This window comes from Theropithecus gelada, chromosome 1 (genome assembly GCF_003255815.1).
Source record: "Theropithecus gelada isolate Dixy chromosome 1, Tgel_1.0, whole genome shotgun sequence".
In the NCBI taxonomy this organism is placed as follows: Eukaryota; Metazoa; Chordata; class Mammalia; order Primates; family Cercopithecidae; genus Theropithecus; species Theropithecus gelada.
The window spans coordinates 185847363-185918311 of NC_037668.1; the positions used below are offsets into that span (position 1 = coordinate 185847363).

At 50.0% G+C, this 70949-nt stretch overlaps 1 protein-coding gene across 2 annotated transcripts; it reads right to left on the reverse strand.

Moving 5' to 3' along the window:
• Positions 1-8807: 8807 nt before the first annotated feature.
• On the reverse strand, positions 8808-55443 carry QSOX1 (quiescin sulfhydryl oxidase 1). 2 transcript variants are annotated; one of them, XM_025363084.1, is made up of 13 exons: positions 55083-55443; positions 43409-43509; positions 33658-33703; positions 32991-33093; positions 30215-30305; positions 26791-26936; positions 25056-25190; positions 22890-23019; positions 19409-19531; positions 18518-18665; positions 14726-14905; positions 12514-12851; positions 8808-11780 (listed from the first exon to the last, which is right to left on the reverse strand). In XM_025363084.1, exons 1-13 carry the CDS (start codon positions 55345-55347, stop codon positions 11772-11774), a joined length of 1815 nt encoding a protein of 604 aa, XP_025218869.1. In that variant the 5' UTR covers positions 55348-55443; the 3' UTR covers positions 8808-11771. The 2 variants fall into 2 exon arrangements, with proteins under 2 accessions (XP_025218869.1, XP_025218860.1); XM_025363075.1 differs by having other exon boundaries at positions 8808-12851.
• Between the last annotated feature and the right edge of the window lie 15506 nt (positions 55444-70949).

Here is a 70949-nt window from a genome sequence, read left to right on the forward strand (position 1 = left end):
TCCCAAGGTGGCACGGGTCATCAGCCACAGGGCCGTGGTTTGTAGTGGAAGAGAAAGGAGAAGAGTGTGTGAGGCCCAGCCGGTGGAAGGCATGGTGCTACACTAAGCGGTTTGGCCTTTACCCCATAGGCGAAAGGGAGATTCTAAAAGATTGTGAGCAGGGGCCAGATGACAGGAAAGAGGAGATTTAGTGGGGCTCTCCAGGCAGTGGAGCAGAGGCAAGACAGGGTAGATTCCAGGAGGCAGGGTGGAGAGTCAGCAAAAAGAAGAAGAGAGGCAGGAGAGACCTCAGAGCAAACGAAACCCATCAGGAAGATGGGAAGAGGCGCTTGCTAGTCCTGGGGAGAGGAAAGGAAACTGAAGGGGGCCAAGAGAGGAAACAGGCTTTAAGAGGAAGACAAGGAGCTTGAGTTTAGACACCTGGAGAGTTGAGGCGCCAGAGACGTCCCATGAAAACTAGCAAGTGGCAGCCTAAGAGAGAAATGGAGTTCAGAAGTGAGACCAGGAGGAGCTGGAGATTGGAGAGCCAGACAGCGCCACTCTACACTCTGCCTATACGGTACTGCAAGGTACAGGGTCTGCGAGGTACAGGATTAAGTGAAAAAGACCAGGTGCTGAGTGGGGTTGGTAGTGTGAGTTTTTCCTTGTATTTGCATAGAACAGGCCTGTAAGAACACCAGAAAACTTTCAGGGAGGGGAGCTAAGTGGCTGGGAGGCAGACAGGGCAGAGACACTCTGTGCCCTTTTGAATATTTTGAATACCTAAACATGCATTACCTATTCAAAACAATTAATGAAATTAAATTGTTTTCAAAAACAAAGGATGAGAAAGGACTTTAGGATGCATAAAGGACTTTGAAAATATAGTGGTTTTGCCTTTGAAGAGTGGTACTGAGCCTCCGGAGAAAAGCCCTCTATGGAATTCCCCAGGGGCAAGGCAGCACCCTCATTTCTGGTGCTCCTCGGCCATGATGGAGTGGTCAGGACACAGTGTCACATCTAATGCCCAGTGCCCAGCACCTCCTGCAGCCAGCTCATGCTGCTCCTAATGGTGCTGGCTACCTAGTTGTCCTTTGTTGCTTAAGTCCAGCCCAATTCCTGGCCCACTGTGACTGGTAAAGAAGGCTGATGATACTGGTGGTAAGAACAGGTATGGAACTCCTGCTATGTGCTGGACACTGTTAGCCACATCTTTAACCCTATATTATCTTTTCTCTCTCTTTCTCTCTCTCTCTCTCTCTCTCTGACAGGGTCTCTGTTTGCTCTGTTACCCAGGCTGGAGTGCAGTGGTGCAATCTCGGTTCACAGCAACCCCTGCCTCCCAGGTTCCAATGATTCTCCCATCTCAGCCTCCCAAGTAGCTGGGACTACAGGCCTGCACCATCACACCCGGCTGATTTGTGTATTTTTTTGTAGAGACAGGGTTCGTTGCCCAGACTGGTCTCAAACACTTGGGCTCAAGTGATCCGCCTGCCTCGGCCTCCCAAAGTGTTGGGATTACAGGTGTGAGCCACAGCCCGGCTACATTATCTTCTTTACAGATGAAGGAAACTCAGGTTCAGAAAAGCCAGTGCCCAAAGTTCCATGACAAGTAAGTATCAGGATTTGAACTGTAGTCTCCTTGACCCTGAAATCACTCTTTTTCCACAATGGCAGCTGCCTCCTAATAATTTGTTATTCACTCATTTAACCTTAATAATCACCTTTGATGCTCAGAGCTCCATGCATAGCACTGAAGGGGTATAAAGATGAATGATGAGTTTTGAGAGATCCACATCCTATAATGTATTTCTGTTCACTGAAGAGATATTTACTGAACCTCTATTATGTGTGAGGGCCCATGTTAAGCTCAGGGGCTGCAGTGAGAGAGAAGACTGTCCCACTGTCCTGAAGCTTAGAGGAGGTGGAGGAGACAACAGCCAGGCAGCCACGCTGCAGTGTGCTAAGCACTCCGATGAAGGCAGCCAAGGGTGCTCCTGCAGCTTGAAGAGGGGTACCTGGCTCAGGCTTGGGAGGCCCAGGGCTGCTAGAGGGAGTGATGTATCAGCTGAGTCTAAAATAGAGTCACAACTCAAATGGCTATAGGTCAGGCCCATGAGGTAAATGAATAAAGTAAAGGTCCATTCTTAGGCATAGATGTGCTCTTCCTCAATACCAAAGACATAGCAGCATGCTTCACTTCTATACAGATAATGCTCCTTTCCATTTTTTTAAAATATGGCCCATCCCAGCATGCTGGGAGGCTTAGGTGGGAGGATTGCTTGAGCCCAGGAGTTCAAGACCAGCCTGGGCAACATAGGGATACCCCCATCTCTCCAAACAATAAAAAAAAAAATTAGCCGAGTGTGGTGGCACACACCTGTGGTCCCAGCCACTCAGGAGGCTGAGGTGGGAGGAGTGCTTGAACCTGGGAGGTTGAGGCTGCCGTGAGCTGTGTTTGTATCACTGCACTTCAGCCCGGGCAACAGAGTAAGAAACTGTCTAAAAGAAACAAGCCAAAAAACAAAAAACAAAAAAACAAAAACACACACACACAAACCCATGCAGTTAGAGACACAGTGCAGGGAAATATTTCCCTCTTCCAAATCAACAGCACAAATGTGATGATAGATGGTAATCGCCCCTTGGCCTTCATATTGGGAAGCAAAAGGGAGAGATGGGGACTATGGCCCTGGGTGAGGAAGGGGGCCCGGCCGACTGTTGCCATGGGAATTGGGCCTATGTGGATATGTCTTCTGATTGGACTTGTAGATTGCTCCAGGTTCTAGTCAATATCTCTGATTATTTCCTTAAGGTAGATTTTGAACAGTGAAATAACTGAACCAAAGGGCATAAACTTTTTAAGGTTGATACATATTGTCATATTATTTTTCAGATATGCTATACAGTATAATTACATTATCACCTTTCCAGTACCAAACTGTACTGCTGCATACTATATAAAAATGCTATTGCACTACTCTTTCACTTCCTTGATTATTGTTCAACAAGTAGAATACCGTTTCATGTAAGTATTGATCTTTGTATTTCTTCTTTTGTAAGTTGACAGTTCATATTCTTGGCTCATTAAAAGTGTTTAATTATATAGTAATAAATATTTAATAAAGGTAAGAAAATACAGATAAATAAAAAGGAAAACGAACAGCCATAATCCCACCATGGGCCATTAACCACTATTAATGTTTTGGTGTCTTCATCCCAGTTTTTATCCATGCATTCAATATCCATAAATATATGTATTTTCTTTTTTAAAAAACAAGCTCGGCCAGGCACGGTGGCTCACACCTGTAATCTCAGCACTTTGGGAGGCCAAGGCGGGTGGATCATGAGATCAGGAGTTTGAGACCATCCTGGCTAACACGGTGAAACCCCATCTCTACTAAAAATACAAAAAATTAGCCAGGTGTCGTGGCGGGCGTCTATAGTCCCAGCTACTCTGGAGGCTGAGGCAGGAGAATGGCATGAACCCAGGAGGCGGAGCTTGTGGAGAGCTGAGATTGCGCCACTGCACTCCAGCCTGGGCGACAGAACGAGACTCCATCTCAAAGAAAATAAATAAATAAATAAAATAAATAAGATCGTACTATACAGAACTGTTTTTGTAACAATATTTTCCATTAACAGTGTGGTGTGAAAATAATTTCAGGTTAAAAAATATATACATTCAAATCATTTGTATTTATTTTTTATTGTTTAGAGACAGAGTCTCGCTCTGTGAAGTGGAACGATCATAGGTCATTGCAGCCTTGAGCTTCTGGACTCAAGGAGTCTCTCACCTTGGCCTCCCAAAGTGCTGAGATTATAGGCATGAGCCAACACACCCAGCCCTCAAATCATTTTTAGATGTTACATTGTATTCCATTGTAATTATGTACCAGAATTTACTCAATATCCCATTTTGGACTTTAGGTTAATCTTATTTTGATATTATAAATATTTATCATGCAGCAAATCTTAGTAAATATCCTCAATTACTTCCTTAGGATAAATTCCAGAAATAGAATTGCTGGATCAAAGGTTATATATTTTCTTAAGACTTTTTAAAAGTATATTACCTATTACATTACATTATCAATTATCTATTTCCCAAAACTTGTATCAGTTTATACTACCACTAGCAGTATATGAGAGGACTGCGGCGGGGGCAGACTGTATTTTCTTAAGATGGCTGCAACAGTATCTCCCATCTCACACAGTGTTCCAGAACTCCGTCACACCCCTGTCAAAGGTGGAGCCCAAGGCTGCTCCCCTTGAACCTGTTCAGGCTTTTCTATCTGCATCCTGGGCAAGCTGTTACATCAACCTCAACCAACAGAGAATCGCAAAAGTCATGCTAGGTGGCTTCCGAGGCTAGCACATGAAAATGCCACCCTGATGGGCCCAGCCACCATGCTGTGAGGAAGTCTGAGCAGCCCATGGAGAGGCCCATGGGGAGAGGACTGGAGGCCCCTCCCACAGCCCCAGCTGAGCTTCCGGGCAACAGCCAACACCAACTTGCCAAATGAACTGCGCACGGATACACCGCACGGAGCAGCCAGGAGCTATTTTCTGCAGAGCTCTGATCACGTTACCAATTCATGAGCAAAATGAGTGTTGTTTCAAACCATTAAGTCTGGGAGTGGCTGTCACATAGCAATAGATAACTGATACATCTCATTTCCCCTCCAGCAACACTAGGTATCATCATCATCATCATCATTTCTTTACCAATAGGTTAGCCAAAAAAATTGCATCTATCATTCAGTCTTAATAATTAGGCCCTTTATTTTCAGTAGGCATTTAGTGCTTTTACTGTTTACAGCAGAAGCTGTTAAAAACCAAAATTATAAAAAATTTAAAAATCTTAACTGGCTTTTATTTATGATTCAGTAATTGGACAGCCCTCAGAACCCAGAACAGGTTCAAAGAACTTCAGGGCTGCAATGTCCTCAGAATTTATGGACAGAAAACAGAAGTGGGATATAGAGTTTTTAACTGGATTGCCTTATCTGAATCTACTGGCCACCTACAATTGACTAAAGCTCAGCTGCTGTAACTGACACTTAGCCACTTGTTATATGACTATACTGCTAACTAATTTCATTTAGCATGAATGACTCCATATTGGTTTGGTCTATTGGCTACAGCATAGGAGCCTAGGCCAAATCAGTGGCCTCCTACAAATTTTATTTAATGGGCTTTAGTGTCCTTTAATCCTATTTATTTTCCTTCCTATTTTTTGCCTTCCAAAACAAATATTTTATTACAAACATTCAAAAACATATTTAAGTGAAAGCCAGGACTAGGGCGAGGCTACTGAGGCACTCACTGTCAGGGGCTCTGCACTTGTGGGCCCCTGAGGTCAGGTGTCTCCTTAACTTTTGCATCCTGGCACCTCACTTGCCTTGCTCTAGTCCCAGCCCTGACTTAAGTCCATCCTAGTCTTGTTTTCTAAATATAACTGCTATTCACAGTTTGGTGTGTATTCTTTTAGACTTTTTCTAGACAAACATTAGCATATATATAACAATAGTAACTTATGTTAATAGAAATATCTCCTTCTTGGACATTTTATCAGGTCAATAAATGCAGACCTAGCTCATTCTTTTTTTTTTTTTTTTTGAGATGGAGTCTCGCTCTGTCGCCCAGGCTGGAGTGCAGTGGCGCGATCTGGGCTCACTGCAAGCTCCGCCTCCCAGGTTCACGCCATTCTCCTGCCTCAGCCTCCCGAGTAGCTGGGACTACAGGTGCCTGCCACCTCGCCCGGCTAGTTTTTTGTATTTTTTTTAGTAGAGACGGGGTTTCACCATGTTAGCCAGGATGCTCTCGATCTCCTGACCTCGTGATCCGCCCGTCTCGGCCTCCCAAAGTGCTGGGATTACAGGCTTGAGCCACCGCGCCCGGCCGACCTAGAGCATTCTTAAGATGATATGTTGCAGAAGAGTCACAGGCCTTTGTCATACTTACGGCATGTATTTTCCCAGCTTTTAAATATGCAGCTTGATTTTCTTTTTCTTTTTCTTTTCTTTTTTTTTGAGATGGAGTCTCGCTCTGTCACCCAGGTTGGAGTGCAATGGCGCAATCTCAGCTCACTGCAAGCTCTGCCTCCCGGGTTCAAGTGATTCTCCTACCTCAGCCTCCTGAGTAGTTGGGATTATAGATGTGTGTCACAATGCCTGGGTAATTTTTGTATTTTTAGTAGAGATACGGTTTCACCATGTTGGCCAAGCTGGTCTCAAACTCCTGACCTCGTGATCTGCCCACCTCGGCCTCCCAAAGTGCTGGGATTACAGGCATGAGCCACCGCGCCTGGCCAGCCTTATTTCTTAAAAGTGACGTCAAGTAGATGGATTACTCACATTAGCTGCATTTTCCATTGTTTTCATGCTTTCAAAAACAGTGAAGTATTCAATTATATTTCTTTTTTTTTTTTTTTTTTTTGCATTAGTTTACTAACCTACTGAGATGTATTTTGCTTTATGGTATGAAGGTGAGATCTTACCTGAATTTTCCCCCAAATAATCACCATTCTCAACATCATTTGCTAAGCAATTCCTCCCTCCCCAGGGCAGAACTCTGTGACCACTGGAAACTGGGATGGTTAAGAACTTGATGGGGACATTGCAGAGCAGATTCAAACTAGGTAAAAATTTTAACCCCTTCCAAATATGAGCTGCTGTTCCACGGTGGGCAGAGGCTCACAGGCAGACAGAGGTGAAAGGCATCAACCCATCGCAGCAGGGGAGGGAGGAGGTTTAATAGGCAGCACCTGAAGCCCACTTTCCCACGGAAGAATGTGCAGCCCCAGGAAAAGAGCTTTTGCTCTCTCAGTATAGAGGCGACCAAGTCTTGCCAATGCAGCAGCTGGAGCTACCAGCGCTATCAGGAGGATCTCACCCTAGCCCTAGAGTCTGTAGATGTTCCTCGAGTCCTCCTCACCTACGGTCAATGCCCCCATGGGACTGCCCCTTAACTTTGTTCTCTCACATTCACAGAGGTCTCCTCCTCTGCCTTGTAACTTCCAGACTCTCTTCCACTGTGACCCAGGCCTGGCACAAACCCCCTGGGCAGCAGTGAAACCTGGAGTGACGGGGCCAGTGAGGGTGGCCAGAGAGACTCGGCTGGCAGGTATGCAGTCCAACTGACCCTCGCCGAGGCCACTGGCTCCCACGGCCATTGGTGAGTTACGGGGAATTCTTCTGCAGGGCAGAGGCCAAGGCTGTGAGTGCGGGCCTCCTGTGCAGCAAACAGTGAACTGTGTCACTGAGACCCCAGAAACCAGGGTCCCATGGCCCGGCCCCTCTCTATGGAGAAGACTGCGCTTCTGGGGCCAGGCAGAGGGGCAGAGGCCCAGGGTGGGAGAGGAAGGGATGGGAGGGCAGCTTCTTTCCCTCTTGGGTGTGAATGACCCTCGAGGGCAGCAGAGAAAGGGAAAGCAAGGGTCAGAGACAGGCCAGGTGTGACACCCAGGAGAAGCCGGGGCTCTGTCCTGCACAACAGCATGCCTGAGGAGGGACAAGGAGTCAGATATGAAGATTAAATTGCTCTTCTTGAAGTTTGGTTTAGTTCTTAAAGCTAGGGGTGGGAATCCTATCGCCCTGCCCAAGGAGCAGCCTTTCCTTTCAGAGGAGGTGGAGGGAGGGGTGAAAGGGGTGTTGAAGGGGAAGAGGAGGGATGCTGTGAAGGATACTGGGCCCACCCTGGAGCTTCCCTGGCACCTGAGGGAGAATGAGGCAGTGATGGGGCTGCAGAGGCCTTTGGGGTGCTCTGCCCAAGACTGTCAGGCTGGTGTGAGCTCGCTCGCCCCTCTCACAGCTAGCCCGGGATTCTATCAGGATATTGATCTTACAGGCTGTGGTCTCCTTTGGCCAAGAATCCTCTGTCTGGAAGGCCCTGCAGGAAGAACTTCTCCTCTCCACTCGCCATGGAGCTGGCAATACATGGATGGGAAGCCCAGGAGAGGTAGATGAACTTAGCAGGGACCCGGAAACTAGGTCTGTAGCCCCCATTTCACAGATGAGCTGAGCCAAGGTCACGCCCAACTGGTTGGCGGCAGGGCTGGGAGAATGAACCTGGTCTCCTCCCCTCCTTCAACAACCAGGCCTAAAATCAAGGACCCGAGACAGGGCACTTTGGCCTCAATGTAGGGAATGGAGCAAGAGCTCTAGAAAAGGCAGATCTTTCAGGGTGCCCCCACTCCCTGACACCAACACACAACAGTGGTTAATGCCACTGTTGGAGGGAAGAAGGGTTGGCACCCAGCACCATCACATAGTCTCGGGCAAGTCTGGAACAGGACATGAAACAGAATCCTATGTGTTAGGTGTAGAGATTGCAGCTCCAGGGTTGAGCAGGATGGGGTCTGGGGTCAAGTCCTAGATCTACTTCTCACCATTTGGGAGAATAGGGCAAATGTATTTATTTTGGTGAGAGTAAAGGGGATAGGATGTTTCTTAATCTCTTTAAGCCTCAGCTTCTTCATCTTACGTTGTTGGAGGATTACATGAGATTTAAATAAGGGCAAAGTTCAATAAATCGTAAACATCAACTCTCCAATAGCATACACATTTCAGGCATTTTAGGAGCCCCATCTCATGGGGGACATCTATACCACTGTGGCAGATAGGGGTGGGGAAGAATTTTCCACTCAACACCTCGCTCAACTCTGGACGGTGGTACCTGCCGGGGTGGCTTGGGGATTGCCACCTGGAGGCACAGCTCCAGGGACACCCTTCACAGAATATCCTGTGGGAACGGCACCCCCCCGCAAGCACAACGGGGCCCCTTGAATTTTCGAGTATTAAGACAGGAGACGACACGACAGGAGCAGTGGGCTACCATTATTAAGCACTTATTGTTTGCCCAGCGTGGTACAACAATCTGGTAGGTGGGTAGTTTATCTCCAGTGACACATGGGGACAAGGGGATAAGTTATCTTGCTCAAAGTCACATAGCTAGCGAGCGCTGGAAGCTGGATTCAACCCCAGACATCAGATTCCAGAGTCCATTCTCTTCAAGGCTGGACTTGATCCCCACCCTGACCCAGGGCCCAGATTAGAGGGCTCCCTCTGTGCCCACCTGACTTTCCTCCAGGGTCAAGACTGGCTGGGTCCCCGGAGCCCTATCCTCCACCCCCATACCCAGAGGACGGGCTGCATCAGGGGTCTTCCCGCCCCCACCCCATACCAAGGCTGCTGGAGAGGAGCCTGGCCCAAGGTGGGGCTGCCCCTCTTGGACCTCCAAGCATGCTACATGGAGCAGCCCCTCAGAGCTGCAGTCCCTCTACACCTGCCCTGTGGCCCCTCCAGCCTCGATCCCCACCCTCCCACTTCCTGGCTTCCCATCCTTCAGGTCTCGCAGAAGCCTCCCCAACACCCTCCCTGCTTGGTCTCTATTCTTCAGAGCCCTCATCATAACCTGTCCTTGCCTCTAGAATGGAAGCCTCACAGCAGCAGGGACCGCATCTCTGTTTCAGCTTGTTTCTAGCCCAGTGCAGCACTGTCAAAATCCTTAATAACATTTTTAAAAAGTTTTTATTAGAATTTCTTGAATTTTATTTTTGTTTGCTGACTTGGCAAGTGCTTTCTCCTCTGCCCGTAACCCTTGCTCCTCCTCATTTCCTTGCTAACACCTACTCATCTTTCAAAGCTCCATGCCACTGTCTCCTTGAGGAAATTGTTCCTGAGCCCCCAGCAGGTTAACACCCCAGACAGGCGAGATTCTCTGTCCTGCCCCAGACAAGGAGCCTTTGCTTTGCAGGGCTCCCCTTGGGACCCTCTCTTGCCAGGGGAGCCTCTAGAGAAGCCTTCTAGAAGGGCATTCCAGACTCAGCAGGCCCCAGCTCCCAGCCTGGCAGACTGGGTGGGGGGAGGGCCCAGCTGGCGGGCGAGGCTAGTTTGTCGATGCTGTGGAGAGCCCTGGGGAAATCAAGGTGAAAGGCAGCCGCGCTGCTGGGAGGCCCACCCGTTTATCAACCAGCGACTCTGGGGCCGGGCGAAAAGAGGCTCGGCTGCCAGAGGCAGCTGTAAGGTGGGAGGTCCACACCACTTCTTGGGCCTGGAGAATGGGCTACACACTGTGCCGCCCGGGTTGCTGCGACAGCGTTTCCAACGTAGCCCTAATTCTAGGTGACTGAGTTTGGCTTTAGAAATAGGGTCACTGGAGCCACAGGGCTTGCTGACAGAAATCCCTCGCACTTGGCATTGGGCGAGGAGCCCTTAGGGGGTGAGGGACAGGCTTATTCAGTGGCCTTGGTCCAGTGGGCACACAGGGCACTGGCCCTGGGAGCCTCTGTCTCCCTCCTGCAGGCCAGGGTTGGGTCCTGATTGTGGGTTCCCATCTGTCTCTCAGGCCCCCAGCCAGGGCCAGCCCAGGGGAGCAGGAGGTGCAGAGCACAACCAGGAGGATGGAGCCGGTGGGTGCCTGGAGCAGGGGCACAGAGAGGGAATCCACCCCAGGAGCCCAGCAAGGCACTGCAACTAACGGGGTCCAGGGAAACATGCAGGGAGACTGCCGTCCCTCCCCCTCCCCAGCTGCCCCATAGCGGGAGTGGCCTTGGCATCCCACCTGCTCCACACAGCGCCCAGGCCATCTGAGCAGAGTGAAGATGTCAAAGAGAAAACCTCAAATCGGATTGAGACTCCTGCTCCCCCTTAATGAGGTTCATTATCTGCGGCTCTGATCCTTGTAAAACCCAGCAGGCCGGATTAGGGGCAGGCTCTCTAATCCTGGCTGACTCCTCCCCACCGAGTGGCCAGCCCGGCAGCTCTGACCAACAAGCCCTTCCTTCCTGCAGGAGCTGGAAGTAGGCAGGTGCAGACAGGCTCCTCCCTCGCCAGCCCAGGGCACTGAGGCAGGAGCTCTCAGGGAGGATTGGGGCAGGGGGTGGCAAGGCTGCACATCCAGAGGCCTGTCCCCGTGCATGAGGCGGCCGTGGAGTTTGGGTGCGGACAGCTCTATGGGCAGTCTGTGGCCAGGAGCCGTGTGTGCTGAGGGACATCGAGTCTGGCTGCATTCCAGGTGGGTTGGTCTCCATGCACTCTGTCCAGACCTGGACACTAGGTCTCCAAGTAGCAAGTTAAAGAACACACCAATGCTTGCCTTAACAAAAATAATTTATTCCACACGCCTCCCAAGCAGGGGGTAGCGTGGGAATCAAGCATGTGTAAGGCACTGCCCCCTCCCTCAGACCCTTCTAACTTCTGCACGCTGGAAGGTGAAACCTGGAGAGAGAAGGCACTCCCCTCCCTAGCTTCTACCCAGCACCCTCCAAAGACGAACATTTATCTTAGAGACCAAAATAAAAAAGGACAAAAGACCAGGCTCAGAGGGGGCAGAGCTCAACGGGGAGAAGCGAAAGCCCCCATCTTCTCCTGCAGCTAAGCCAGGGCCAAGGCACTAGAGACCCACATCCTTCCCATGCCACCAACTCATCAGGTCCCGCCAAGCAAGCCACTCACCCTACAGCCCAGCAACCATGGCTTGCCTCACCTGGAAGACCAGCATGACTTCCAGAAACTTCTAAACCCCACCCTGAAGCCAAACCCCACCCAGGAGGTCTGAGGAGCTGGAGGCTGGCCAGGCATAGAGGGCTCGGGGTGGTCCTTCCTCCCAGGGTGCAAAGGCTTCTTCATTGTCCGGAAGGGAGCAGGGTGGGCGGAGCCCAGCAGCTAGTGAGGAGTTCCACTCCAGCCCACCCAGCTCAGGGCACCCTCCTCTGGCTTCACTTGCCCCAATTTAGGGCCAAGACCAAGCAGGAGAGACTGAGGCTCCAGTGAGAATGAGGCAGGACTTCAAATAAGCTGAAAAACAGGAATGTGGTGCTGAGAGGCCGGGGACTGAGCTGCCCTTCGCTCGCTGCCCAGGGCTGCCCTCCCTGTGCAGCAGGGAACCTGGACCCTGCTCCTGTCTTTTGTGTCAAAGGAGCTCTCTGTCCTAGCAGCCCCAAGAAGCTTCACTGGAGCAACTGGTTTTCCTGAATTTCCCATACTTCTAGGCCAGACAAGGAGCAAGGGGTGGGAGGGGAGGGAATGGGGTCAGGGGGCTCGAGGAGCCTAACAGATGGCAGCTCCCTCTCCCGCCTCCTCCCCAGGTGGTTCAGGCTGCAGGGTGGCCAGCATGGCCCTTCAGGGCCCTTATCTTGGCCCGGAAGTAGGTGTACATGGCCAGCAGGCCCATGAAGGACAGGGAGTAGAGCCCCACACAGAGGCTGATGTCCAGGTGGGAGAAGCCCCCTCCCAGCACCTGCAGCCACTGGCCTCGGCCCCGCCCAGTTCGGGCCTCCAGCTGGCCCTCAGGGATGTCGACCAGCTGCTTGGAGCTGCGGCCCACGCGCCTGACCTCCGAAGGGCCCCAGAGGCGGTTCTTCTCAGCCCGGGACTCGGCCAGCAATGCAGCCCCTGTGTCTCGCTTGCTCAAGTGCCACTGCCCACGCGGCTGCTCCCGCTCATTCCTCTGAAGCTCTGCCATGTGCTCAGGAGGCTCCTGGCCTGGTGCAGCTCCGAGGCCAGGGCGCAGCTTCGGGGGGCGACTTGCCTCAGGTCTCTCAGCTGGCACATCTGGGGTGGTGTTTGCGGGGGACTTCATCATCTCAGGCTTCCCAGGGTCCAGAGTTGAATTCCGGCCTTCCAGCTCCAGGGCTCCCATTGCCAGCTCTGGGGCAGCTGCCACATTCTGCGCATCCCTCCGGGCAGCTGACCCAGCTGCAGGGAAGTCCAGGATGATGTTGCTTGGGGAGAAGTGGGCCTTGAGGAAGTTAAGGGTGGCTTCCACGTTCCACACGGGCACATCCAGGCGTTCATTGTGGCAGGCAGAACAAAGTTCACGGGGCGGCCACTGCACCTTGGGGAACTGAGGGTCCTCGCTGGGGGCACCTACAGAGGGAAGCATATATAGGCTGGCGGTGACATCAGTCCCACCCAAAAGCCCAGACCACACTCCTCCACTCAGAATGCCAGCTTCCTTGTCTGCAGAAAGGGCTTGCCACTGCCCTTCCAGACGACGGGAAATGAGGAAATACAGATTACAAACACTAGCCCACAGTGGGAGCTCAACAGATGGCAGCCTGGAGGAGGCGGCGGATCCACCTAGCCCTCAGCCCCGGCCCTCCGTGGTTTTCCAGGGAAGCGTGAAGAGCGTCATCTCAGTCACTTCCCAGTGTTGGCCAGACCCACTGTCCTGCTTTGTGGACTTTACAACCAGCTTGTACCCCAGAACCAGACATGGAAAAGGGCAAGAATACTCATTTTGATCTGTTTTGCAGTCTTTGGTTGGTCGGCTTGTGTTCGTCTTTTTTTTGCCTTTTTCCTACATTTTCCAAATTACAAACTGCGCAAATAGGTTAATTTGTCAATTCAAGGGAAAATGTGTTTTAGAGCAAGAGTCAGCCGCTCATGGCAATCCTTGCCTTTACCCAGCAGCAACCCTCTGGGGTAGGGGTGGGCTCCAAGGGGTAGTTTGGGGGAGACCTGAGGGGTACTTGGAAGAGTCAGGATGCTGCTGGGGCTGCAGGCTGTTGGTACCCCAGGTGGGGCCAGCCCTCTAGGCAGCCTCTGGATGAGTCCCAGAGGGTGAGCCATGGCCACCAGCCCCTCATGCAGTGTTGCCCAGGGAATGCATCAGCCCATCCCTTCTGTAGAAGCACCTCTCCTAAAGGTTTTAATAGGGGGACAAGTTGTTGACTACAAGGAAGCAGGAGCAGCAGCAGCAAGTGGCAAGCAAGTCAGAATGGTTATTCTGGGGAGGGGCAACAAGCAGAGTGGAGGGTCCAGTCATGAGTCATAGTGATCAGGCCTTGCGGAGGGGGCTCTCAGCTTGTGCCTGGCAATTCTGAGTTTCTTCTGAAAGGACCCCACCAGAGAGAGGAGGGAACCACCCTGCTTCTGGCCCCTCAGGGAGAGGGCCCGGCTCCTGGCCCTCCAGCAGCAGCTGGGAGCCTGATGAGGTCAAGGGGCTGAAGGGTCAAACGGAGCATTTGGTGGCAGGGGTGGGGCGGGGCAGGGGGAAGGAGAAGACAGGCACGTGTCTTCCTTTCAAAGTTCGATAGGAGGCCCCAGGAGACCACGACCAAGTGCCTGCGCCTGCACCACCACCTGCTCCATTCAGCTCCTTTAACCTCGGCTCCGCCCCGGTCTCCCGCCCCTGGGAGGCTGTCACAGCCACGTGCACCACTCTCTCCCGACACACAGGCTGCCTCCTGTCCACAGATGGCTCCCTCCCCACCCAGCTCCCTGGAGTTTAATGTGTTTGCCTGTTAGAGTCATCAGACTCGTGCGCGTAAGGAAAAGGAAGCACCGTAATGAGGGAACGCAGAGGGCAAGGCTCCCTCCTGGGAGCCGGTACCTGGTATTTCCAGGAAGGACCTGGTCTCCTCCAGCCCCTTCTCTCATCAGACCCTTCCCAGGGAGAGAGAACCCGAGCTCCCTCCACCCTAGCAGTTTGAGTAAGGGGCCAACAGCCAGAAGGCAGAGCAGGGGAGGCGGGAGAGGGACCCCAGCAGGCTGGAGAGCGCCCCTAGTTCAGGGAAAGTGAGCAACGGCATGGGAAGGCCAGGGTCTTACAGTGTTAAAGCCTTGGTTTCCTCATCTCGAAAATGGGGCTGATGATACTGGCATTGGTTAACAGGGCTGGGCTGTGACTGAGGGGACAATGAGTGTCCCTTCCCCAACTTTTGGCCTAAGACTCCAAAGTATCCTCACCCTGTCGTCTCCCACAGGTGACTCCAGCCTTAGGGATGGCCCTTCCTTACCTGCAAGGCGAGCGTTGACCCTGTTGTGGCTAGACCAGAGCCAAAGGACAGCGGCGTTGGGACTCCCCACCCGGTGCATGGAGGCAGCAGCCATCTGCTCAAAGTGGCCAGCGCAGTCTCGGCAGCCGAAGAAGTAGTGCACGTAGCCTCGGATGGCTGGAAGGACCTCCTGGGCCTTGGCTACAGGGGAGAGGAGACGCCATGCACCAGCCCTTCAGGCTGCCAGTCCCACAGCCGTTGCCTCCCCAAGCCACCCTGCTGTCCCCCATCCTGCCGTGGCCACCCCTGCACAGGTGCCACACACCCCAGCCTATGCCAGCAGAGGCCCAGTGTCCCCTTGTCTACTTCTCTACCTGCCAGGGTCACTTTACAGGAGACCCCATCCCCCTTAAACTCCTAAACCTGGATCCCCTTCCCTGCCACTCACCTGGGCGCTTGTCACTCACACCCAGGATAAAGTCCACACTCTTTGGCAGGACACGTGGGCTCTTTGTGACACTGGTAGGAGAGGCCAGCAGGGGCCACAGGGCCACTGACCTAGCCCCAGGCCCCTCCTCCCCACCCACTCATGCTGCCTGTCTGACTTGCTTCCACCATGCCTCACCTCCCTCGGGCCTGGACCTGGCCTGCGCATGCCCTAATCTGTCTCCATCTCTCCTCGCTCTCCCCTTCCACTCCCCCCACCCCGCCCACCCACTGGGTCCTCTGGACTGGCATGAGCAAAGGCCTGTTAACCAGCCCCACTTTCTTGCTCTAACTGAAACCAGGCTCCCCGCTGAAGACACCACTCCTACTCAAACACGCCCCTCCTAAGTCCTTCACCCTCAGGCTCTAGGGCTGCTGGTGCCTGCCTCTAAGCTCACTCCTTCCTACTGCAAACCTCCCAGGCCTTTAGAAGCCAATCTCCTGCTTTTACCCCTTCACGCAGCAGGACACTGGCACCCTTACTCTTTTGTCACTCCTGGCAAGGTGAGACCCGCAGCAGTCCATGCCTGCCTCTCTCTCTCTCTCCTCTGCCTTCTCAGCTTGGTCTTCCGCACCCAGCACAGGTGCCCACCTCCCCACCACAAGGCCTCACTACACGGCCCTGGTGGTCTCAGCCTCTGTCTCCGCTGCTGCTCGGGCTGCCCTACTCCTCACCTCCTCCAGGATTTCACTCCCATTAATGTTTTCTTTCTTTACTGTGTCATCCATTTCTCCCCTGATAAAGGATCATTCCAACTGGGGAAAAGGATGATCATAAAGAAGTTCCCTCTAACCCAGTCACACCCCAGTTCCTGCTCACTGTCTCCAGAATTTTGCCTCCTGGTCTCTCTTTAGCCAAATCCAACCAGGCCATGACCTCCACTACGCCACTGACACAGCCCTTGCTAGAGATGTCCTCATCTTGCGCCACCTGCAGCAGCCCTGGCCCCAATGACTACACCTCTGTTTGAAACACTGGACTCTGGGCCCCCTTGAAATCACCATGGCCTCTCCCTTTCAGCCTCCTTTGCTGGCGGTTTGATGCTCGGGGCTCAGTCCTCAGCACTCTTCTCTACCTCCCTACCAGGGAGCTCATCCAGTCCCATGGCTTGAGCTCTGATGCTACTAACGACTAAAAGCTGATCTCTCTATCCCAGACCTCTCCCTGGAACTCCAGACTCAGCTGTGCACACCTCCACTGGGAGGTCCACTGACACAAAGTGGGCCATTGATTCCACCCTCCCACCCCGAGCCCCTGACTCCTCATCTGACAGGACTGTCATCCACAGGCCCCACAACCCGGGAGTCCACCTGAGTCCTGCTTCCCACATACCCTTCCTCCAATCTAGCAGTAAGTCCCTCAGCTCTGCCTTTAATATATCCCCAAATCTGACCACTTCCTCCAGGGACACACTGACAACCCCAGTCCAGGCCCCACCACCACTGCTGGGCGAGCTCCGCAGCTCCCTCCTCAGCCGCCCTGCCTCCTCCTGCCCCACAAGAGCCCATCCTCCACCTTTCTAAAGTGTCAACCGTCTGTCACTTCTGTAAGACTCTCCAGTGGCTTCTCAAAATGCCAACACCAACCTCCAAACCCTGCCCTCACCAAGGCCTCTGAGCCCTTGAGTGCTCACCTCCACCCCGGCCTCTCTCTGCAGCCTCGCCTCCCTCCCTCCGGTCACAGCAGCCTTCTTTGGTGCTGCCCACACACCAGGCTTGTCCTCTGCACCTGCTGGTCCCTGGCCTGTGCTATGGGCCCAATTATGTCCCCCCAAATTCCTATGTTGAAGCCCTAATCCCCAGCCTCTCAGAATGTGGCTGTATTTGGAGACAGGGTCTTTAAAGAGGTAAGGAAGGTAAAATGAGGTCATTTGGGTGGGTCCTAATCCAATAGGACTGGTGTCCTTGCAGGAAGAGGAATTTGGACATGGATTGGGAGAGGGATAACTGCATGGAGACACAGGGAGAAGATGACCGCCGCCCAGCCAAGGAGAGAGGCTCGAAGAAACCAGCCCCGAGACCTCCGCCTTGCACTTCAGTCTCCAGAACTGAGACAACAAACGTCTACTGTCTGAGCCCTAGCCTGACATTCGTCAGCACAGTCCAAGGACACCAATACAGCCTGGGAGGCTCTCTTCCCAGATGTCCCACACTGCCTCCTTCTCTCCACCTGGGTCCCAGCGCCGGGCCCTCCACAGGGAAGCCGTCCCCAGACCCCTTTCCAGACAGCACCCGCTCCGGCGCTGCTGTGCTTTGTCTTCCTCAGCGTTCGTCATCATGGCTGAAACCATCCCTCTGTGTCTGTCTCCTGCCACTCAGATACTGGCCCTGGGGGGACAGGGACCTGTCCCATATGCTGCTGTGTCCCTGGCTCCTGCAGTGCCACACGGCATGGTGGAGAGGCTCCATACACACTGGCTTCCCACACCACTGCCCGGCAGTTCCTCTGATTCGTGGGGCTCTGCACAGGCTGCTCCCTCTGCTGGGATGCTCCTCTCCTGGCAGAATCCCTACTCACCCATGAGGCCCATGAGGCCTGGGGCCCCTTCCCAATGGCGTCGAGCCCACCCTCTCTTCACCCTCACATCCTTCTCTCTGCCATGGCCCCAGCCCTGGTGCACTGCAGGCCTCTCTGTCCCCGAGCCTCACACTAGAGGTCCACCAAGAGCAGGCACTGTCGCCCTTTTCACCCATGTATCTATCCTCCAAGCCAAGTCACAGCCTGATTCCTGAATCAGTGTGGATGTGTGGATTGAATTGGATGCGCATCCTTTCAATCTTCAAAAGCAGGTGTGGGGCAGCGTGGCCAGAGAGCATGGTGGTGCAGTTTGTAGACAATACAAGGCAGTGGGGGAAATGTGTTTCCCCAGCTTCCCCCAGGAAATTGTTTTCCAGTGGGAAGCACAATAAAATTGCTCAAAGTGCCTGCTATGTGTCAGCTATGTAAACTGTGAAATACACGTTTCTTTCTTTGTTAAGAGAATAAAAAAACAGAATCACAAATTTTTCATGAAGACTGAAAGCAAAGCAAACTATAAGCCCGGAGAAAGCCAGGGAGAGGCCTCAGCCCCCGAGCTCCCGGGGCCGAGGACAGGACTGGGTGACTTCCCAAAGTCTGTTCCCTCCTGGGATCGGTGCTATTCTGGCCATGTGGGGCTACCTGCAGATACAGCAATCCCGCCGGAGCCCCAAGGCTGACTCTCCCCATCCTCTGGCAGTTGGGAGCCAGTGGGGAAATTCAAGAGAGATGCCCTGCTGCCTCTCCCCTTGGAGGGTCGAACAGAGCAGCGTCGGAGGCACAGTGGGGTGAACAGGCCCTGGACGTACCTGCTTCCTGTGAGTGATCTACATTTTGCCGAGCTGCCTGCACAGTCAAGAAGTGGAAGAGGACCCATAGGGAGCAGGGAAAGCCCCGGAAATGTGGCTCACTCCCCTGGCAGCCAATCCAGTTCACCTTCTTGGCGAGAACAGCACCCTAAGGGACACACAAGTGTGAGTGCACATATGGAGAATGAAAAGGATGCGAGAGGCAGAGAGAGAAGCTTCTAGGAGACAGAGCCCTAAGACAAATGAGGTCCCTCAGTCTATCACCTCGAAGGTGGCATTTCCCTTTCACCAGCTCCACCCACTGAAGCAGCAGCAGACCTAAAAAGCTGTGACCCAGATCAAGTTGCATCCCGTTCTAGCCTCAACTTCCCCAGCTGTAAAACAAGGGGGTTATTTCTGAGGTCTCTTCGAGATTTGACACCCTACAAGTCTGTAAGGATTTACACCTTTGCTGGCTGCAGTGACCCACTTTTGCAAACAGCAGCATGAGCAGGAGCCCAGAAGGTGCCCTGGAGAGGGCCAGGGAGGCCATGCTGAGCAGCACCACACGCTAAGAGGCAGCACAGGTGTCTCACCAAGTTTTCATCCCAGCCCAAACACTTACTGGCTGCATGATCCCAGACAAGTTGCTTAACCTCTTCAAAGTACTGTTTCTTCATCTGCTAAATGGGGAGAATATCTACCTTCCACTAACGTTATGAGGATTAAATGAGATGTGTGCATAGACAGCTCAATCAATAGTCATTTATTAATTATTAATGGAAGGACCCAACCAAGACCACTGACTCCCTGGTGCAAACTGGCGAAGGAGGTTGGAGATAACAGGGTTAACCCCTTGCACTCTCATAAATATGAAGGATGGAGACATCTTTATTTGCTTCCCATACTCACCTCTTTCCTGTCATCCAGGGCAGTTTTAAAGAAACTGTAGGGAATTTTATTTCTCTTCTGCCTCTTGAGCCATTCATTCACGGAGTGCAGGAAGTTCTGGACTAAGGGCCGGCCAGGGAAATACTGTGGGGAGGAACAAGCAGAAGCTGGAGAGTGAAAAGCAATTCCCCAAGTTCCCCGTCCTGCAGATGGTAGGAAGCTATGCAGAAGCAGGCTGGAGGGGCAGGGAGTGGGGGGTATTGTGGAAAGTTCCAAAACCACCAGGAAAACATTCTAACTAAGACACAAATGTGACTTCTGTACTATCTTTGCTCTGGGACACCTGGTAAGGCTAGAAGATGGGGAAGGGAAGGTGCTCACTCTAAGTGGGGTGGGGTCCTGGAAGTCTCCCTCTCTCACACTGCAGGCTCCTGTGCAGCATCCCCCAACCATGTGCCACCACTGGGAGGAAGGTGGGAGCACTTGTGCCCCTTGCCAGGGCTGCTGGGAGCCCTGGGCCACACAGTCCTGTCTTTGGGTGGTCCTCGGATACAGCTGACTTGCCAACCGACTGGCCAGCTGGGCTAGGTGGGCACGAGACCTTTCATTTGGATTCCATGGGCTGCCAGTGAGGACCAGCCAGGCCAGGGGCTCACAGCCAAGATCCAGATCTTGATGGTAACTCCTAGTGGTCTCTGAGGAGCATGAAAAGCTACTCTGACAATAAGTCAACTCAAATCTGATTAGTATCAGCACTTTAAAACCACAAGGACTCCCAGAAGGAGGATGTGTGTGTGTGTGTGCGTGTGTGTGCGTGTGTGTCTGTGTGCGCATGCACAGCACAAGGGGAGGAGGGCAGGAAAAAGAGGGGCACAGTAGCGAGCTGGTCAGATAAAACCACAAGGCTGGCTGAGGGGATGAGGACCCTGAGAAACTTGCAGCGAAGACAAACATTTGAGAGGAGAAGGGTACTGGCGATATGAATGGTAACTAAACAGGAAAACCTGCTAACAGATCCATTCCTCTGAGAAAGCCATTAAATAGTCCTATCACACGTTGGACTGGATACCTTCCCCCAGAGTGAGAAGTGGCCAGAAAAGACCATGCTTTGACACGTGCCCTCCTGGTGAGCCCACACGGGCCTCTGGGACTCACGCACAAATTTATAGCTTGAAGTCAGCACTTCTCACTGACCTTTGCCATCATCCCGACTTGGAAACTTCCCCTTCTAAGGCGACAGTGCCAGAAGGAAGGATGAATTAAGGGGCTCTGGACAACTGGGAGCACGGAAACTCTGGCGCCCACACGCCACCCAGTGGCCGCTCCCGCCAGCTGCTCACAGGAGGGAGCACGGGCTGGGACAGGCAGGGTGGAAGGGCACCGCCAGGACATGCAGAGGGCCTCCTGACTGACCGGGCACCTGCAGGGCTGGCAGCTCGCCGGGGGAGCCAACAGAGTGTGCGCTCGCATCCTTAGGCGTTCGGGCCTGCGAGCACCGGGCACTCGGTGGTAACTGGCATGGGCTGGATGCGAGTGGGTGTGGCTCCCTGCCCAGCCCCTCACCAGCTGGAGGACCCTGGCAAGGTGCTTTAGCTCTCTGGGGCTTTGTTTCACCTTCTATGAAACAGAGATCATACTAGAAGCCATGCTGTGGAGTCTGCTCTGAGAAACAGAATGAGGAGCTAATATACAAAGAGCACTGCAGGCACCGGCAGGGCTGAAGAAATGGTAGCTGCTAAGATACTACTATTCAGGAAGAAGCTACCCAAGCAAGGCAAGGACCAGAATACTCTGCAGACCCCAGGGGATGTGCGGGCAAAACCCAAACAGAGGGTCTCCAGGCCCGTGCCCCAGGTGCCTCTACTGCTACTGCTGGGCATCCCCGGCTTCCCTCTGTCCTACACCCCACTGCCAGCCCTGCCCTCTCTGAGGGCCCTAGCTCTGGCAGGGCAGGCATCTTCATCTCAAGCTCATTCCCAGCCCTTGCTGAAGGCGGAGACTCAGCAAGCACGGAGAGGGTGATGCTTAAGCCTCTACCCAGCTCAGGGACCTGTATCTCATTCTTTCCCCCCATACTGGCTGCAAACAGCCCCACTGGGGACAAAGAAAGTAGCAAGTGTGAGCACAGCTGAGAGATGCGAGCAGTACACAAGCCGATCTTCCTGGGGTGACCCCTTTGGAGGGTACTGGATAGGGTGGTGGGGTGTCTGAGGCATGCCGGGAAAGCATGCTGGGGGCTCTCCTTCATGGGTCAGGAGGAGGGACCGTACATGGGACCGTTCTGGACTTTTCCCCTCTGAGTCTCTAGGTTGACAACCCCAGGTCTCTGCACTGTGAAGACCAAACAGCTCTCAGCCTTGGAGGAAAGGTCTTTATTATGGCAATGGACTGAAGAACAAGAGCTCGTTCTGCATGGGACTTCTGTGAGGGGCAAATGACGGTCCTACCTTAGGCTGAAACGTCCCTGTCAGGCCCTCTGTGTCACCGTGCATGCATGCGACCAAGCCAGGGGGTCAGGACAAGGAGGTGGGAAGAAGGGATCAGGCTGGCAGAAAGTTCCCAAGGAGAGGCACAAATCACCCCGAGGGCAGCCCCAGCTTCCTGCAGACCCGCCCTGAGGAGGGCGGGCTCAGATCTGGGCCCCAGGGCCAAGGGAGGCTGAGCCCACGGCCAAACCCGAAGCGCCCAGAGCCACATCTGACTCAGCAGTACTGAGCAGCAGAGTCCCGGGTTTCCAGCAAGGACGCACTGGCCAGGATCTGGAACCAAAGGGAAGCGGGCAGAGAGGGAGTGGCAGCCACCTCTCACCTTCAGAGAGGGAGGAGCACAGGCTCAAGGCCTCACGAGAACACCTCCGGGCTGGCAGAATGAAGGCATGGCACTTGAGCTCCCTGGGCCTCTTAAATCGGGGTGGACAAAATAAACCGCCCACCTCACAAAGTAGTTAAGAGGATTAAATCCTAGACAAACATCAGGTCCTCAATGAATAGGAGCTACCCTTCGTGGAGTAGCCACCTTCCCAGGGAAACTATAAAGGAATAAGGAAGGCATGGCCAGGGCCAGAGATCGGGTCAGACTGGGAGGAAAGCAAGGAGTATCAGAAGAGCATCCTCTCCTTCGCTAGGGTGTCCTCGGGGTCCTGCTTTTCCACTGACCACGGCAAGGGGTGGGAACCCACACTGGGGCTCTGACTGAGGACTCAGGTAGGCAGAGCCACAGTTGCCGAATCAGCTGGAAATATCCCCAGGTGGGAAGCACGGGCCCTGTGTCCCACCCACACTGCTGCATGCGGCAGGGTTGTCCTTGGCAGTGTGCGACTGGTGTGGGGTATGGCTGAGGCTGGAGGGTAGCACCTATGGTGGACAGGGAGAGCTGTGGGTCCAGGTGTCCAGCCAGACCATGGGCTTCTGGAGGGAGGGGCTGACGGGGTACCCAGCTTACAGGAATGCACACTGACCATCTGTGGAATTGCACAGACAAGGGAGGCCATGGCCCTGCTCACCTTGGCCAGCACTGCCACAAACTTTTTCAGGGCCACCAGGCGCTGCCCTTCCAGGACCGGGAACCTGCCCACTTCTATCCGCAGGATGTAGTGCAGTGCAGATTCCAGGTCAGCCATGTAGATCTTGGAGCTGAGGACCCAGAGGGAGGTAGAGAAAGAAAGGGGTATTAAGCATGGTGCAGGGGCTGCAAGGAGCATCCAGGGCTAAAGGGAGAGAAGAGGAGGGGCCCTGCTGATGGTCACAGTCTTGTAAGTTACCACTGGTTTCTGCCAGAAATGTGCTGTGTGACCTTGGGTAAATAACCTAATTTTTCTGAGCCTCAATTCCTCATCTGTAAGATATGAACAATAACACACTGCTCACAGGTAAGTTGCTGAGAGGATCAAATACAAACACAAATGTAAACAACTCTCCGCAGCTCCTGGCAGGGAGTAGGAGTTTTCTCTCTACAAGCCCACAGCCAGCGCCCCAGCAACTCACTCATCAGCACAGCTCTGAGCCAAGCCCACTAGACACAGTCAGACCAGCAGGTTCAAACACATGACATGGTCTGGAAAAACTGGGCCCTCTCTGAAAGACCAGGGTTTAGCTGCCCACCAAGGCTGGGAAATGGGGGCTGGGGGCAGCAGGGAAAGCAGGGCCTGTGTTTCTTTCAGGGCTGATGTGCTCACAGCTGCCAGACCTCATGTCTCAGATGGGCCCATCTCAGGCCTCTCCGCAGCCCTCAGGGAAGGGACAGAGGCTCCATGCTGGCTGCTCCGCCCCAGGCCCATCATGCTGGGGTCCAGGCTCAGGGTTCGGATGGCAGGGGCCAGGAAAGTTGGCTGCCTCCTCCCCTGTCTCTTGAGACCTGGGTTCTGGCCTCAGTTTGACCATGAGCTAGTTCTGTGAGCTTGGGCAACTCAGTTGACTTTCCTGGGCCTCAGTTACCTCGCTGTAAAACACATGACTCGCTCCTGCCCCTGCTACCTCCTGAGGTTGGAAAGAGCCAATAAGGTCAACTCACGGGGTACGCACTGTGGCTGCCTATGCTCTCCCTCAGGGAAAGGTCTCCTCTGTGCTCCACTTTGGTGTCCTTGGGCCTCAGTTTACCTCTCCATTCATGTGCCCTGCCTCCAGAAGTGGCCCCATGACTGAATGAGGTAACACATGGAAGGTGCCCAGCACACAGCCTGCCACATACACCAGCCCAAGCTATTACAAGTACGTCAATGGTTTGCATAATCGTAATGATTGAATGATTACAATGATCATTCATAACGACGGAATGATCGTAATGATCACACCACCTCTCACTCTCTCCTTCTCCCTTGATCTACTAAAAGTCTCTCCATTTGGCACTTTCCACGCTTAAAGTCCCTCATGCTAAGATGCAAAGTCCTTCTTGCCATCACCTTTCCCCCACTGTCTCATGCATCCCCTTGTGAGGGGCACCGTCCTGACCAGCTCTGAGAAACCTGGCCAGATGTTTCCACCTGGTATGCAGCTGGTACCAGTGCAGGAGGTCTACAGCTCTGTCTCACTGCCCAACCACAACAGAAGAGCCAAGGAGCCTCAGAGAGAAGAGGGGCGCTCTCATGCTTACAACTGTGGACACACACAGGAGACCTGAAAAGGCAGTGAGCTCACTGACACCACAGGCATTCAAGTGAGGTTGGGTGCCTGCCTAGAAGGGATGCCGTAGGGTCTGCACAAGCAGGGACTGCATCTGCCTGTACATATCTGCATCCACAGTGCCTAGCACACAGTGAGTACTCAAAAATATTTACTGCAGAAATAACTGCTCGGATGGGAAGCTGGTCTGGAGGCCTCAGAGTGTCCTTCCATGCAGATTCCCTGTCTGTGAGTAGAGTTAAGCTGAAGGAGCATGGGCATGGAAGGTGTTCATTCCCTCGTGAAGGATGGCTGGCAGTGCCAGCCAGCATTCATCACAGTCAGCCCTAGTCCCGCAACAGACACCAGTGGGACCGCAGCTAAATGCTGCTCCCACACATCGAAGGCCCTTGAGCAGGGCCAGCCCCCAGGGTGGGGGACAGCCTGGCTCAGAATGTACACACTAAGCGTATGACAAGGAAGAAGAATGAGCAAGAGGGTGTGGGTGTGAAGGTGTGGTGGTCTGTGACAGAGGAGGGAGAAGATGTGAGGAGAACCGGGTGTGGCCTTACCGATCTGCAAATTTCCAAACAGTGGGAGCTATCTTGTTAGCAGTGGTTGGTGCAACTGTGGTCTGGGCAGCCTCCCTGGTGAGTCCAGAGAGCCTCTGCAGGTAAGCGGTATAAAAGGACCTGGACTCCATGAGCCTGTGAGGGCACAGAACCAGGGAGGAGAGGCAGTGAGTGCAGAGAACAAGATTAGAGCTAATCAAGGTCAGAAGAGGAAGCAGGGTGGCTCATCAGACAGAAGGTTTATTAAATATATGAACTAGATTCCATCTTGTCCTCCGTGAGGCCAGAAGATGGCACCCAGGCCTCATTTTAACCTTTCTAATCACTGCACCTGCTCTGGAAAGCCTCTTTGACACCAGTCTGATGTCAAACCTCACCTGGTAAGGCAATTGGGCCTGAGAATTCCCCCAGTGGCCCTCTGGCTCCAGGCAGGGCATGGAAAGGCACAGGACAGCCTGGTGCCCACGGACAGGAACGGCGGGGTGTGACTCCCTTCCCCAAGGACCCCGAGGTTCAAAATGGCAGCTGCCCTTCCATAAGCCCACCCTGTGGTACTGTGAGTGACATTACCCCCTAAGAAGTCCAGGGAGTTTGATACGCGATTTTTAAAAAAAACAGGTACCAACAATGACAAACAGCCTTCAGAATTCTCTAAATCTTTTTACAGTCCTTTTGGTTTCTTTCTTTTTTCCGACAGGGAGGAGTCCTCTAGGGCACAAGATACCTCCTGAGCACATATTCTCTCTCACCCACAGCTAGGGCCCCTGCAGAGAGAGACGCCAGGCCCAGCAGCAGCATGAGGGCCGCCCCGGGGGAGCTGGCATGGGACGCACAGCTTCCTTCCACTCCATCCTGGCCCAGGGTTTCTCAGTGAGCAGATGGCTTGGGAGGCAGCATCGTCACAAACAATTTTCCCCTCCACCAACTCTGAGAGAGGAGACAATGCCTTCTCGCCCCACCAGCACTGGCACTTTCTGGGCCCACCCGGAAAGTGAGCACCTCCCTGTCCTCGGTGGCATCGTGCCTCCTGGGCCCTCTAGCAGGTGATTTGGGCCAGGGTGAGACTGAGTGGCCATCCTGCCTGGCACCGTGTGGGTCAGCACTGAGGGCCCCGAGGAGCACCTCACCAGGCACCGCAGGCAAGCCTTGCCTCCCTGGCCCAACGCTCCTGCCTGCAGGGCCTGGCTGACATCAATCATCTGCCCAGGGAGGGCACCAAGGCACCATCTGGTGCCATTAACGGGCCATTCAGCAGTGGGAGCCTGGCAGAGGGGCTGAGGCTGGCCTGATTGTTTTCTCTCGGCATTTTGGAACTCGCTATTGTCTGGCTGCTAATGAACTTTTCTGCAATTAGAAAACCAAAGAGAGGGAGGGTCAAGCATATTTGAGTGCTTGCCGGGCCTGCAGCCTGCCAATGAGTCTGCCTGCAAACAGAAGAGGGTGGGGAAGAGGGCCAGGGCTGTGGTGGGGACATAATGGGGGTGCAGACAACACTGCGTGGGGCGAGCTGAGGCCTCTGAGGTCTCTGAGCTGCGGAGCAGGGTCAGGGTTCTAGGCCCAGGCTCCTGATGGTGGAGGCGCTGGCCCCGCAGACAGCAGACTGCAGTTTCTCCTGCAGGGGGCTCCTCAGAAAGAACATGTTAGCCACTGTGAAAGGTGGGCAGCCCCTCTGGGCAAGAAGGAAGGATGAGCACAGGGAGGGAGGAGAGGGGACACCAGGAGACAGGATACTCACACGGGGACTCGGGAGACAGAGCCGTTCCGGAACAGCAAATAGCAAGAGGGGAAGTCAGTGACACCAAACTTTCTCACCACATCGGCTTCTGTGTTCAGCACCCTGCGCACCACCACACCTTTGTGCTGGGACAGGTCCAGAGCCACCTGCAGGGACAGCAGGACATCTGGGGGCCAGGCCACTGGGTGGAGGGAGCCAGGGCTGAGTCTCAGCTCTGTGAAGGCACCCAGATGGCAGCTGTGCTCCTTCCAGACTCTAAACCCGCAAACAGTGGGCCACAGTGATGCACGGGAGACATTTGCCATCAACGGCAGCTAGCCGGCAAGTAACAAGTGCCAACCACCGCCCAGGAGGGGAGGCCTTGGAGCTGTGCACAGCACACATGCTTTAATCTCCTACCACAGTCCCAACTGGGTAGCATTTTCCTTCTAATGAAAGCAATTTGTAAAAAGCACAATAAAATGTGGTTTCATTTTAATTCTTGTTTGTTTTTTGTACTGAGCCAGCACGTTCTTGTCCTTAAGACCTTCACACCCCAAGATCTGACTGCTCTCTGATGTCCAGGATTCCCCAGGGCCTTCTCATAACATTTTTCTAAAAGGAAAATATCCCTTTAGAAATTACTAATCATTGTTTGTTTGAAATATCAATTGGTGGGGGCAAGAGCAGTCTTCCTTATGGAAGCTTGAGTCACAGATGTTTAAAGAACTGTGATTTTATTGCGTTCAAATACATATGGTAACAAATTTCATGGTTAGGATACAAACAAAATAAACCTTTGGAACTGGGTAAACTTCTAAACAGCAGGCTAACTCTGAGCCCAGTATGTGCAGCAGTCAGAGGGGCCCTTTGATCAATGTGTATAGTTATAAGATCTGAAAACGCTTCTTAACGTGGGGCTCTCTGAAGGCAACAAGAGGCCTTGTTGAGAATGACAATGTCTCCACATTAGAAATGGGAAGAGAAGTTCTGAGCATAATCAGACAGGCCATCTGCAAACGGCAGGCACGAGCTTCTATTACTGACCTCTCACGCCTCACCATGGAGCAGGTGGCGCCCACTAGCCTTTATTCTTATATTTATAACGCTTCCTATCTAGACTCCAAATTAGAAAAATATATACTTCTCAGTCATCATTATTTTTTTTAGAAAGAAATAAGAGAAAGCACTAGTTAACACGTATTGTGTAGGTATCATGTAGTATCCACACAGATCGCCTCATTTATCTTCAGAGAAACACTGAAATAGCAGCTATTCTCAGGAGACTAAGAGATGCAGCGCCGTACGCTACGATCGCCTGCATTGGAATCCTGGCGCCACTGCACCGAACCACTCCCTGACCCAATTTCCTTACTTGCAAAATAATAACAACAACAATAATAATACCACCAGCTTCGGGGGGGCTGTTCTGAGAACGGAAGGGGTTAACTTTACTAAAATGCTGTAGCAGTGACTAGCACATAGTAGGTACGTTAAGTGTTTACTTAAAAATAAAGCTCCCAGGCCGGGCTTGGTGGCTCACACCTGTAATCCCAGCACTTTGGGAGGCTGAGGCGGGCAGATCACGAGGTCAGGAGATCAAGACCATCCTCATCAACACGGTGAAACCCCATCTCTACTAAAAATACAAAAAAATTAGCCTGGCGTGCTGGTGGACGCCTGTAGTCCCAGCTACTTGGGAGGCTGAGGCAGGAGAATGGCGTGAACCCAGGAGGTAGAGCTTGCAGTGAGCCGAGATCATGCCACTGTACTCCAGCCTGGGCGACAGAGCGAGACTCCGTCTCAAAATAATAAAAATAAAGCTCTAGTTGGGCTCAGTGGCTCACATCTGTAATCCCAGCACTTAGGGAGGCCGAGGTGGGCAGATGACCTGAGGTCAGGAGTTTGAGAACCAGTCTGACCAAAATGAAACCCTGTCTCTACTGAAAATACAAAATTAGCAAAGTATGGTGGCACATGCCTATAATCCCAGTTACTTGGGAGGCTGAGGAAGGAAAAATGCTTGAACCTGGGAGGTGGAGGTTGCAGTGAGCCAAGCCAGTGCCATTGCATTCTAGCCTGGGCAACAAGAGTGAAACTTCATCTCAAAAAAATCAAAGTAAATAAATAAAGCTCCTATCTTGTAGCCGGAGAAACGGAGGCTTAGAAGTGAAACCATGCCTCCAGCTCACACAGCTTGCCTATGTCTGAACTGTGCTACAAATCCCAGCTTAGTGTGGCTCCAGAACCTGGGCCCTTAGTCACTGGTCCCACGCTGAGCACCCCTGTGTGGACATGGGGCACTTGGCTCCAACCACTGGGACCCCTGCCTGTAGGTACTCAAGGGACTGTGGTGGGAGGGGAGGGAGAAGACCTGATTCCAACCACAATGTATCACCTCTACGTAACATGTATGACCCCAGGCATGAACTGGGACCCTAGAGGGACAGGCACTCCTTCAGCCAAGCTGTCTTTCCCCTCCCCAACCCCTGTACCTCCCCTCTCAGGGCTGAGGCGCCTGGAGACAGCATCTGGCTTCCGCTCAGACTCTCAGCTGTGCTTGATGAGTTTCAGCAGCAAAATCACTCAGGCCGACAGGGCAGTTTAATTTCATGCCTACTCTCATGCCTGTCTCCCTGCACTGCCTTGGAGCATCTCCCGTGCACTGGCACATCCCACCTTTGCAGCTGGGAAAAGCTCACAAGTGGACTATGGAGAAGTCCATGAACCAATGGCAGAATGGTGAGTTCTCTGCGTTAGGCGAGGGGAATGGATCTTTATAAAGTACCTCCTATGTGTCAGCTGCAATCCAGGCCCTTTACATAAACTGCTGCATTTGACTCTCCCAACAATACTATGAAGAAACGTCATCATCCCCGCTCTCTAGACAGGGCACTGCAGCCGGAAGCGCCGGGGAGCTGGCTCACAGACACCCCACATGAGACAGAGCAGCACCTGGGTGAAGGACCCCATTTCCTCCGGTGGCGCTAGTGCATCGCTAATGCTCCCTCCCTCCCAAATATTTCACTCCAATCCCATGGGGTGGGACATTGTGGAAACAACATTGGCTTTGGAGCCAGACGGACCTGGTTCAAAGCCTTCTTCTACCAACTTACTAGCTGTGTGATCTTGGGCATTCTATTTGATCACCTTCATTAATTTTGGGGATTAGCAGCTACGTGTGTCAGCAATCTGGTCCAATGCTCAATAACAGCAGGTGTTACATTTGGTTTCCATGAAGGAGATAAGAATAAACAGAAAGGTTTTTAAATGCAAAGGTCCAGCCCCTGCACTTCCCATGGCTCCCAGCAGGGGTCAGGCCAATGCCAGGCTAAAAGACCCAGGCAGCCAACACCCTAGAATTGGCAGGAAAAGCCCTGTTCCCAAAGTGGGGCTCTCTCTCCATGGCTATCCAGGAATTGCAGGGAACTTCAGAGCAGCTCACCTCTCTACCCAGGTAGGAGCCTCCCTTTTCAAAGATCAGGGCCAGGTACTCTTCCTTGTTTCTCGCAAAGAATCCATCAATCTCCTCCAGCCTGCAAGAGACAACTCTGGCAGTCACTCTGCACAGCCAGCAGAAATAAGACAAAACCGCTGGCAACGCCTGCTGGTGATGCAGTGCTGCTGGTACGGCCATCCCACCCTCCTCCGCTTCTACACAGGGCCCTCCAAGGGAGTCAACCAAACCTTTAGTCCTAAAGGATGTTGCCCTTGTTATCTAACCCTGGCTCTTCATCTGACCTACCTTGGGTGCTTGGTTTTGTTTTTGCTTCCTGTCTCTTTTAAGAGTCAGGAGTGGGCCGGGTGCGGGGGCTCACACCTGTAATCCCAACACTTTGGGAGGCTGAGGCGGGCGGATCACCTGAGGTCTAGAGTTCGAGACCAGTCTGGCCAACATGGTGCAACCCCGTCTCTACTAACAATACAAAACTTAGCTGGGTGTGGTGGCGGGCACCTGTAATCCCAGCTACTCAGGAGGCTGAGGCAGGAGAATCACTTGAACCCTGGGGGTGGAGGTTGCAGTGAGCTGAGATTGTACCACTGCACTCCAGCCTGGGCTACAAGAGCAAAACTCCTTCTCAAAAAAAAAAAAAAAAAAGTCAGGAGTGGGTAGGAGGCCCTGTGGGGAGGGGGACTGGGAAGGGCTGCTTTGAGACCAATTGTCTCTATGTGCTGGGGCAGGCCCAGGCTGACTGGATGTGGTTTTTATTGGTCCCCTGAGAGCTGGGGGTATTAGAACCCAACAGCTGTAAGTCTAAACTGTGACAAGTCATGACCAAGTGCGAGATGTGCTCTTTTGTTCCTAAAGCAGGCATTAAAAAGGAATGAAAGAATCAGAAAGCCTTGGGTTCAGTAGACCTTAGGAGCCATCTATATATCTAACCCAATCTCCTTATTTTAAGATGAGGAAACTGAGGCCCAGTTTCCAAAACAAAACAAAACATGGCACTGATGCTGGAGCCCAGCCAGTGACAGTCCAAATGGATATGACAGACAGGTGATCACCTGAGTGCACCCCACTAGGGTGGAGGGAAGGAGGCACTGAGCCTTTAGGGTAGCATCAGGTAGCCAGCCTTTCAGACCGCTTCCCTAAGCTGGCAGAAGAGCACGACCTACATGCGGGCCAGTACCCCTTTCCCCACTCCCACCCTCAGACTTCTGAAAGGGGCAGCTCACCTTTCATCACACATCTCTGCCTCCTTCCTAAAGTTCTTTAAAAGGATAGCTTTGGGCTGGGTGCGGTGGCTCACGCCTGTAATCCTAGTACTTTGGGAGGCCGAGGTAGGAGGATTGCCTGAGCTCAGGAGTTTGAGACCACCCTGGGCAACATGGTGAAACCCTATCTCTACTAAAAATACAAAAAATTAGCCAGGCTTGGTGGCAGGCACCTGTAGTCCCAGCTACTCGGGAGGCTGAGGCAGCAGAATCGCTTGAACCCAGGAGGTGGAAGTTGCAGCGAGCTGAGATCACGCCGCTGCACTCCTGGCCTGGGCGACAGAGCGAGATTCTGTCTTCAAAAAAAAAAGGATCACTTTGAGAGACCTTGGTAGGTTTGCTTGATCTGTTGCTTTTGAGATACCCCATTGAAAATGTGCCATGAGGGATGCACATGTGTGTGGAAGGAGGGAGATGGAGACACAGTCATTGAGAAATGGAAGAAGCAAGGGCCAGGACACAGGCTGACATGGGTGTTTTCTGGAGAGACAGGGTCTGGCTGCAGAACCCCAAACCACATAAAGACTATGCTGCACCCAGGGTCCCCTGAAGGCCCTCTGGAGGATGGAAAATTGAGAAAGATGACAAAGGAGTCATTGTGAGTTGGATTCAACCCCAACTGACACTTGGAAACACAATCTCTCAGCAGGGCCATGTCTCTGAGAGCACCTGCACACAAAATTTTAAGAGAGCCTCTGCGCACCAACAGTGGCCTCGTGAGGCCTTCTTAGCACCTGGGGCCTCCACTGTGTTCAAGACTGGGCATGGATTTGTTCCTTCTTGGCAAGAGTCCTCTGAGGTGCGCATTATCCTATCTTGAGTTCTGATCCAGAAGTGGGGGGCCTAGTGTTTTTAATCTAGCTGCCTCCTTCTTTGGGAGAGTATGGGCAAGACCCCATGCACCTTACTGTCTTCATTTTCCTGGAAAAGAGGCAAGCTGGGAAGTTTGCCTGGTCGACAGATACAGAGCACCAGCCACTGCACCCCACGCTCTGCCGTACAGAGCCAGGGGCCACCCCCATGCTCCAGGCATAACCACCTTCTCTCCACCTCCCCTCCATTTCCCTCAAAATATCTGATCTCCTTTTTCCTCCTCATGCCATTCTGACTCTCAGTGGCCTTTCCGGGGATAGAGCATGTGAAAATCTGCTGCGTCCGCCAAACATTTTGAGGGCAGGCAGGAGGCAAGAAACAGCAGCAGGTACAACCTGGAGAAACCCCACCCATCTTTTCCTTCCCACCTGTGGGATGGATCCTTGCACCCATCAGTCAGCCCCAGGAAAACAGGGCTCTTCAGTAGGACCTGCGCGATAGGAAGCCCACCACCAGCCATCAGCTGCCACTTGGTTCTGGAGTAGCTCCAGCAGACTGGGGTGTGAGCCCCACAGGCAAAGGCAGCAAAGAGAATAAACTGGGGTCCCCACCCTGCTATTCCCATCACTCTCTCACTCCTAGGCCTGGGATCCTGGCCCACTATGCACTAAACCTGCCCCAGCCCAAAGTACTTGGCAGGCTCCAGTGGCGGACAGGCTGGGGGCCACGTGTCATGATGGGACTCCAGGGCGTCAATGAGCCTCTCCCGCAGCGTCTGCACGTCAGCACCAGCCACTGTAAATGAAAACAGGCGTGAGCGGGGTGTCAGGAGAGCAGAGCTGCTTCCACAGCACACTTGCCACCTTCACTCTCAGAAACAAAGGGCTGAGGGCACAGCCAGCTCTGACAGAGACAGACGAGGCATCAGTCCTTCCCTGTGCTAGAAGAATGGCGCTTGAGGGGTCCCCCTGTGGCCCCAAGCAGTGCAAGGACACCCATCGCTCAGACAGGAAAGGATCTCTCAGAACTGGGAGCCATCAGGACATTCCCCAAGGGCTCTGGTCTGGTCTCTGGGTACCAACCCCATTGTGAGAGGAGAGCTCTTCTGGGAATATGGTGCCCTTGCCCCGACCCTAGGGCCCTGGATACGTCCAACCTGAAGGGCTTCTTCAACCTGCCTTTCCCTAAGGCTGACTGAGAGGACAGTTTTAGGAAGACACAAGTTAGACTTCCCGTGGGGAGCACCTCACCCTCGACCCTGCCGACTGCCAGGGCTTTCTCCACCCCAATAGAAACCCAGGCGAAGAGGGAGGCTGGGGGAGGAAGATGCTAACAGGACAACCAGAGTCGGGCACCCACCTGGAAATACTGCTCCCGAGCCGTTCTTGGAAAAGGCCTTGAAGAACTGGAAGCAAACACACAGGCGGGCATCAGTGATAGACAGTGGCCAAGAGTGCAGCCACTTACTGCTCTGAAAATCTGCCTACTTATTCAATGCGGTAGTTGGGCAAATCACTTAATGTTGTTGAGACTGTTTCTTTTTTTTTTTTTTTTTTGGTGACAGAGTCTTGCTCTGTCACTCAGGCTGGAGTGCAGTGGCATGATCTTGGCTGACTGCAACCTCTGCCTCCCAGATTCAAGGGATTCTCCTGCCTCAGCTTCCCGAGTAGCTGGGACCACAGGTGCCCGCCACCACGCCTAATTTTTTTTTTTGTATTTTTAGTAGAGATGGGGTTTCACCATACTGGCAAGGCTGATCTCGAACTCCTGACCTCAAGTGACCCGCCCGCCTCAGCCTCCCAAAGTGTTGGGATTACAGGCGTGAGCCACTGTGCCCAGCCGAGCCTGTTTCTTCATCTGTAAAATGGTGAGTTGGGGGGAGGTTGCTCTAGGAGCTGGACACTGGCTCCCTCTCGTTACCCTCCCATCCACCCCTCGGAAGCATCCAGGGATCCTGTGGGCAGCAGCTTATACACTTTTCTCCACGAGGGCCATTTCTGGCCAAACGTGGTGACATGCACCTGTATTCCAGCTACTCAGGAGGCTGAGGCAGCACAGTACCTAGCATGTAATTACTGACAAATACTTATCGTATGGATGAGTGATAAAGTACCACTGCTGTTTTCCTTTGCAGACCCATCTGAAAATATGAAGTGCAGGCACTTCCTACATCCCTTGGGAAATGTCAGCTTGCTTCTAGGTCAATGTGCCCTTGCTCCTTACTTGGGAAAAGGGGCTTAGAGGCTGGTGTGTCTGTCCACTGAGAAGTCCCAGCCTGACACAGCAGACACAATCAAGGAAGGGATCTCCAGAACAGATCCTCTTGAAGGGAGAGCCTGAGTCCCTGGAAAACATGCCTTGCTACAGACTAGCTGATTTAACACATCACTTTGTTCTCTTTTCCCACGTACATGACACCCCAAGCCTAGTCTGTCACCTCCTTGGGGCACGAGGACAGAGAGAACAGAGCCTGACTCCTGGCAATCTGGGCTTCTGCCCAGGCGGCAACACAGCTGCCAAGGCTTTTGCCTGCGCTCTTCCGATTCAGGAGGGAACACAGTTGAGTTGTCCTGGAAGCCGGCCACTGAACTGCCTAGGGGAGAGCCTGCAGGCTGGGAAGAGGCTTCTTCCTGTGGGACCCTAGCCTCAGGGCCACTTCTCACTACCTTGGGCTTCTGCCTCCAACAGCCAAACACTGGCTTCCTTCTCCCTCCTTGGGATAGAGCTGTTTGGCCTTATCCTAAGCTGGTGGCTGAGAACAGGCCCTGGGCTCCGGCAGACCTGGTTCAAGGACTGGTTCTGCTTTTCTCTTGCTGTGTGACCTTAGGCAATGCATCAACTGCTCCGAACCTTCGCATTCTCATCTTTGAAATGAGGATGACGCCATCTACCTTGAAGACTTGTGAGGATTCCATGACCACACACCTAAAATGCTTAGCACAGTACCTGGTGCATACCACAAGGAACCGGTAAACGTTAACTGCATCACCATCATCCACCACCAGCATCCCCTTCCCTCCTTCATACCTTTTAAACACTAGGAACCATGATCAGCTAGGACTTGTTTGTTACAGCCATTTGTAGGCAGAAAATCTGGAAGCCACCTACTACCCTCTCCCACATGAGGAACAAAGGCTGCAGAGGAGCCACCTGTCTCTCCCCACCTGCAACCTTCTGCTCCCTGTGACCTCCCCTGGCCCCTTACTCCTGCTCACTGCTTTACTCTCTCTTTTCAAAACATTAATACAAACTTTTATCGTGGATGAAAACCATCCACTTATACATACCACACATATTTAAATAGTGTTCTTTACAGTTATTTAATTTTATTTGCCTAATACAATTGTTATTCTAATACTTATGAAAATGATCATAAATTTCCTTGATTATGAGATATTGATAATGTAAGTTACAGTATTTATGGACTGATACTTTTTCATAAACAAAATTGAAGATACATCTATTTGAGGTTTGGTTTGCTGACAAATAATAAACCAGGTCAGGTGCAGTGGCTCACACCTGTATTCCCAGCACTTTGGGAGACCTAGGAGGGAGGATCACTTGAACCCTGGAGTTCAAGACCACCCTAGGCAACACAGTGAGCCCCCATCTCTACAAAAAGCTAAAAATTAAAAATAAGCCGGGCACGGTGGCGCAAGCCTGTAATCCCAGCACTTTGGGAGGCCGAGACGGGCGGATCACAAGGTCAGGAGATCGAGACCATCCTGGCTAACACAGTGAAACCCCGTCTCTACTAACAAATACAAAACAAACAAACAAACAAAAAACTAGCCGGGCAAGGTGGCGGGCGCCTGTAGTCCCAGCTACTTGGGAGACTGAGGCAGGAGAATGGCATAAACTGGGGAGGCGGAGCTTGCAGTGAGCTGATATCCGGCCACTGCACTCCAGCCTGGGCGACAGAGCGAGACTCCATCTCAAAAAAAAATAAAAATAAAAATAAAAATAAATAAAATAAAATAAAAAAGAAACCCGAGGGAGATGTTGTGCTGCAGTTATTCATAATGATGGTGCTCTTGTTTATTTACAGACAGGTTACACTTTGACTGGTTTCTACACACGAGAACAACACTGACATCATGAAGCCTTGAACTGGGTGGCTTTCCCACAGTTACAGCTGTTATTTTCACCTCTGAAAAGTAATATGGTCATTTTTTGTCATCAACCATCAGGTCACCCACATCTGAGCAGGTGCCCACATTAAAAGGGGCTTGCATTACTTCCACCAAAAGGCAGCCTCTCCAGGCTGGGTGTGGGGACTCACACCTGTAATCCCAGCACTTTGGGAGGCCGAGGTGGGTGGATCACTTGGGGTCAGGAGTTTGAGACCAGCCTGGCCAACATGGTAAAACCCTGTCTCTACTAAAAATACAAAAATTAGCCAAATGGGGTGACGTGCACCTGTATCCCAGCTACTCAGGAGGCTGAGGCAGGAGAATTGCTTGAACCTGGGAGGTGGAGGTTACAGTGAGCCGAGATCACGCCACTGCACTCCAGCCTGGGTGACAGAGAGAGACTCTGTCTCAAAAAATTAAAAAAATTTAAAAAGGCAACCTCTCAAGATCCCAGCAACTACATGCAGCTTGGAGTCTGACCAGGAAGCTCGGTCAGCCAGAGTGGCCCAGGGGGGTGCAGGGACCCCAAGAGCCTCTCCCCAGGACACAGGCTGAAGGGAAGGCCCTGCTGCACCTCAGCTGTTCCCTCTGTCCTCGGAAGCTTCGCACCCACTTCCCAGGCCAATGTCTCCTCCAAGCTCTGGCTCCACGCCTCACGCTCCTCAAGAACTTCTTCCTAGCCACCTCACATCATTCCTCTTTTCTACCACAGCCCCCCCAGGCCTACAAATAGATTAGATCCTTCTAGTCTAAACCTTAAAAAAGAAAGGATGGGGGCCGGGCGCGGTGGCTCAAGCCTGTAATCCCAGCACTTTGGGAGGCCGAGTCGGGCGGATCACGAGGTCAGGAGATCGAGACCATCCTGGCTAACACGGTGAAACCCCGTCTCTACTAAAAAATACAAAAAAACTAGCCGGGCGAGGTGGCGGACGCCTGTAGTCCCAGCTACTCGGGAGGCTGAGGCAGGAGAATGGCGTAAACCCGGGAGGCAGAGCTTGCAGTGAGCTGGGATCCGGCCACTGCACTCCAGCCTGGGCGACAGAGCGAGACTCCGTCTCAAAAAAAAAAAAAAAAGAAAAAAAGAAAGGATGGGAAGGGAAGGAGGATGGGGATGAAGAAAGGCCCTCCTTCCTTCTCCAGCAACCGCATTTCCTTCCCGTGTCCCCATGCTGCCAACGTTCCTGGAACAGTGTCTGCCCTTGCTCCTTGGACTGCTCTCTCGCCATCCCCACGACCCTCAGCTGAAGCCGTTCTAAGGAAGCTCTGTGGTGACTTTCTCTTCAGCCACTGCAGTGATCTCTCCCCACCCTCCCGGCCTCTCTGTGGTAGTGTTATTACTGCCTGCTTTGTCCTCCCATGGCGAGCATTCGTCATCTTTCGTGCCACATTTTGTCGTTGCTCTCCCGCATTGCCTTCATGTTGCCACCCTTCCCTGGTTGGCTTCACACTGACCAGCCCTACTTGGCCACCCTTGCCCTGGTCCTAGCTTCACTTTCGACTGCTCTCCTGTGCCCACTGCCCACCCCCATCTCCTACCCCGGTCTCTCCTACAGCCACACGTCAGGTCCTGACACTCTTCAGTTTAAAAAGCTGTTGAAAGCAATGTCACAAAGAAGTTGCTCAATCTTGTTTCTAAATGAATGAGTGGATAAAGGGATCAATGAACAAACCTATCATTTGTCCCTTGCCAAAGCCAATGACTTTGTTTGTCCAAATGATTTGCCAGCTAAACCCTCTGCATCTCAGTGCTTCCCTGTCCTAGACTCCTGGTTCTTTCTGGTGGCCTCCACCCAGGTGTCAGGATGCATCCCCTTCCCCACCATCCCCAAGACTGAGTCATCCCTCTCCCAACCTGCTTTGCCACCTGTGTTTACCTCACCCAGCGACCGGTCCTCCTCCCTGCCACCCGCACCATCCCCCTCTTCAAAAACCTGTCATCCAGTTAGCTGACAAGTTCTGTGAATTTGACCTCCGTGTTACCTCTTCAAAAGTCCTCTCCTCCACCTGCCTTGTCTAGACCAGGCCTGACAGACGATGATGTATTTTTGGGTCACCACATCAGTCTCCACCTTTAATGCTCTCAGAAGTTTTAGTATACTCAATCTTTTCATTCTCCAGCCATCTTCCTCACTGCTACTAAGGTTAGTTTTCTAACGCACAGTTCTGGTCTGAACATTTTGCTCCTCCTCAAATCTCTTCCATGACTCCCCACTGTCAATGAATAATGTCCAAACTCACTGCATTCAAGGCCGTCCAGACTCCAAACCCAAACTAACCTCACACTGCCCTCCATTCCCACCACTCCAGCTGCAATGAACTTCAACCCGAATCCACTACCCACCCATGCACCCACCTTTGACCAGGAGGCAGGATGACATTTTATTTATCTCTGCAAGCTCCACAGTGTCTGGCATCTCTCAATAGACATCTGTTCAGCTGAACAGAGAATCTCTGCCCTTTGATCACCCTGGAAGCTCATGTGGAAATCAAGTCAGGGCACATTTTTGTCCTCTGATGAAAATGTATCCTTATTAAGTCAACCATGGAGGTGTGTGCCCTGCCCAAGGGAAACCACCACGGCTCCCTGGAAGCAGACAATTAAGACTTCGGGAGTGTGTTTCTTTTCTCAGGAGCAGTCATCACCCATCCCTTTTCTTTCATCACTTTACACAGGAGCTTCTGGAAGACCTCCAGCCGCTCCCTAATGGCAGAAAACCAGGCAACACCCGGCTGGTCTTCACGAAACTACGGAGTGACTGCTTTCTTGGGGTCAAAAGAGCTCAAGAGAAAGCACACTTCCCAGGGGTGACACCGATGGCATTCAATTCCAGCTTTTATAACATGTTTTAAGGAAAATGGTCTAGCCTCCAGATATTTATGGTAAGCCCATGAGGATCCACCTTAACCACTTCCAACACTGTGGATGATCCTTGGAGAAGACCCCACAACAGCAGCTGACTGCTGAGAAAGGGGCCCACCTCCTTTTTCCAGACAGAGACAGGAGACATCCTGGAGTCCTGCCTTCCTCCCTGATATCTCCCCTTCTAGCAAAAGCCACAAAAGGTAACAGCCCAGATTCTGTACCCTCACAGGGCGTCCCCGCTCCCAAACCTGCATTCAAGGACCTGCCATTTCTGGGCTCCCTCCTCCCCCAGCTCTGCCTCATCCCTCAACATGAGCCTCTGCCCAGCTGGACAAGTCTCAACACGCCACCTCACCCTGCCCACACAGGGCCTTGGCTCTCACCTTCTTGCCTGTGAGGCCCACCCACACTCCTCTCTCCTAGCCAAACCCCAATACCAAGTTGAGGTCCCCTCCTACACGAACTCCTTTCTGACGAGTGAAAGAGTTCCGTGAGCCCAGCAAACTCCTGTGGCATTCCCTGGGAACCTGTTGCTGGCTGCCTCTCACTGGCCATGGGCTCTGGGGATCTCACGCTCCTGGCCTCGCCTGCAGTGGTGAGTGCGGTGCTGGGCACCCAGCAAGCATGCCCGCAGTGGCTGCTGACAGACAGATGGACTGCCACACGGTCCAGCAGCGGCCACAGAGCAGCTACCAGCAGCCCCATGGGTGGCCCAGGAGGGAGATGGGACAACAGGAAGGAAGCAAACTTTTACTGAAGTCCAAATCACACCAGTGTGGTGTGGTGGCACTTTCATATGGAAGACCTCACTTCACACTTGGCAACGGTCCTCTTAGGTGGATGTTATCACCCCATGTTTACAGACAAGGAAACTGGGGTCCACGGCTGGGGCACTGATAAGTGACTTTCCAAGCCACATACAGTAAGCAGTGAGGCCAGGATTTGAAACATCACTGATCTCCTCAGAGCCTTGAAGAGGGAAGATCCGCCCTTCCCCACCCCTATGCTGCTGTGCTGTGTACCCCTTGTTCTGGCCAGGCCTTCGGCCATCAAAAGTCCCATTCTATTCCCACTGAAGGGCACTCCTGAGGCCCACGGAGAAGCCCCTTGACTCGGAAGTTCCAGCCTCTAGGTCACCAAGCTCTAGTCAGAACCTGCAGCCAACCAGCCCCTCCCTCTTGCATACCTTTGTTTCCTTCCAGTTGGACTCTGGCTCCAGCCTGATGGGGACCTGACACAGCCAGCCTGCCCTTCAGGCCCAGGTGTTTACTAAACAGGCTGGGCTGGTAGAAGCTCACTGTTTGCTCATGTTGGCAAGCGGCCAGAGGCAGGTCAGTCACACATGCCACTGGGGGAGGCCAGACTCTTGTGTGTGGGCCTGTCCCCATACCAAAAGCACTCTCTCCTCCCCCTGCTTCACACGGGCCCTAGCCTTTCAGCTGCCCTGGCCTTTCAGCTCTTCATGGGCAGAGTGCAAGGACAGGCTCCAGCCCCCAGGGGGCAGCAGGCAGGGCAACAGGGCTATGTCTCTGCCCACCAGCGGTCCCCAGGGCAGCTCTGCTACCTAAGGATCTGGCCACGATGCCCAAGGGCACCCAGGCTCTTCAAGGCCCCGAATCTCTGGAGATTGGAATCTGTTTGAGTAGTGTTTTCCAAACACTAGAAACAACCTTGTAATGAGCTGTCAAATCAATGTATTTAATCACAGCCGTATTAAAAAAAAAAAGAACAGAAAATATCATAGTTTAACTGCACTCAGTAAGAATTAATCTGAGGCCGGGCGCGGTGGCTCAAGCCTGTAATCCCAGCACTTTGGGAGGCCGAGACGGGTGGATCACGAGGTCAGAAGATCGAGACCATCCTGGCGAACACGGTGAAACCCCGTCTCTACTAAAAAATACAAAAAAAACTAGCCGGGCGAGATGGCGGGCGCCTGTAGTCCCAGTTACTTGGGAGGCTGAGGCAGGAGAATGGCGTAAACCCGGGAGGCGGAGCTTGCAGTGAGCTGAGATCCGGCCACTGCACTCCAGCCCGGGCGACAGAGCGAGACTCCGTCTCAAAAAAAAAAAAAAAAAAATTAAGAATTAATCTGAAACTTGTGTTCTAGTGATAATAGATACATACCAACTTTGGGATCACAATGTAAAAATGTGTACTGCTTACAGTTGGTCACAGTAAGAAGCTATTTGAGAGCTGCTGCATAGGACCTCAGAGCAGGGACCTGCCAGCTCAAGCCACTTGGCCTATGGACTGGGCACTGAGTCTCCCCTGGCCAAAACTGAGCTGCAGGTTCCTCAGGAGAGGCAGGAAAGGCTGTGCCGGGGGAGGCCACCGTGTTGGTCTGTGGACAGATGACTACCAGACTGGCCCTGCCAGGTGCTGCCGTCTGGAGACAGGGGAAGGCTGAGGAGCGCAGCGAGGGCCCTCCCAGCGCCCCTCCCACAGCCAGCCAGGCAGTTCAGGAGATGGTGACTCTCACCTGAGGCATCCAGGCTGCGTGCGCTGCGTGACATGGGGTGGCGCTGAGGAGCCTCTGACCTGCTGGGCCTGGGCCACCTCCTTCATCCCTGCTGTGCCCAGCCTCTTCCAGGCAGAGTCAGAAAGCCCAGGTATCAGGCCCTGGCTGTCAATTGGTCATCCTGCCCTGGCTGCTGTACCAGTGTCAACCCCTCCCCTGGGGGCTGGGCAGTGGCTGTACCCCTGTGCCCCATGCTCACTGTGAGAAAAACATCAGCCTGTGAATGACGGTTCCTGCTGCCACACTAATTTGCCCACAGCTTCGCACTGAGGGCTGCTCACCTGGTTCAGCCAAAGGAACAGAGTGCGCTGTTTGAGTATTTTCAATTACACACCTTAGGGCCAAGGATAGCGCCATGTCCCTGCCAGGAAGGCCTTTTATTTCAAAGGGATGATTGACATGCAGTCTCTCTGCTGCCACTTTTCAATGACGTGGCAGTAGCTGTTGGTTCACCACACTGTCCAGAGACCAACCTGGTCTCAGCTAAACCCGGGGCCTGGGGGGCCCTGACCCTATGTGGTAACAGTTTAGGAAGGGACTTCTATTAGGTGTGGAAACCCTGAGTCCAGGGGGCGTTGCACTGGGCTTGAGGAACAGAAAGGTCACATGGAGTTAGAGCTGGACGTTCCTGGTGCAGCCACGGCCTTACTTCCCAGATGGATGCTGCTGGGGTAATTAAGCTGTGTTATGGCTCACAGTTCTGTTTGAAACTTGGCCGCCCCCACCCCCAGCTCAGAGGTATCTTATTCCAGGGACAATCCTTGGCATTTCAGCTTTCAAAGGCATTTCATAATTATTCTTAATGGCTACAGAGGAAACTGCTTTTCTAGATGCCATTCTGGTGGAAGGGTACATATTATTTATAGCTGGTGATACAGAGACAGAGATTTGAATTTGGCTTCTCTAATCTGGAAGAAAACTAATTGGATTGGAGCCAGGCCTGAACCCAGGGGAGGGCCCTCACCATAACTGTAGCAGCCTTGCCGCTCTGGACTATCCAAGGCCTCCTATTTGAAAGCCTTGGAAGCTGTTCAGACATTAATTAAGCTGTTGATGCCCTGCGGTGGGCAGGCTGGCAGGTAAGGCATCATCAGAGATCTCGTGCCACTTTCCACCAGAGCTGGGGTGACAGAGCCCTCATGCCTTGGGTATGATAATTCCCATGCCAGGGATCCCTGCTGCCTGAGGCACTGACATTCTGACAGTGGGGTGAAGCTATCCTGACAGGTCCCTTCTCAGCTACCTGTGGTTCAAGGCATTTGCCTGAGGAGGCTGAGGCTTGCCAGAGTGTCTGGGGTCCCTTTGTGGGGAACCACTAGGCTCCTAGAGTCTGACCCTGCCCACAGATGGGTCAGAGCCTGAATCCTGGTTTTATAGAGTTAGATCAGACCTCTAAGGCTTGGAGGTCAGGAGGGAGAGCAATCGAAGAGGACCTTGGGAGCTGGGAGCTCTCACCAGCTCAAGTGATGATCACCTCCCAGCTCAAATCACAGCAGCCAAAATCTGCCCATCCAGACACATCCCACATGGCCCTTTTCCCTTATAAAGGGAAACAGAGCAGGCCTAGCCTGCCTTCCCCTCCTGTCAGTCACACACCCTCACAGTTGGGAAGCCAGGGATGTTGAAGTCTCTGCAGACTGCGCTGTTGGTCTCCTCAGCACAGTCCAGGGCAGCGAGATTCAGGGCCGGCCTCCAGGCTGAAAAGACAAAAAAACCCAAGGGTAAATAAGAGGGGCTGGCACCCCCTCTGCCCACCCATCTCCCCCAATGCAATGCCTCACCCCTGCCAACCCCACAGCACCTGATCCCAAAGCTCTTATGACAAAGGTCACACCTTCCTTGGGAAAGGACCTCTGAGATATTCCAGCTGGTCTGCATTACGATAGCATCTCTCAAAATGGAACCTGTGTTTTGGATGATTAGCATAAGTAACACTGCCTCAGAATGGTATCTGTTTCCCCATTACTACTATGTGAGGCCAGGGATAGGGGATGAGAGATGTTGAAGGAGTCTGTCCCGCTCCTCGCCACCCCCCACCCCCACGCCCTGGGAAAAGCCCTGGTATTGCCTCTGTCCCTGGGGCCCTAAATGGGATCAGTTCAGAAGGGTGGAGAACATGCCTTAGGGGATTTGGAATTCCCCAGGGGACTCTTGGGGAAGGTTCCTGGGGCCAGAGGTACTGGTAGTGGGCAGAGTTTGAGTGACTGGGGTAAAGGGTATCGGGGCCCAGCCAGAAATGAGAGCATCTGGAATCCAGGAACTGCGGGGAAAGAAGCCTTGAGGCCAGAGTCTGGCAAATTAACCTTGCCCCTGCATCAGGCCCCAGGTCACAAGGCTGCTGGCCGCTGAAACACTGGCAGAGAGAATAATGGCACCATTCTGGGCCACAGCCCAGAATCTGAGAAGAAACAAGCTCATATACCAGGCAGCTCTCCTGAGCTCAGATTCCAGGTCAGGTGCCCCGTGAGCATCCACCAAAGTTCCACCCACACGGAGGCTGCTCCAGCTGGAAGCCAAGGTGCGCACAGAGGAAGTCACACAAGCCGTGAGAGGGCAGTGACGGGGCCAAATCATGTGGCACAGAACTCTCAAGTTTGGACTCAGCCAGGAGAGGTCGGCCCTGCAGACCAAGGCATGGGCTCAGCAGGAAAGGTGGAAACAGAGCTGAACCTAGACCGTCGGTCCAGTGGGCAGGGAACTTCCTGAGCAAGGTGGAGGGGGAGAGGATGGGCAAAGACCATGCTGCCTGGAGAGGAGGGTTTTTGGGAGGCATGGGAGCCAGAATAGAAGGGAAGAAGGGGCCAGACTGGGAGTGTTTGACTGGACGGCTCAGGATGACCTCCATGGCAGCTGGACCCACCTGCGTCTCTGGGACAGATGAGAGGAGAAGGAGGCCTGCCTGGTGGCAAGCGCAACTTCCATTTGAAGCTCATGCCCCAGGGGCAGGGAATGGAATTTACACAGGCAGCCCACCTAGCACCCGTTACGTACAGAACACTAACATCTGAACAACATTCCTGACGATCACAGTTTTAGCAGGACCTGTGACCCTACCTGATAAGGTTTGGATCTCGTCTCCTCCAAATTTCATGTTGAAATGTGATCTCCAATGTTAGATGAGGTGAGGTATAGTGAAAGGTATTAGACCATGGGGGCAGATCCCTCAAGAACAGCTCAGCGCTGTGCCCTTGGTAATGAGTGAGTTCTCACTCTGACTTCTTGTAAGATCCGATTGTTTAAAATAGGGTGGCACTTCCCAACCCCCTCCTGCTTCCTTTCCTGCTTTGCCTTCTGTCATGAGTAAAAGATCCCTGAGGCCTCCCCAGAAGCTAAGCAGATGCTGTGTACAACCTCCAGAACCCTGAGCCAATTAAACCTCTTTTCTTTATAAATTACCCAGCCTCAGGTACTTATTTTTAGCAATGCAAAAACACCCTAATACTCCACCCTAGAACTTAACTCCTTACAATGTCTGAGAAAAACACAATTGCAGAAGGTATCAGAGCTCCTAAGAACACCTTATGCCTGGGGAAGGAGTGTTACCCTCACCTCCATGAGACAGATGCAGGAAAAGCCTGGCACACCCTGACGCATCCCTGGAAAGAAGGCAACTAAGTTGGCCCTTCTTGGGGCTGATACAAGGGAGGGGGCTCTGGGAGCTTGAAGGAAGGCCTGTGGCCACAACACCCCCTTCTTTCCCCACCTTTTTTGCTGGTAGTCTGCTTTTGGCATTGCAGCTTCTGGACTCCTTGTAGGAGGGAGGTGGCTGGGGAGCTGGGGAGAGGAAGTGGATGGAGGTATTTACCAGAGTCAGACTTCAAAAGTATTTAGCAGAGTCAGGTGAGCCACATCCTAGGACGCCATTTCCCCAACTTCCTCAACACCCCCCACCACACACTTTTTGGGGAGCTTTCTTGACTCCCTTAGCACACAAGGATAGCAACCTGAGCCTATCCAAGTATCTGCAAGCTGGGGTGCATCCTTTGGCTTTAAACCTCACCTCCAAGGTAGCCTGCACAAAGGCAGGTATGGTCAGGGCCTGCTGCACGCCAGGCCCAGGATGCAATCCCTCTGCCCCTACCATGGGATTGCTGATCCCAACCTGCCTCCACATCCTGTCCACTCTCCCTCTGAAATCTCTTCCCCCACCCAAACCTCCATCTCCTCATGCCTGTCCTAGGTTGGCATGAACCCATGATCTGGTTTGTTACTGACCTCACCTCCAACCTACCCTCCGTGTCCCATGAGCTAGTACAGGTTCTCATGGCAGGGCCTCTAGAGAAATATCAACATATTATTTCTCTCCTGGTGAGGTTCTAATGTGCTCCACCCCTCACTGGCCTCTCTAACCATCAAATGATCTTTTCTTTCTGTGGATCTGAGTATGTCAATCTCTATTCAACAGTCTCTGGGGGCTCTAACTAACTTTAGAAGAAAACCTACAACCAGAAGGCGGTTCTTCTTTTGGCCTCTGTCCACATATCCAGCCTCCTCTTACAGTTATTTTACATTAAATTAAGTCACAGATATTCATAAAATAACATTTCCAAGTAAATTAAAATACTGAAACATTAATTGCTGAACATAAGTTTAAAGTATACATGCTTTGGCATCTTGTTTTTGTATGGCATAGAGAATACAATTGGGTCTGTAATAAGCACAAAAAGCTGAGGAAACATGTTTCTAGAAATTATGAAATGGTGAATGTTAATGGAAGACAGTTCACAATGCTTGCTAGTTTTCACTAGAAATTAAGATTACTAAGGAGTAAAAACTAATTAATATAAGCAACTAAAACTAGAAATAATAAGGGACATAATTCTGCATGCAAGGGAAGTATGGCATGGTTTACTAAGGAAGCCATAAAATATAAGGATGTATTTTGATTAAGGGAAAAAGAGTCATTTTGTTCTAGAGTGACTGGTTATTTCACAATGAGAAAGAGTAAGAGTACAGGACAAACTAACAGATACAAGGAAGTTGTGAAGAGAAAAGAACTTCAAGTGTGGTCAAATGGGCTAACTTATAGTTTTTGTGTGTTTTTTTAATGAGCCTTAATATCAAAAGTACACTGATGAAAAATCAGAATTTGGTCCTCTCTGTTAAAACAAGGTTTTCTTGAAGTATTGATCTGTTCTTAAAAGGAAATAGTGAAAGGTTTTTCTGTACCTTGTAGGTAATTATCCTAAGAAGGATCCTTTGTTTTATCAAGATGATTCCCTGTGCTCCGTGTTGTCTTTATTAGGTCTTTGATTACTTAAGAAAATAGAGTCCTCTCTATAAAAGAGCTAAGATTTTTTTCTGCAACAGTGTAACATTCTATATTTTCCTTTTGAAATCTTTTAATTATCATTCTGGTTAGATGAATGACTGTGACTTAACAGTGACCTGTGATCCAATTTGATCAAGTGATTTTTTTGTTTTGCTTTTTTGTTTTTGTTTTGAGATAAAGTCTCACTATGTCATCCAGGCTGGAGTGCAGTGGTGCGATCGTGGCTCACTTGTCTGCCACCTCCTGGGCTCAAGTAATTCTCCATCTCAGCTGCTTAAGCAGCTGGGCCCACAGGTGCACACCACCACACCTGGCTAATTTTTTAAAAATTTTCTATAGAAATGGGATCTCCCTATTTTGCCCAGACTGGTCTCGAACCCATAGGCTCAAGGTAACCTCCTGCCTCGGCCTCCCAAAGTGTTGGGATTACCGTCATGAGCCACCATGCCCAGCCTGATTAAGTGTTTTAATTTTAAACCTTTGATATTTTGTACAAACTTCCCAAAATCAAATTCTAAATTAAGGCTTTCTGAACTTGAAGTAACTTTGAAACATTCCAGAGGGCCCTGGAACATCTCAAAGATTCTGCAAAGGAGAGATATTAAACTATAGTTAGGCTCATTTGATGTATTAATTATATGGGAAGCATTGTCAAACAAGAAATGATGTTTAATCTTGAGTTATATTTATTAATGTATATATATAATTGTTACTAATGTGTATCCCCAAAATTATATGATATTCCTAGAAATATGATGTATTATCAGCCTTAATTTCGGTTATTAGGTTAAAATGTTATATGCACAGCAATAACCAAATTTCCTTGTCAATTGTGTCATTATTATTATGAACTCTCATCATATCTTTACCACAAACATTTTAAGTCTTATTGTCTACAGTTAATTGCTTTATTCTGTTTTTCTAAAAGCTTTTTTCTAAGCAACTATAATCCTAAAGTGCTTCATCTTCAAGGAGATCCACGGAAAAGTCTCTGATAAGTACCATTTCTGATAACTTCGAGATAATATGATTGGACTAGCAAAGAATTTCCAGAACTCTAATGAAAAAACTGATGGGTTTGCAGAACTGATAACCAAGATCAAGCAGAACAAGAATTAATTACATGAGACTAAATGAACCAATGAAGAATTATGGGTTGTTATGGTTTTTAAATTCGAAAAGTTGTTGGTTCTTTCTAATGTTTTGTTGTCCTTATTTAAGAAAACTTATTTTCTTTTAAGCTATCTATAGTTTTCAGCAAGTTGGTAAGTATACTCTTGTGAACAAAAATGGAAACATTTTCTCCCTATAAGACCTCTCTGGAATTCAGAAACTATTTGTGAATATTCTTATTTTTATGGCAATACTGTTATTTGCATAAGTTCAATAAGCATCTGCTCTCTTTAAAACAAGATACAATAGGAAACACTGGTGATGTTACCGAGGTTTTGAGTGTGATGCCATACTTGAGAATATATGTACGATGAATCTACAGGTACTGCAGGTAAAATCTAAAGTTGGGCTTGGTTTGGCTTCCTAGCCTTAAGAGGTTATTAAAAGTCCAATCTGAGATTTCCTATCGATAAGTTCCAGCAAAGCAAACTTAAGAAGAGCCTATGTGATCAATCACTATTCTTGCCACACTTATATAAATAATCAGGCCAAGTTTGATGAGACTAAACATATTCTGCGAGCAAATTAGTCTTACCCTGACTATTCTATTCTATTTTATTTTATTTTGGATGGAGTCTTGCTCTGTCATCTAGGCTGGAGTGCAGTGGTGCGATCTCGGCTCACTGTGACCTCTGCCTCTCACTTACCCTGATTATCTTTGGTAGAAACGGGGGTGACTACAGAGAGAAAAAATATGTTCCTGAAGAAAAACTATAGTACATCTGTTATTAGATTGTAGCCTTGTTGATCATTTTCAAGTTTTTATCATCTACCTATAAGATGGATTGCATCCTGAATTCTTCCAGTTTCTTCCAATAACTAGCTACAATTCTCCAACTAAGAACAAGAACTGTTCTGTGCCTAAAGCCCTAGAAGCAGAAGCTGAACAACTTCAAGGGACAAGTCTCATGCCTGATGTGTAAGCCACACAAAGAGTTCACCAAAATGCCCAATGCCATAACCAGAGACAATCAAACTGCAAACCAGGACAAGAAGTTGACAATTTCATGCTTTCCCAAAACATCTGAACAAGAGATTCATTGGAATAAGTCTTCCACTTTATCCTTGATTACGTCTACCTTTTTTTGTCTGGCAGGATAATGCTGTAGTCAGAATTTCACAATCAGTGGCTTCTGGGGGTAACTTCATGAAATGTTGGATTTGTCACACTCAACCCAGATCTTTACATGACCAAAGGGATCCTTTAGTCCACCCAGGGGGTAACTTCCACAACATCCCTAACACAACTATTGTTCAAACTGTACTAGTGGTCCCTTTTATAGAGTCAGACTTTTAGACCCATGTGTTCTTACTCCCTGCTTTAATTTAACCCAGTCATGGGATGCTAGATAATAGAAATGCTACCTATTAGCGGAACAGGAAATCAGTGCAATTGCTGACACTTTTTGTTGCACATGGATAGATACATAGGGTATTGAGACTCAGTCGCAAAAAATGAACAAATAGTACTTGGTTAAAAAGGGTAAATTCCTCATCTGGCTCACTCTTTCATCTCTTTGATTTTAGCTGGTTTGGTTCATGGGTCCATGGCTAGGCGGCATATTGTAAACTCTCAGTATTACCCTGGGGAGAGTCATTATAGTAGTTTCCCTGTTACACTGTATCCTCTCAAAAAGTCTTAAATGTCTTTATGCAGCCATCTGCCGAATGCTAAATGGTCTCTCTCCAGCGTGAATGATCAAAACTCCAAGTAACACGTGATAATGAGCATACCTTAACCTATAAATGATGTGTTAAGACTGAAAACCCAGGCCGGGCGCGGTGGCTCAAGCCTGTAATCCCAGCACTTTGGGAGGCCAAGACGGGCAGATCACGAGGGCAGGAGATCGAGACCATCCTGGCTAACATGGTGAAACCCCATCTCTACTACAAGATACAAAGAATTAGCCGGGCGAGGTGGCGGGCGCCTGTAGTCCCAGCTACTCGGGAGGCTGAGGCAGGAGAATGGCGTGAACCCGGGAGGCGGAGCTTGCAGTGAGCTGCGATAAGGCCACTGCACTCCAGCCTGGGCGACAGAGCAAGACTCGGTCTCAGAAAAAAAAAAAAAAGACTGAAAACCCAAAATGATGATTACTGAGAGTAGTGCTGATGTCCTGTTTTAGTAACACTCTCACCTAGGTGAGAACCTGACCAAAAGGGGAGAATTGTTAAATATTTCTAGGAGGCCACTGGTGGGGACTGAGCTCCTTCCTGCACAAGGCCCAAGAGACCAAACCACGATGGAGTCCCTCAAGCTGAAGTCCCATGCCACCAAGCCAAAACTAAGCTGTTGATCTGACCTTCCAAGAAATCAGGAGAGAGTGAGATAACAGTCAAATCTCCAAACAAGCCAGTTTCAGCCAACATAAGGAAGTCTCTGCTTTAACCTTTAAAAGCGACCGAAATAACCCATCTGATTTTTGATCTGTTTCTGTTTTCTTCAGCCTTTTTCTGTCTATAAAGCCAAACTCCTCTGCTCAGCTCATCAGAATACTCATTTTGTAAGAGAGAATGTGCTGTTGCCTGATTCTAGAATCACAATAAAAGCCAGTCAATATTTTTGATTGTGGTGTAATTTTGTCTTTTGACAAGTAACAGGAGATGGAATAGAGAAGGTCCTTATCTGAGTGCTCCATTGTTAAAGCAAAGCTGCATTTAAGCTTTACTGTCAAAGCAATGCAGAGTTGAGTGACAGAGACTTTCTGAAGTGTCAGGTGACTTAAATGCCTAACACCAAAATGATCACTAGTATCAGTCCAGCTCTACCAGTGGGGAGAAAACCTTTTCCTGGTGCAGTTACTGCTCTGAACAGAGTAATTTTTGTACCTACAACAGAATAAATGGACTAATGGAGAGGGGAAGGGTGGCAAGGCAAGAGAAGCTGGACAGCTGTAAATTTTGGAGTGATGGGTGAGAGGATGCCCTGTGGTGAGGGTGTTGTGGGGATTCTGCTGAGACCCCTCCGGGGGCTTGGTCTGGAGTCAAGGGCAGCGTCCCCTGCCCCACTCACAAGTTCAGGGAAGGCACTGGGTGGAGTAGGAAGCCTTGCTTGGAGTTTAACTGGTTGCAGCACCATGAGCTCCACATGTGTCTCTGGACCTCTGCTTCCTCCTGGATCAGCGAGGGCCAGGATGAATGATCTCTAATGCCCCTTCCAGCTCTGACAACCGTTCAAGTGCTGGATGGCAAAAAACTCTTAACAAGAAACATGCAGCCTCCGAGTGTTAAGTGGGTCTGGGCTTCAGATGTAAGAGGCACAGATGTACCCAACCACAAAGAGCCAGCGAGACCTGGTGGTCTAGTGACCAGAAGCTACCAACCCTCAGCTCTGGGACTCTACACCGAAGTCTTCAGGAGTTCTCCTGACACAGGGTTGGTTTATGCCCTGTCCAGCTAGTCAGCACTATGCGGTCACCAACTCATGCCTTCCTTCCTCCTTGCTGACAGTTTCTGGGCAGTGACATCACTGGATGGACAAAATGCCTTCCCTACCCCTCACACCTGGCTGACACCCCCAGTCTGAGTCAAGATGATCCACGGCACCAGCAGAAGGTTCTACACTCACATCGTCATTTGGAATCCTGTGAGGCTCAGGCCACTGGCCACCATGAACTTGCAGTGGGCTCCTACTCTGTACCAAGCTCTGGTGCTGGGAATCACAGGTACACATAGCAGATGTGGCCTGTGCCCTGGAAGAGAAGGGGGACAAAACCAACACTGCTCACTGTCACTCAAACACACACCTTACGAACCTCACCTTCGTAGCCTGGCACACACTGTTTTTCCACCTGGAATATCCTTCCTCCTCCACCCACCTCTCTACCTGCCCAGGCTCCAGAGAGCCAAAAAGAGCTGGAGTCAATGGCCTCCTCCAGCATCTGTGTAAACCTGGCAAGTTACTTATCTGTTTTTAAAAAAAGAGGAAGACAATATCCATAGCTCAGATATTTTCCGGGGTAAGGATTGTCATAATAATGGCCTGTGAAGGCCCTTAGCAAACTGCTGGCATAAGGCAAGCGTGTAATAAATAACCACTGGCATGAAGGCCTTTGGTGATCAGATTAGCCCTCTGTGACTTTCCTCCCCTGGGTTCCTACAAGAAATGGCTGAACCACTCCTTTGGCCTTTTTCAAACACAGCTTTGTAACAATTGCCAATTTTCCTTCTGTGAGTAGTTCATTTCCCCAACTGCAATGCAAACAATGCTTATCACTCAACAAATATTTGCTGATTGATTAGCCAGTGAATAGCAATGAAGGCCTAAATTGGATACTACCAATTTCCCAAACATATGGTGGGAGCTGCTCTGTAATAGCAAGGGGGTGAACCAGGTTCTCAGAAACACATGCTCAGCCCCAGGGCAGCATCTGCCCTAGAGAATCTACTGCCCCAGTCACTGAAGAAATGAACCCTATTCAGTCAGATTAAATGCCTGAAGCCAGCCAAGTATGGCTGCAAAATTCTTCTCTCTCCCCGTGACCTTCACTCTGTCTCTGTTCCTGCCTCAAGATACAGGTGTCCTCAGCAGAGAGCATGGGCCATACTCACACAGCCCAGGGTGGGATGAGAGCAGCCCTCTGCAGGCCCACAACCAATCTTTCTCAAGAAACCTCAGGACAGAGATGAAGTGAGACCAATCCGAGCTTCTTAGCAGGGCCTCACCAGCGAATACCCCTTTGGTAGAGTGGAGGACATTCTTCATTGCAGGCTGACAGCAGATTCTGCCAGTACCCTCCCAACACCATCTGGTTCAAGGGCTGACACACCAGTGGCTCACAGGAGACCTCCAGCTTCCACTGAAATCTCCCACCTCCCATTTACCCTGGATCATCCCCACAGGCTTTGATCCTTCCATTTCCTTTTCAGAGGTTAAATTCTGATTTCGCTTTCTTATTTTAAAGAAAGGCTCCATGCACTGGGGAATCCCGTTTGGAAGTGGTAACCCTCATCCAGGAGCAGACTGGGTCAGTATCTAGATATGCAACTCATAGAAAAACTAAAACTCTGCATTGCAAGAGGCTAAACATGTGAGTCAGCTGGAAGCTGATCTTTCCCTCCAGCACTCTCAAGAAGGAAGAAATTCAAGACTAAGTCCATCTGCAGCCATTGAACACCTCTTGTAGCCTCAAAGTGGAAAGTGATCAGGGAATTTTTATGATGTTCATGCCCACAATGTCCCCTGAGATTTACCTTCTCTTAGGTGTTCCAGTTCCATGATCCGTGTTCTTTCTTCCTCCTCCCCTGACCAGATGTGTTGACATCACTCCTTCCCTGACCAAATGTGTTGAAATGGTGTGAAACACTGCTCAGAAAGGCTGGTTCAGCTAATGGGACCAGTGAAGTATGTGAGCAAGTGTAAACTGGAGGTCAAAACAGCTTATAAGTTTCATTTAAAAATAATTTTCCAGGACCATGTGGCTAAAAGACGTAGGCATGGTTCCATCTAGTCACTTCAGAAACCAATCTGCAAGCTGCTCAGGAAAGAGGGAGGATGAGTCTGAAAACTAACACCTACAAAGGCACTATTCTACCACAAAGAGTTGAGTTTATCAAGAAATACCGACAGCAGAGAAGGAGAACAATGGTTCCAGTTCCGCTTTCTCTAGAAAGATGCCTATTTCCAAAGACGTCCACAGTTCTCATTCAGTGACCATTTCAGGGCAGGAGCCCGTGTGCTAGCGACCTAGCACCAGAATCAGGAAGTAGCTCCATTCAGAGGCAGCAAGTCAGGAACAAATCACTATCACTACACCACTCCCGCCCGCCAAATGCCCACTACCTGGGTTAGGTGGATGTGTGACACCACAGCAATCTTTAAATTGTGGAAAGGAAACTATGAGACAATGTATGCCCAGTACTTAGTAAGGTGCCTGAAATGATAGGTGCTCCGTAAATATTAATTACTATTATTACCATAGTTCCTCGACTCTAAGTCTTAAGTGTTTCAAAATTTTAGCATTTCTGTAATAGAGTTCCCCTTAAAATCTCTATACATGTAGTGGTTTTTTCCTATCCTTCTACCCCTTGGGCTGTCACAAAATGAACAGTGTGTCTCCCAGCTGATGTCTTGGAATCCAGGAAATATAGTTTTGATGCCCCAACTTGTGATTGGGAACACGGAGCAAGAGCCAAACATGCACCAAAGGCCTCTGGGTGCATGGGGTTAAAACATTAGGGTCTGAGCGGGGGAAGAGAGAGAAGGATGTGGCCCGGAAGCTAAGGAGCTGGAGGCGGCAGGTCAGGAGAGGCCCAGAACAGAGATACCTCCATCAAAGACAAAAATGAGAAAGGAAGTCTATGAACCACTTCGGTCAACCAGTCGAGGGAGTGGAGAAAGGTGGTGGGGAGGCAAAATGAATGCCCGTTCCCTTTTCTCCCCAGCACTGACCCACAGCAGCTAAGGAACCTGGCAGGAAAGCGACATGGGTCCCTGGACGAGAGGAAGAGGACTGCCACAAGGCTGGACCAGGAAGCCGTAAGGTGTCAGCGGACCATGCGGAGGAAGGAACAAAGGAGACCCCTCTCTGGGGAGGAGGTAGTAACCTGGCGGGGGACGAACCGGGCAAGCAGGGCAGGTCTGGGGGACCAGGCCGCGGAGAGGGGAGAGAAGCTCCGGATGAGGGCCAAGAGGAAAAGGCAAGGGAGCGGGAGCCAAAAATGGAGATGAGAAACATGAAGGTGGGGGTCGCGGGATGCGCGGAGAGGAAGAGGTGGGCGGAGGTGACTGGAAGAGGGACGTGCTCCCGGAGTAAGGGGCTGCCCGCGGGGCAGGTGGAGGGGTCGGTGCGGCGCGGCACGGGGGAGCGGGCTGCCGCCGCTTCTCACCTTTGACGTCTTCGGCCAGCGCCTTCCACGTCGGGGCGAAGGCGATGCAGTGGCCGCACCAGGAGGCGAAGAACTCCACGGCCCAAGCGCCGCGAGAGCCCAGCACCGCGCCGCGCACCGTGTCCGCCTGCAGCAGCGTCAGCGGGTCGGAAGGCGAGTAGAGCGCCGAGCGCGGGGCCGCGCCAGCGCCGGGAACCGCGAGCAGCAACAGTAGCAGCAGCAGCAACGACGGCAGCGGCCCGGAGCCGCGGCCGCACCTCCCCATCCTCGGCGCTGCGCTCACCACCACACGCAAGTACCGGATGAGTCGGGTCCCAGCGCCGCGGCACCGCCTGCCTCCGCCCGCAAGGAGGAGCCACGTGGCCCCGCCCCCGAGTCCCCGCCCTCCGTGGCCGGCCCCGTCCCCCCACCCCCCGCCCCGCCCCTCAGGCCGCGCCTGGGCCCAGGAGCGGGAGGGGCTGAGCTTGCTGCTGGGGCTGGCCGTGGCCGGGCGGTGAGCCATCCTTTCGCGGTCCGCCGAGGTCTCAGAGCTGCGCAAGCCGGGTTCCCGCCTCAGGCCCCAGGAGGCGAGGTGTACAGTCCGGTCCCTGGAGCTCCATCCCCAAGGAAAGGAATGGAGCGCCCGCTGAGCAGTCGCTGCGGGGGCCTCGCGGAGGTTGTTTGGCCTGTCACGGCCCCCGTATCCAACGGAAGAGGAGTCCGTTGCAATAGACGACCCGGATTTCTGCTGTATTAGGGCAGTTCCTGGGCTCCCGCAAAGCGATGAGACGTTGTGAATTAGATGCAGGTGGGAGAGAAAAGGGACGCGTGGTCTGCGACCACCAAGACCCCACAGGATCAGATGCACCCACCCCTGCTGATGTCCGTGACCATCTAAAGGGGAACATCATTTGAGGGGCCCTACTCATGGATCAGAAGCCCCTTCTCTACTGTGGGGTGTGCTGGGTTGGCGGGCCGTTGCCGTGGAATCAGTTTCCTCAGGACCCACATCTGGCCACCTTCATAAGGTTGTTAGGGCGATTCCAAGATTCGAGGTTCCCGGCAGCCCAGATCCCCCACATCCGACTCTTCAGCCCACTCAGAACTCTCCACGCTGACTCACATATCCCTGTCGCAGGTAGCCTGAACAACTCACCTGGTGTTCATGGGCACTAAGGTGTTAATGGATTTTCTCTAGTTACCTTTGCAGCTCCACTGTTTTGAGTGATTTATTTTAAGGGGAGAAGGTGCTCCTCAGAGGGTTGTCACGGTAATATTTTTCCTTTGTGTCTGCCAGGTTAGTCCCCTTCACCTGTAAGAGCTTTGAACTTAGATTTGTTATTTATACAAGTTTTACTGAGTGGTGTCATGCCAGGCACTTGTTTAGGTATAAGGATAAGGCAGTAAACAAAATATAGACTCTAGGGACGTGGAACTTACATTCCAGTAGGGGTAAAGAGATGATACATAAGTAAATGTAAATCAGATGGTGACCGATGTTATGAAGAAATGTAGACTAGGGTAAGAATAGAGTGGCAGAGGAGGTGCTATTTTATACACGAAGATCAGGGACAGGTCTACCTTTAATATTTGCTAGAATTGAGTCAGTAGTACAAACAGAGGCCCACATACCATGTCTACATATTTTAAAACTACAAATTAAACTGTAATGCAAAATTCCGATCTTCTTATCTTGACTTGTATACCTTCATCATAATCTGGAAAGCCACATTTAAGTTTAGGATTCTTGGACCCTTCTGAGATATGCCCTTGAATGCAGTGCTTTGGAGGGGGAACATGTCCTTGGCCCTCAGCCTTCCTTCTCTTGGCACCCCAGCACTGTCCCATACTTCAAATGGCCTTGTGCCCACACCTATAACGAATACATCTGCACATCAGAGTTTTGTCCACACCTCCTACAAATAGCCTCCCCTTAACCACCCCTTGCTCCTCAGGAGGACAGACCTTGGGAAAGGCTGATGCAGCCTGTAGCTGGTGACCTGTTGCTATTGGGGCACTAGGTTCTAGGGTCCCAGGTACTCACAGTATGCTATAAAAAGGGGAGAGGGGCAAGACCTTTCAGTGAGTACATCCCGTTGGCCTGTGGGCTTCTTGCTCTATGTAAAGGAACATGGACGGAAGAGAATCAGGTGCTCAGAGCCCTAGACTGGAGCTCCTCTTGCCCCAGTCTTAAGGCAGTTCTAAAGAGGTAACATTTGAGCCAAAGACCTAAATGAAGAATGGGAGGAAGCCCTGTGGGAGTCTGGGTTAGGAGCATTCCAGGAAGTGGTCCAGAGGCTGGAGTTTTTATTACCTTCATGTGTTCATATTCTGTCTTCCCAAAGTCTTAAGCTGCGTAAAGAATTGTGTGTTAACCAATTGGAGTGTTAGTACCTTGCTGACTCTCCTCCCCATGACCCAGCCAATTCCAGTTGCTGGGTACTCCTCCCTGGGACTCAGTCCCTGTACAGCTTCTGCTGTCCAACTTTTCTCACTCCTGGCAGCCTCTGGGACCAGAATGGACAGTCCTCTAGTAACGTTGGATTCCATGTGTTGGAAGTACTGCAGCGGCTGGATCCGGTTCCAGTAAAGTTTGGTACCTTCAAGTGCCTCTATTGTTAAACAGTGTTGTAGTTATCTTTCCCATGGGCCTAGAAATTAAAGAGATAATGTCTACTGAACATGCTGAGTGCCTGAGAAAGACACCCCAGATAAATACACAAAGACTTGCTTGTTTGAATATCTGTTTCAGAGCATCAGAAATGGAAAAGAATACAAACTATTTGAATGAAGTAGAGAAAAGGTTGTTGGCAGTGGTGCCAAAGAGGGTTAGGACTGAGAGTTTTAAAGTCTGAGGTTTCTGTATTTCATCAGAAGAGGGATTTTCAACTCTTTAAAGTCTTGGAAACCTTTGTTCAAACAGAATCTTGAAACTTAAACAGATAAGAGCAATAACAAAGATATAACCTAGAGCAAAACCCACTTTCTGTGGTCAGTGGGGCTCCCTAGGCCTCTATTTGACAATCACTGGTTTAGAATTAAGAGCAGAAAACATAAGAATCAGAACTTGCCCTTCTTGCACTTCCTGGAACTTCCTGGGATGAAAAGATTGCGGAAAAGGAAATCTACTCAGAAGTGGGTGTTGAGAGAGGAAGGTGTGCTGAGGAAAGCCCCGGAAGCTGGAGGGAGCACTTAGAAATTCCTATCCAAGTCCCCGTTTCCGCCTTCCTACATATAAGTTGTAGGAAAGGGGGCTGAGATGAATCAGATGAGCAAATACTCATAGTATGAGCTAGCACTTTGCACCTGCTGCTCTAAGCATTTACAGCTGGTACTCATTTAGTCCTCACACCAACCCTCAATCTGAGGTTGATATTATACCAACTCTCAACCTCAACATGAGGTTGATAAACCATTTTTACAGATGGGGACTGAAGCGGAAGGGGCCCTGTTGACTTTCCTACTTGTGAATCATTCATGTGTTATACATGAATAAAGGAGAGGGAATTTGGAAGTCTGCCACCCAAAAATGAAATAGACTGTGAGAGGAACGCAGCTTATATACAATTCACATAATTATAGTGAGCAATAAAAGAGTGTTTGGTGAAATATGTCACCCAGTAGCATTAGATGACTTTCCCCTTAATCATTCGCACCAAGGATCAAAGAAGATGTATGCAGCTGGAGGCAAGTGCCCGGCAACAGAAAAGAGACCCTTGCTTTGTCCCTTCAAAACTCTAGGTCTTTCAGATGAACCTTTCCACAGCTGGGAGCAGTTAGAACCCTAATTCTGAAAGTTGGAAGAAAAATAGCAAGAGTCTGTATCGGTTAGATATGGCAGGAAAGAGAAGGCACATTCCAAGGGTCTACTGAAAATGGTTTACTGGAAGGACTATTCACAGGGGTGTGTGCAGGGCAGAGGGAACTAATCTAGGAACTGGCAACAGCAAAAAGCCTTTCTAGCACTTCTGGACTAGAGCAGAGAAAGGGAGGGAACTTTGTGATGAAAACCAGTGACTGCAGGAAGTGAGGGAGAGGGGCTGCCCAACTTTAATTGCAACCACGCAATGCCACCATTGCCAGAAACACAGGGAGGCACTGGGAGAGTATGATTTCCACTTTTTTCTCCTCCAATCCTCCAGTTTCTTGCCATTGTCTCCCATTGGCCAAACCCAATCAAAACCAGAGGGTGAATATGCCCTCATTATATAGTTTGTAGAAGTTGGCTTCCAAGACAAAAGGCAGGACAGTGGAGGGTGGAGAATAATGTACCTAGTACAGGGTCCCCAAATTTGGGCCCTTCAAGGCCTTAGAAATAAGAATGGAAAACACAGAAATCCCTGAACATCCTTCTGTGAGTCTCCTGAGTAGGAGTTGGGGGTAGAAATCTATCTGACCACTAGAGAAAGCAAGGCGGAGGAAGAGGGTAACAGAGATTCCTTCCCAGCACCTCATCCTTTCCTATTCATACTTGGTCTAATTGCCCTAGTCTATATCTGTGGAGGAAACTGAGGCCCAGAAAAGTGGAGTGTCTTGCTCAAGGCCATTTACCAAGGTAATGGTAGAGCCATTTTTGCCAGGCTTTCCAATACAGTCATAGAAGTATTAAGAAGGGGACGTCTGTGAAAGGGATATGTGGGGCAGACTCCCATGTTCAGGTCAACCTTCCCTGGTCCCCAGGTCACCTGATGGCACTTCAAAGGGCATAGGTACACCCCCGCCGCCCCCCCCACACACACACCACTCACACACACACACACACAGCTAATTATTTAGAGCAGAATGAAGGTACGAGACTATAGACTCAAGAAGACCTTGTTGTCTGTGGTCTTTAGCTTAATATCAGGGATGAGGCCTTTTGGGAACCTGCAAGTCATCAAACGAGGCCTAAAGTCAGAGGCAGGAAGGCCACATTGTTGATTTGCTAGGATACAGGATGCTAGCCTTCCCCAGAGAAGATTTCTGGGGACCTTGGCAACATTGTGATGGTATGATAAGATTTATTTGGGGGAACTTTAAGCTTCTGGAGTAGATGTTCTAATTTGGAATATTGCCTGCCGTGACTTAAGGGTGTATACGGCAGTTCTTCTATAACAGATAAATACCTACAACTCTAAATAAGATACTCTACAACACTATGACTGCAAAAGGACAGAATTTATCAACTTTTTAAATAACAAGCGCATTCTCAGAATTTCCCTGAAGAGAAGGTAATAATGTTATCAGTACACGTTAGAAGCTGCATTAAATGTGTGTGTGGAGGGAGAAGGGTGGGAGGAGCAGGGACAAGTTGAAAGAGGGCAGTCAACTGAAGCTAGGTTGGGGTCACCCTCCTTCTTCTCCAGAGCCACCAGTTTAACTCTCGTGGTAGATGCTGGGGTATGGTAGATGAACACTTGGTCTTTGAAGTCAGGATATTTGGGTCTCAGTCCTTGGCAACTCTCTGAGCTTCAGTTCCCTCATCTGTAAAATGGGTAAGCAGTCATTTTAAGTGGGTAGTTCCCATCTATGAGTGCTGTGGTGATTGTTGTGTGTTCAGCTCTGGCTCTACTAGTGGTTCCCGTTACTAGTCCCTAGCCTAGTCTAGATGCCTGACAGAGTTTACCAGTACAAGGGTGGTGAAAAGCAGTTTTCTTTTCTTTTTCTTTCTTTTTCTTTTTTTTTTTGTTTTTTTGTTTTTTTGGTTTTTTTTGGGGGGGGACAGAGTGTCACTCAGTTGCCTAGGCTGGAGTGCAATGGCACAATATTGGCTGACTACAACCTCTGCCTCCGGGGTTCAAGCAATTCTCATGCCTCAGCCTCACGAGCAGCTGGGATTACAGATGTGCACCACCACGCCCAGCTAACTTTTGTATTTTTAGTAGAGATGAGGTTTTGCCATGTTGGCCAGGCTGGTCTCGAACTCCTGACCTCAAGTGATCTGCCCATCTCCATCTCAGCCTCCCAAAGTGCTGGGATTACAGGCGTGAGTCACTGTGCCTGGCCTGGAAAGCAGTTTTCTATTTTTCCAATTTTTAGAATATTAAATGTTTCTTTAAAAAATACAGTGATAGAGAGAGGGGAATGAATAGGTGGAATACAGAGACTTTGTAAGGCATTGAACTTAACTGGCATCACCTTGTGTTATCTTTGGAGAGGTTGTGTAAAGAAGGAAAATTTTAATTTTCTGACTCTGTTTCATTAAAAAATTTTTTCATGCCCATATATTACTTTTAAAAATCAACTAATAATGTATAATTTAATACAGTAAAATTCACCCACTTTAAGTTCACATTTCCATGTATTTTGAGAAATGTGCATACCTATATAACCAACAGTGCAATGAAAATGTAGATCAGGCTGGGCTCGGTGGCTCACTCCTGTAATCCCAGCACTTTGGGAGGCCAAGGCAGGTGGATCACCTGAGGTCAGGAGTTTGAGACCAGCCTGGCCAACATGGTGAAACCCCATCTCTACTAAAAATACCCAAATTAGCCGGGCATGGTGGCGCAGGCCTGTAATCCCAGCTACTTGGGAGGCTGAGGTAGGAGAATTGCTTGAACCTGGGAGGTGGAGGTTGCAATAAGCCAAAATTACACCATTACATTCCAGCCTGGGCGATGAGCACAAAACTCCATCTCAAAAAAAAAAAAAAAATATATATATATATATACACACACACACACACACACTCTCTCTTACATATATTTATATATTATATATGTTATATATGTTTATATGTGTATATTATATATACACACATATATATATGTAGAACATTTCTGTATGCCATATCGTTCCCCCATGCACTTTGAAGTCTATTGCCACCATCACCCCAGCCCCAGGCAAGCACTGACCTGCGTTACCTTTTGCATGTGGCTGTTTCCGTGAAGCATAAGTTTGAGATTGATACAGGGTTTTGCTCTATTGTCCGGAGTGCAGTGGCATGACCTCAGCTCACTGCAGCCTCAGTTTCCTGGGGTCAAGTGATCTTCTTGCCTCAGCCTCCTGAGTAGTTGAGACTGCATGTGCACAACACCATGCCTGGCTATTTTTGTATTTTCTGTAGGGACGGGTCTTGCCATGTTGCCCAGGCTGATCTTGAACTCCTGGGCTCAAGTGATCTGCCCACCTCAGCCTCCCAAGATGCTGGGATTACAGGTGTGAGCCACTGCTCCTGGCTGAGATGAAATTCTTTTCGTTGGAGTTCCTTGAAAAGTTAAACATCGTTTATCCGTTCATCAGCTACTGGGCATCTGGATTGTCTCCACCTTTGGACTGTTATGAATAATGCTGCTATGAACATTCATGTATAAGGTTTTCTTTTCTGAATGCATGTTCCAGTTCTCTTCGGCATATTCCTAGGCAAGGAATTGCTGAATTAAAAATTAAATGGTAACTCTATGTTTAACTTTTTCAGAAATTGACACAGTAATTTTCTAGTAATTCTTTTTTATTAGATAGTATTCCATCCTATAAATATGCCACAGTTTGTTCTCCTGTTGATGGACACTGGGTTGTTTCCAGTTTGGGGCTATTATCAGTAAAGCAGTTGTGAATATTATTGTACAAGTCTTTTTATATGTACCTTTGTTTTTATTTATCTTGCAAACATACCTAGGAGTGGAGTCTCTGGGTCATAGGTGTGGTGTATATTTAGTATTTGGCTGGGCGTGGTGGCTTGCAGCTGTAATCCCAGCACTTTGGGAAGCTGAGGTGGGCCGATCACCTGAGATCAAGAGTTCGAGACCAGCCTGACCAACATAGCGAAATCCCATCTCTACTAAAAATATAAGAAATTAGCTGAGTGTGGTGACGCATTCCTGTATCCAGCTACTCAGGAGGCTGAGGTGGGAGGATTGCTCGAACTCCGGGAGGTAGAGGTTGCAGTGAGCTGAAATCATGCCACTGCACCCCAGCCTGGGTGGCACAGGGACACCCTATCAAAAAGAAAAAAAGAAATCATCAGACCTTTTCTTGAGGTGATTATGCCACTTTATATTCCTGCCAACAATGTAGGAGAGTTCTGGATGCACAACATGCTTGCCAATATTTGGTGGTGTCAGTCTTTAGTTGAGTGTTAATCATTCTGGTAGGTGGGTAGTACATCTCATTTAGGTTGTAATTTGCATTTCCCTGATAACTAACAGTTAAACATCTTTTCATGGCTATTCTTAAATATTTGTGTGTGTGTGTAAAGTATCTGTTGAAATATTTTGCTCCTTTTAAAAAGTTGGTTGTCTTATTACTGAGTTGTAAGAGTTCTGTATGTATAGGTATGTATGTACTTATATTTACATATATATATATATGCTGGATGCAGATCCTTTGTCAGATGTATGTTTTGCAAACATTTTCTATCAGTCAATAGCTGGTGTATTAATTTTCTTCCTTTTTTTTTGAGACAGAGTCTTGCTCTGTCACCCAGGCTGGAGTGCAGTGGCTCAATCTCGACTCACTGCAACCTCCACCTCCCGCATTCAAGTGATTCTCCTGCCTCAGCCTCCCAAGTAGCTGGGATTACAGGCAGACGCCACCATGCCTGGCTAATTTGTGTATTTCTAGTAGAGATGGGGTTTCACCATGTTGACCAGGCTGGTCTCAAACTCCTGACCTCAGGTGATCCACCTGCCTCAGCTTCCCAAAGTGCTGGGATTACAGGCATGAGCCACCATGCCCAGCCTTTTCTTGTATGTTTTCTTTTATAAATTTTATAGTTTTAACTCTTACATTTAGGTCTTTGAGTCATATTAAGTTAATTTTTGTGTATGAGGGTAAGGGTCAAAGTTCATTTATCTCCAAAGAAATATCCAGTTGTCTTAGCAACATTTATTGAAAGGACTATCTTTTCCTTGTGGAACTGCCTTGGCAGATTTTTCAAAAAATAATTTACCATATATGTGTGAATCTATTTCTAGACACAGTTCTGTTCAACTAAAATACATGTGTATGTGACACATATGGTATCCTTGTGCTGGTATCACACTGCCTTGATTACTATAGCTTCATAGTAAGTCTTTTAATGAGATAAAATTTATATACCAAAAAATTTGCCCCTTTAAAGTATACAATTCAGTGATTTTTAGTATATTCACAAAGTTGTGCCACTGTCATCATTATCTAACTTCAGAACATTTTTATGACTCCAAAATTGCTAATAGGTTAGCAATTACTCCCTACTTCCCGTTGACCCTTGAAAAGCACTAACCTAATTTCTGTGTCTATGGATTTGCCTATTAGGGATACTTCATATAAATGGAATCTTAGAATGTGTAGCCTTTTGTGTTTGGATGCTTTTACTTAGCATAATATTTTCGAGGGTTATCCCTGTTGGAGCACGTATCAGCATTTCATTCCTTTAAGTGACCCAATAACATTCCATTGAGTTTTATTAGTTGAGTTGTTTTCACCTTTTGGCTATATAAATAATGCTGCTATGAACATTTGTGTATATGTTTTTGTATGAACATATATTTCAGTCCACTTGGGTATATTACTAGGAGTGGAATTGCTGGAGATATATATATATATATATATTTTTTTTTCGAGACAGAGTTTCATTCTTGTTGCCCAGGCTAGAGTACAGTGGCGCGGTCTGAGCTCACGGCAACTTCCGTCTCCCAGGTTCAAGCGATTCTCCTGCCTCAGCCTCCCCAGTAGCTGGGATTACAGGCATGCACCACCACACCTGGCTAATTTTTGTATTTTTAGTAGAGACGGGGTTTTGCCGTGTTGGCCAGGCTGGTCTCAAATTCCTGATCTCAGGTGATCCACCCACCTCGGCCTCCCAAAGTGCTGGGATCACAGGCGTGAGCCACTGTGCCTGGCCTGTAATTCTTTATGTTAATTGGTAGCAATCCCCTAGTTTTATTTCTCTTTTTTGAATTGTTTTGGCTACTCTAGTTCTTAGTATTTCCATATGAATTTTAGAATCAGCTTATTGGCTTCTTTTAAAAAATTGGAAGCCTATTGAGATTGTGATTGGGATTGCATTATATTTATAGATCAATTTAGTTTGCTACATTTAAATTTTTTAATTAGTTAATTTTTTAAACCATGTCCTCCATGTGGGATCAGACTCATAGTTAAGAAGCCAGGAATCCAGACTGGATTGCTAAAATATTTTGCCACATCTTCAGGATGACAATAAAGCAATTTTCAGACAGCTAATGAGGTAGAATAGGCCCGCAGGCCCCAAAGCAATCTAGCTGAAGACTTCTCTATCATCTTGTCTGTTTTGTAAATTTGTTAACTCATGTTGTTTGTTTCCTTGCTGTTACTCCTCAGAATTTTAGTCAGTTCTTTGATAATCTACCCTGTCTTAACAGTGCTAACATGGATATTTGGTTCAGAGCTCTGAGCATTTGGTTCAGAGATCTGTGCTGGAGCCAGTGTGGAGGGGGAAGCTAAGGAGGAAGCAAGAGAACTTCAAGGGCATGTCAGACTCGGGAACAAAAGTTGAGCCTCTTGCCAGCTGAAGGGACTCCCTGAGATTCTGGGATTTGTCTGTATAAAGGAGTGTCTTACACAGGACTCTCAGTTACACTCAAAAAGATGCTAAATTGAACTAACTGAGGAGGAAAGGGGAATCGATTGCCTCAAAGAGTCAAATAGAGGGTGGGGGAAGGCTGTGACACCATCTTTCCTCTCTGCACTTCTAGTCTCTGTACTTTGGCTTCATTCTCTCAGCCCAGCTGCTTCCAGAAGGCTAGAACTCTGGTCATATGCTTTCATTTTTGAGGTCAGAGAGAAAAGACAGAGCTTCTCGGCTGACCCTAGTTAGAAAAACACTGGGGGGAACTGATTGGCCAGGCTTGGGTTATGTGTTCATGCCTAGATCAGTCGCTACAGTCAGGGAGGTGGCTCATCCGGGGCAGTGTGCTCACTCCTGTAGGTAGGAGGGTAAGCACTGTAATTGGCAGCCTTCACTGGTACTGTATGTTTGGAGTAAGGAAGGCGTACGGCTACCAGAGGAAGCGGTCACGTGGGGCTGTGCAGATCAAAGTGGGCAGTGACCACCACTGGGAGGGATAAGGTTGTAGGGATCAAATATGAGAATGAAAGAGTCTAGCACAGGGCCTGAGACAGAATAGGGCTAAACTCATAGGAAAGGCTGAGGTGTGAGTACATCTGGAGGCCACAATACCCATGTTAAGATGCGTCATGAATGTAGCTGAGATTTCCAGGTGTTTAGGAAAACTTGACTTAAGCCATTTGGGTGCAAAAAAGGGGGAGAGAAGTATACAGAGAAAAAAGAATATCTTGCAAGAATTTGCCTCGCCCACACAGGCATTCAAGTAATGCTTGCTGAATAATCGCCCAAATGAAATATTGAGTGTTTTATGGTTCCGGGTAATGACCACATTAGCATCAAAAAAAAAAAAAGTAATGACAGTTGTGATTGTCTCCCTTACCATTCACTAAGTGTATGAGACCAGATCTCTTTTGTCCTTGCTTGTCTTTTCACGTCCTTGTAGATGCTCAGGAAATGTTGGTTTAAAATAAAAATTATCATAATAGCCATGAATCATTGAGCATCTGTATAACCAGCATGATGCCAGGGGCTGGAAATATAGTGATGAACAAAGGTGGGCATATTGAGCGGCTAATGAAGATGAAGCTCACCCGCAAAGCCCATGTGAGTGCTCGGAGGTGTAGAATTAATAGGTAGAGAGAGGAAGCCTGGTTACCATCAGAAAACGCTTCAGTGTTTCTGCTAAATTGTCTAATTGAACTCCTCAAAGGGGACCTGAACCTCTTAAGATCTAGGAATTTGTTGTGATCTTGATTCTCTAAATGAATACTCATTTATATTTAATTTTGTATTTGTAATTGTGTGTTTATTTTCTTAAAGAGAGCCTCCCTCCCACCAACCCCTGTCCCCCTGCTTCCCCAATGGTAAAATATTCAGGCGCAGAAAACCCAAATCCACCCCGGTAGTAAATGCAAGACATGATCCTTGCTCTCAAGTAGTTTACAGTTTAGAGGAAGAGACACTGATCAAAGAGTTGCACAAACAAGTATATCATTGTAAAGCGTGAGAAGGTAGCGAAGAACTGTGGAGTGCCGGGCGTGCAGTAATAGAGAAGGAGTCAGAGAAGCTTCCCTAGGCTGAGAGCTGAAGTTGGGGGAGTAGGCAGCAGTTAGGCAGGGGAGGGGATTCTTTTTTGAGACGGAATTTCCCTCTGTTGCCCAGGATGGAGTGCAGTGGTGCGATCTCGGCTCACTGCAACCTCCACCTCCCGGGTTCAAGCGGTTCTCCTGCCTCAGCCTCCCAAGTACCTGGAATTACAGGCATGGGCCACCACGCCCAGCTAATTTTTGTATTTTTAGTGGAGATGAGGGTTCACCATGTTGGCCAGGCTGGTCTCAAACTCCTGACCTCAAGGGATCCGCCGTGTCAGCCTCCCAAAGTGCTAAGATTACAGGTGTGAGCCACCACGCCCGGCCAGGAGGGGATTGTTAATTTTTCTGCTGCACTGTCACCAGAGTTCTGTGCCCAACTCAGATCTGAAGTAGGTTTCTAGGACACAGAGAGGCAGACAGGCTGTCCTAGCCTGTTGGTCCCAGAATTCTTCCTGGTCTCTCCCCTCTAGAATCTTTTCCAGAGCACCTCAGTCCCTGCTTAAAACTTTCCAGTGACTTTCCATCCACTTAGAAAATTCACATTCTGTGTAGACCTACAGGTACTGCCTGCCTCTCAGACAGGGTCTCCCACTCTCCCTGCCCTGCTCCTCGCATGCCACACCACCAACCAGTGGCCACTGGGGTGGCCTTAAGACTACCATTGGCCCTAAGTAGTAGTAACTTCGTAGCCCCTCCCTCATGTCATATTCAAACGCACTACCATCTTTCAATATTTTTTTCCGAATAAACTCTTTGGACGCATTGTTTAGAATTTTGCTTTGGATAACTTTGAGAAACTCCTTTATTTTATAATTGGCTATGATTTCTCAGCAGTTACCTTGCACATGGAGAAGTTACTACAGAGCCAGAAAGTCTAACGAACGAATTGTGCTCAAATGTAATGCAATTTTTTAATGATTAATACATGTAGCAGGTAGTGAAGACTTAATTACATCTAGAGCATTTAGATAGACATTTATTAACATGAATTTTGTGAGATCATTCCCTCTCCTCATCTGCAGGTGTGTTCTGAAGGCCTAGGAAAGCCACCGGCCCGGGTGCTGTGGCCGCCATGCCTACAGGATGTCTCTGCTGGCTCCTGCCTCCAGCCCTGTCCCCGCTGTTCTTTCTGCCTGCATGCCTTTCCTGTGGCTCCTTGAAACAAGTCAGGGAAGGGGAGTCCCAAGTTGCCCACTCTCCTTATTTACTCGCTTACTCAAATAGTTTTCTTGGGCTGCCCTTAACAAAGTTCCACAAACCGGGTGACTTCAATGAGGCCAGAAGTTCAAGATGAGTGCTTTGAAAATATATTTGCTCGGCCGGGTGCGGTGGCTCAAGCCTGTAATCCCAGCACTTTGGGAGGCCGAGATGGGTGGATCACGAGGTCAGGAGATCGAGACCATCCTGGCTAACACAGTGAAACCCCTTCTCTACTAAAAATACAAAAAACTAGCCGGGCGAGGTGGTGGACGCCTGTAGTCCCAGCTACTTGGGAGGCTGAGGCAGGAGAATGGCATAAACCCGGGAGGCGGAGCTTGCAGTGAGCTGAGATCCGGCCACTGCACTCCAGCCTGGGCGACAGAGTGAGACTCCCTCTCAAAAAAAAAAAAAAGAAGAAAATATATTTGCTCATAGATCTGGAGCCAGAAGGCCCAAATCCAAGTGTCTTCAGGGTTGGTTTCTTCTGAGGGCTGCGAGGGAGGGTGTGTTCAGGCCTCCCTGGTAGTTCAGACTCTCTCTTAGCTTCAGCCATTCCCTGGCTTGCAGATGCAGGCTCCTGGTGCTTCCCAATGCCGTCCCTTTGTCTCCAAAGTTCTCCTTTGTGTAAAGATACTGTCATATGGGATTAGGACCATCCCAATGACCTCATCTTAACTCGATTACCTCTGTAAAGATCCTATCTCCAAATAAGGTCACATTTTGAGATATGGGGTGGAGTTAGTAGTTCAGTTTTGTTTTTTATTTTTGAGGCAAGGCAGGGTCTTGCTCTGCTCAGCCCACGCTGGAGTGCAGTAGTAAGATCACGGCTCACTGCAGCCTGGAATTCCCAAGTTTAAGCAATCCTCTGGCCTCCAGCCTCCCAGGTAGCTGGGACTACAGATGTGCACCACCACACCCAGCTTATTTTTTTATTTTTATTTTTTTAGAGGGATATTTCACCATGTTGCCCAGTGGGCTCAAGTGATCTACCCACCTTGGCCTCACAAAGTGCTGGGATTACAGGCATGAGCCACCGGGCCCCAGCCTAGGACCGCGACATCTTTTGGGAAGTCCAATTCAACCCCTAACACGTTTGTTTATTTGATTTTACAATTGGCCTTCCGTTCTGTACCCAAGGATTCAACCACCATAGATTGCAAATATTCAGGGTGAAAAAGTTCCACAAAGTTCAAAAAGTAAAACTTGAATTTGCACGTGCTGATTACTACACTGACTCCACATGAATGAAGTGATGTGGAGGCATTGTAATAGGTACTATAAGCAATCTGGAGATGATTTAAAGTATATGGGAAGATGTGCATATGTTATGTGCAAATACTATGCCATTTTATATCAGGGACTTGAGCATCTGCGGATTTGGGTATCTTCAGGGGTCCTGGAACCAATCCCCCATGGATAGAGAGGGACAACTGTATACCTCCTCATTAATTAGGTCTTAGTTCAAATGTTGTCTCCTGAGAGCTTTTTGTCACCAGCCTGTTTAGAATCCCCTGCCTCCTGCATTACTATGTCTTTTCTTTAGCAATGTCACTGTGACAAGAAGCCTCTACATTGGTACTTATAAACTTCTAATTCCATGTTCAGATAAATATATTTCCCTCCCTACACTGGCTTAAAAATGTTTATTCTGATTTTTTATGTGTTGTTTTCTTTGAGCCATGAATTATTGAGAAATAAATTATTTAACTTCCAAATGTTTGGGATTTTCTTAAATATCTTAATGTGATTAATTTCCAATTTAATTGTATTGGGGTGTTATTTTATTTTGTTAATTAGTATATTTATTTTAGAATCAGAGTCTCACCCTGTCACGCAGGCAGAGTGCAGTGGCATAATCATAGCTCACTGTGGCCTCAACCTCCTGTGCTTAATTAAGTGATCCTTCTGCCTCAGCCTCCCAAGTAGCTGGGACTACAGCAATGCGCCATTACAACTGGATAATTTTTTAAGTTTAGTTTTCATAGAGCTGGGGTCTTGCTATGTCATCCAGGCTGGTCTTGAACTCCTGGCCTCAAGGGATCCTCCCACCTTGGTCTCTGGAAGCAGGGGGATCATGGGCACGAGCCACTGCATCCGGCCTGAAGTTGTATTTTAAAATGTGTATAGTTTGAACTCTTCTCAATTTCTCGAGCTTGGTTTTTGTGGTCCTGCATATGGTCACTCTTGGTAAAGATCCCACACTCACTTCAGAGTGGCGTGCATTCTACCGTTGTTGAGTGTTGTGTTCTGTAATTATCAGTTAGGTCAAGGCAGTTGACAGTGTTGTCCAACCATCTTGTCTTTACTGACTTGTTCTATCAATTGCTGAGAGAGAGAGAGAGATTAAAAATCTCTTACTGTACTTGTGGGACGGTCTTTTTCTCTTTTGTTGATTTTTTTTTTTTTTTTTTGAGACAGAGTCTTGCTCTGTAGCCCAGGCTGGAGTGCAGTGGCGTGATCTCAGCTCACTGCAACCTCCACCTCCTGGGTTCAAGCGATTCTCCTGCCTCAGCCTCCCTAGTGCTGGGACACAGGCACGTGCCACCATGACTGCCTAATTTTGTGTATTTTTAGTAGGGACAG

Bases quoted from the DNA above. Each gene is read 5' to 3' on its own strand.
- QSOX1 (XM_025363075.1), bottom strand. From the start codon at position 55,347: ATGGGGAGGTGCGGCCGCGGCTCCGGGCCGCTGCCGTCGTTGCTGCTG. The intron at 33,704-43,408 runs GTGTGTGACTGA...GTTTGCTTCCAG, and splicing joins CTGGCTTCCCAACTGTGAGG to TTCTTCAAGGCCTTTTCCAA. The intron at 18,666-19,408 runs GTGAGTATGGGA...TGTGTCCCTTAG, and splicing joins CCCTGGATGACAGGAAAGAG to GGTGCTGTTCTCGCCAAGAA.